The sequence below is a fragment of the Triticum aestivum genome, chromosome 2B (assembly GCF_018294505.1).
Source record: "Triticum aestivum cultivar Chinese Spring chromosome 2B, IWGSC CS RefSeq v2.1, whole genome shotgun sequence".
NCBI lineage: Eukaryota > Viridiplantae > Streptophyta > Magnoliopsida > Poales > Poaceae > Triticum > Triticum aestivum.
Genome location: NC_057798.1, coordinates 723,955,318 through 724,027,406, shown reverse-complemented (window position 1 = coordinate 724,027,406; position 72,089 = coordinate 723,955,318).

Genomic DNA, 72,089 nt, shown 5'->3' with positions numbered 1-72,089 from the left:
CGCAAAACTCCAAGGGAAGGGAGGGCCTGTTGCTAGGAGTCGGCCTCCCCCTATGTCGACTGGTCAAGGCTTGCTGCCTTCTGGCATCTCACGGACAGGTAGGGCCCACCGCCTGCGGGCCGTACCGGCAGCCCGTCGTGGGAGCATGGCTTCCTCTGCCATTGATGATGTCATGGGCAGCGTGGCAATAGTGTTGTGTTGGGCTAGGGATGGCCACCCGGTACGCTACACTGTGGCCACGTTCGTTCCTAGATTCGGGGGTGGCAGGCTGCACTGTAGCCACGCCTCGTCTCGTCGTTGTCATGTGGGTGCAAACTTTGGGGACGCGAGGGTGGGCTGCCTGCTAGGAGTCGGCCGCTCTGGTGGCCGCCTGCTTGGAGTTGGCCCACGTCAGGATTGCTCCTTGGGCCTCGCCGCCTTCTAGCAGCCGGCGGTTTGGACCAACCGGTCACAAGAAGGCAGTCCCTTGTCTTCGATGCTCAACGGGTGCAGTCGGCCCCGATGTCTTGAAATATCATGGGGGGTAGATTGGGCTACCCGTGGTTATTTACTTCGACAGTAGTCCCCAAAGCTGGTGGGGCGTCGCGGCTGAAAGGGCGAGAAGCCTCAGTAGCTTCCTACTCCGAGGAGCCGACAACTAGGAGTCGGCCGCGATCAAGCATGCCACCTGGTGATTTCGAAAGCAGAGGCGGGATCTAGGTGGCACGTTTGCCGGGTGCCAGGACAGCCGCCCGCTGACCGCGCGCCACGCGGCGCCAGCCAGCCGGACCAGCCTGCCAGCCCACACGGGTGACGGGACATCATCGCAGGCTGGGGCCCGCCACTACCGGGCCTCGGCACGCGCACGGATCCGCTGTGGCCAAGGCGGACGGTTGGGATTCCGGGGCGCAGTTAATGTGTGCCGTTACTATGCGGTAAATGCGGGGTCATGGGGTCGTGGGCGCAGTCAATCCCATGATTCCCATGTCCCGCCCCCTCGGCTCCACCACCAGGGGCTATAAGTAGGGGGGAGGGGAGTGGCAGACGCACACGCGCCCTCCTCTCCCTTCGCCATTTCCCTCTTCTTCTCTCTATTGCCGCCGCAGCTCACCGTTGCCGAGCCCATCCACCCCGCAGCATCGCTGCTCCGCCGCGGGCTTGCGCGTTTGTCATTGCATCATGCTTCCGTTGGGCTTCAAGTTCTCATGGCGCGCGAGCGGGCAAGCGCCGGCGCCTGGGATGGCTCCAACATCCACGAGGATCACCTCGATTTCCTCTGCCAAACGCGGCGGCTACCGGGCGAGGGCCACGTACAGGTACTCACTCCGCCCGAGGACGACGAACGCGTCGTCTTCCGGCCGCATTTCCTTTGCGGCGTCGGCCTGCCAGCGAGCGGCTTCTTCCACTCCTTCCTTCAGTTCTACCGACTCTAGCCGTACCACCTCACACCGAACACGGTGGTGCTGCTATCCGCCTTCATTACTCTCAGCGAGGGTTACCTCGGCATTCTCCCCATCCTCGAGTTATGGGAGGAGTTCTTCTACACCAATCTCGGCACTGCCACCAAGGGGGAGGCGGCTCAGTGCGGATCCTTCGTCGCGGTGCGACGTCTAGGCGCAGGGAACTGCTTCCCGGCCATCAGCTTGACACAGTCGGTCAAGCTGTGGCAAAAACCTTATTTCTGCGTCAAGAACACCCACCTGACGACAGACTTCGTCAACCTACCGGCTTATGTAACCAGCCCGCCGACTGAGCCCCGCACTAACTGGGCATTTCGTCCGAAGACGCTGTCGGCCGCCGCCTCCACTGCCATTGCCCGACTTAAGGTGATGTCGGAGGCAGATGGCCTCAAGGGGTCGGACTTGTTGACCGCCTTCATGGTGCGTCGAGTGCTCCCTCTTCAAGGCCGACCTCACATGATCAGCCAGATGAGCGGGCATCAAGACCTGTGCCGAATGTGCACCAAGGAGATGCCATGTGCGGAGGTGGCCCGGCTGGTGAACTACATCTCGAACTGCAAACTCTCAAAGGCGGAGTGACAGTTCGACAAGCAGTCGTACTCCCGCGCGCACCCGCCGCCCGCGGTGAGTCCTCAACTCTTTTTCTCTTCATTTTTTGGGTTCTTCTTTGCCGCCTGATCAGTCGGTTGCTACCTCTTGATCATGCATTGGTTTTTCCCTTGAAGAGGAAAGGGTGATGCAATAAAGTAGCGTAAGTATTTCCCTCAGTTTTGAGAACCAAGGTATCAATCCAGTAGGAGGCTCCTCAAAAATCCCACACACCTACACAAACAAACAAGAACCTCGCAACCATTGCGATAAAGGGGTTGTCAATGCCTTCACAGAAATTTGCAAAAGTGAGATCTGATAGAGATAATATGATAAGATAATTTTTTTGGGTATTTTTATGATATAGATTGGATAGTAAAAGATGTAAATAAAAGTATATGGAAAACTTATATGATAAAAGATAGACCCGGGGGGCATAGGTTTCACTAGTGGCTTCTCTCAAGATAGCATAAGTATTACGGTGGGTGAACAAATTATTGTCGAGCAATTGATAGAAAAGTGCATAGTTATGAGAATATCTAGGCATGATCATGTATATAGGCATCACGTCCGTAACAAGTAGATCGAAACGATTCTGCATCTACTACTATTACTCCACACATCGACCGACTCCTGCCTACATCTAGAGTATTAAGTTAATAAGAACAGAGTAACGCATTAAGCAAGATGACATGATGTAGAGGGATAAACTCATGCAATATGATATAAACCCCATCTTTTTATCCTCGATGGCAACAATACAATACGTGCCTTGCTGCCCCTGCTATCACTGGGAAAGGACACCGTAAGATTGAACCCAAAGCTAATCACTTCTCCCATGGCAAGAAAGATCAATCTAGTAGGCCAAACCAAACTGATAATTCGAAGAGACTTGCAAAATAACCAATCATACATAAAAGAATTCAGAGGAGATTCAAATATTTCTCATAGATAAACTTGATCATAAACCCACAATTCATCGGATCTCGACAAACACATCGCAAAAAGAGTTACATCGAATAGATCTCCAAGAAGAGGAAGGAGAACTTTGTATTGAGAATCAAAGAGAGAGAAGAAGCCATTTAGCTAATAACTATGGACCCGGAGGTCTGTGGTAAACTACTCACAACTCATCAGAGAGGCCTTGGTGGTGATGGAGAGGCCCTCCATGGTCGATTCCCCCTCCGGCAGAGCGCCGACGAAGGCTCCAAGATGGGATCTCACGCGATAGAGAAGGTTACAGTGATGGAATTAGGTTTTCTTGGTGCTCCTGGATGGTTTCGGGGTACGTAGATATATATAGGAGGAAGAAGTAGGTCGGTGGACGCTCGAGGGGCCCAGGAGGTAGGGGACGCGCCCACCCTTACTGGGCGCACCGGCCACCCTTGTGACCACCTTGCTCGTTCCTTGACATCCACTCCAAGTCCCCTGGTTTGCATTTGTTCCAAAAAGATCGCTCCCGAAGGTTTCATCGCGTTTGGACTCCGTTTGATATTCCTTTTCTGCGAAACACTGAAATAGACAAAAAAACAGCAATTCGGGCTGGGCCTCCGGTTACTAGGTTAGTCCCAAAAATGATATAAAAGTGTAAAGTAAAGCCCATGAACATCCAAAACAGGTAATATAATAGCATGGAACAATAAAAAATTATAGATATGTTGGAGACGTATCAAGCATCCCCAAGCTTAATTCCTGCTCGTCCTCGAGTAGGTAAATGATAAAAACAGAATTTTTGATGTGGAATGCTACCTAGCATAATTCTCAATATAATTTTCTTTATTGTGGCATGAATGTTCAGATCCAAATGATTCAAAATAAAAGTTCATTTTGACATGATAAACAATAATACTTCAAGCATACTAACTAAGTAATCATGTCTTCTCAAAATATCATGGCTAAAGAAAGTTATCCCTACAATATCATATAGTCTGGCTATGCTCTATCTTCATCACACAAACTTATTAATCATGCACAACCCCGATGACAAGCCAAGCAATTGTTTCATACTTTAGTATTCTCAAACTTTTTCAACTTTCACGCAATACATGAGTGTGAGCCATGGACATGACACTATATGTGGAATAGAATGGTGGTTGTGGAGAAGACAAAAAAGAGGAAGATAGTATCACATCAACTAGGCGTATCAACGGGCTATGGAGATGCCCATTAATAGATATCAATGTGAGTGAGTAGGGATTGCCATGTAACGGATGCACTAGAGCTATAAATCTATGAAAGCTCAACAAAAGAAACTAAGTGGGTGTGCATCCAACTTGCTTGTTCACGAAGACCTAGGGCATTTTGAGGAAGCCCATCATTGAAATATACAAGCCAAGTTCTATAATGAAAATTTCCCACTAGTATATGAAAATGACAACATAGGAGACTCTCTATTATGAAGATCATGGTGCTACTTTGAAGCACAAGTGTGGTAAAAGGATAGCAGCACTGTCCCTTCTCTCATTTTTTTATTTGGCCTTTCTTTTTTATATATATGGCCTTTCTCCTCTTTTTTTGTAAAGTCCGAAGTCTCATCCAGACTTGTGGGGGAATCATAGTCTCCATCATTCTTTCCTCACTTGGGACAATGCTCTAATAATGAAGATCATCACACTTTTATTTACTTACAACTCAAGATTACAACTCGATACTTAGAACAAAATATGACTCTATATGAATGCCTCCGGCGGTGTACCGGGATATGCAATGAACCAAGAGTGACATGTATGAAAATCATGAGGGTGGCCTTGCCACAAATACGATGTCAACTACATGATTATGCAAGAGCAATATGACAATGATGATGCATGTCATGATAAACGGAACGGTGGAAAGTTGCATGGCAATATATCTCAGAATGGCTATGGAAATGCCATAATAGGTAGGTATGGTGGCTGTTTTGAGGAAGTTATATGGTGGGTGTATGGTCCCGACGAAAGTTGCGCGACACAAGAGAGGCTAGCAATCATGGAAGGGAGAGAGTGTGTATAATCCATGGACTTGACATTAGTCATAAAGAACTCATATACTTATTGCAAAAATCTACAAGTAATCAAAAAACCAAGCACTACGTGCATGCTCCTAGGGGGATAGATTGGTAGGAAAAGACCATCGCTCGTCCCCGACCGCCACTCATAAGGAAGACAATCAATAAATAAATCGTGCTCCAACTTCATCACAAAGCGGTTCACCATACGTGCATGCTACGGGAATCACAAACTTAAACAAAAGTATTCCTTAAATTCATAATTACCCAACTAGCATGACTCTAATATTACCATCCTCATATCTCAAAACAATTATCAAGCATCAAATTGATCATAGCATCCAATTCACTTTCTATGATAGTTTTTATTATACCCAACTTGGATGATCATCATTCTAGGACCAATTTTATAACCATAGCAAATACCATGCTGTTATAAAAGACTCTCAAAATAATATAAATGAAGCATGAGAGATCAACAATTTCTACAAAATTAAGCCACCGCTGTGCTCTAAAAGATATAAGTGAAGCACTAGAGCAAAAATTATCTAGCTCAAAAGATATAAGTGAAGCACATAGAGTATTCTAATAAATTCTAAATCATGTGGGTTTCTCCCAAAAGGTGTGTACAGCCAGGATGATTGTGGTAATCTAAAAAGCAAAGACTCATATCATACAAGACGCTCCAAGCAAAACACATATCATGTGGCGAACAAAAATATACCTCCAAGTAAAGTTACCGATAGACGAAGACAAAAGCGGGGATGCCTTCCGGGGCATCCCCAAGCTTAGGCTCTTGGTCATCCTTGAATATATTGGGGTGCCATGTGCATCCCCAAGCTTAGGCTCTTGACACTCCTTATTCCATAGTCCATCAAATCTTTACCCAAAACTTGAAAACTTCACAACGCAAAACTCAACAGGAAATCTCATAAGCTCCGTTAGTGCAAGAAAGAAAAACCACCACATAAGGTACTATAATGAACTCATTCTTTATTTATATTGGTGTTAAACCTACTGTATTCCAACTTATATATGGTTCATACCCCCCAATACTAGCCATAGATGCATCAAAATAAGCAAACAACACACGAAAAACAGAATCTGTCAAAAACAGAACAGTCTGTAGCAATCTGTAACTTTCAAATACTGCTGGAACTCCAAAAATCCTACCAAAATAGGAAGTCCTAGGCAATTTGTCTATTGATCTACAGAAAAAATAATCAACACAAAATCACGTTTCTGTGATTTATTGAATTGTTTCTCGTGCATGCAAAGTTTCTATTTTTCAACAGAATCAAATTAACTATCACCGTAAGTTATCCTATAGGTTCTACTTGGCACAAACACTAATTAAAACATAAAAACACATCTAAGAATAATCTAGATTGATTACTTATTACTAAACAGGAGCAAAAATAAAGGAACAAAAATAAAATTGGGTTGCCTCCCAACAAGCGCTATCGTTTAACGCCCCTAGCTAGGCATAAAAGCGAGAATAGATCTAAGCATTGCCATCTTTGGCATTCAATTCATAAGTGGCTCACATAATAGATTCATAAGGTAATTTAATTTTATTTCTAAGAAAGTGTTCCATGCCTTTCCTTAACTGAAATTGGAATCTAATATTTCCTTCCTTCATATCAATAATTTCACCAATCGTTCAAAGAAAAGGTCTACCAAGAATAATAGGACACAAAAGATTGCAATCAATATCAAGAACGATAAAATCTACGGGCACATAATTCTTATTTGCAACAATAAGAACATCATTAATCCTTCCCATAGGTTTCTTAATGGTGGAATCAACAAGGTGCAAATTCAAAGAGCAATCATCAATTTCATGGAAACCTAGCACATCACATAAAGTTTTCGGAATCGTGGAAACACTAGCACCCAAATCAAATAAAGCATAGCATTCATGATCTTTAATTTTAATTTTTATGGTAGGTTCCCACCCATCATAAAGTTTTCTAGGTATATAAACTTCCAAATTAAGTTTTTCCTCATAAGATTGCATCAAGGCATCAACGATATGTTTAGTAAAAGCTTTATTTTGGCTATAAGCATGAGGAGAATTCAACATGGGTTGCAACAAGGAAATACAATCTATTAAAGAGCAATTATCATAATTAAATTCCTTGAAATCCGAAGTGGTGGGTTCATTACTATGTAATAATCTCTCCAATCCCACTTTTACCAATTTTAGCATCAAGATCAAAATACTCCAAATCATTGGAACCCTTTTTAACTAAAGTTGATTCACCTCCAGTCCCATTATTATTAAGATTCATATTGAAAAACAAAGATTTAATAGGGGACACATCAATAACTTTTAGATCTTCATCATTATTTTCATGAAAACTAGAAGAACATGCTCTAACAAAGCAATCTTTCTTAGCACGCAACCTAGCGGTTCTTTCTTTGCACTCATCAATGGAAATTCTCATAGCTTTGAGAGACTCATTGATATCATGCTTAGGAGGAATAGATCTAAGTTTCAAAGAATCAACATCAGAGAAAGTCTATCAACGTTCCTAGCCAATTCATCAACTTTAAGCAATTTTTCTTCAAGCAAAGCATTGAAATTCTTTTGAGAATTCATAAATTCTTTAACACTAATCTCAAAATCAGAGGGCATCTTATTAAAATTTCCATAAGAGTTGTTGTAGGAATTACCATAATTATTAGAGGAATTACTAGGGAACGGCCTAGGATTAAAGTTTCCTCTATACGCGTTGTTACCAAAATTATTCCTACCAACAAAATTCACATCCATAGATTCATTATTATTCTCAATCAAAGTAGACAAAGGCATATCATTAGGATCAATAGTGTCACTCTTAGTAGCAAACAATTTCATAAGTTCATCCGTCTTTCCACTCAAAACATTAATTTCTTCTATAGCATGAACTTTTTTACTAGTAGATCTTTCGGTGTGCCATTGAGAATAATTAACCATAATATTATCAAGGAGTTTTGTAGCTTCTCCTAAAGTGATTTCCATAAAAGTGCCTCCCGCGGCCGAATCTAAAAGATTTCTAGAAGCAAAATTCAATCCGGCATAAAAGTTTTGTATGATCATCCATAAATTCAAACCATGAGTAGGGCAATTGCGAATCATTAATTTCATTCTTCCCAAGATTGTGCAACATGCTCATGATCAAGTTGTTTAAAATTCATAATATCGTTTCTAAGAGAGATGACCTTAGCGGGAGGAAAATACTTAGAGATAAAAGCATCTTTGCACTTATTCCATGAATCAATACTATTTTTAGGCAAAGACAAAAACCAAGTTTTAGCACGATCTCTAAGTGAAAATGGAAATAACTTCAATTTAACAATATCATTATCCGTATCTTTCTTCTTTTGCATATCACACAAATCAACAAAATTGTTTAGATGAGTAGCGGCATCTTCACTAGGAAGGCCGGAGAATTGATCTTTCATAACAAGATTCAACAAAGCAGCATTGATTTCACAAGTTTCAACATCATTAAGAGGAGCAATCGAAGTGCTAAGGAAATCATTATTATTGGTATTGGAAAAGTCACACAATTTAGTATTATCTTGCGCCATCGTGACAAGCAATCCAACACACAAGCACACAAAAGGGCAACCGAAAGAGAGAGGAGAACAGGAAAGAGAGGGCGAATAAAACGGCAAGGGTGAAGTGGGGAGAGGAAAACGAGAGGCAAATGGCAAATAATGTAATGCGAGGGAGATGAGTTTGTGATGGGTACTTGGTATTTCTTGACTTGAGCAAAGACCTCCCCGTCAACGGCGCCAGAAGTCCTTCTTGCTACCTCTTGAGCATGCATTGGTTTTTCCCTTGAAGAGGAAAGGGTGATGCAGCAAAGTAGCGTAAGTATTTCCCTCAGTTTTGAGAACCAAGGTATCAATCCAGTAGGAGGCTCCTCAAAAGTCCCACGCGCCTACGCAAACAAACAAGAACCTCGCAACCAACGCGATAAAGGGGTTGTCAATCCCTTCACGGAAACTTGCAAAAGTGAGATCTGATAGAGATAATATGATAAGATAAATATTTTTGGTATTTTTATGATATAGATTGGAAAGTAAAAGATGCAAATAAAAGTAGATGGAAAACTTATATGATAAAAGATAGACCCGGGGGCCATAGGTTTCACTAGTGGCTTCTCTCAAGATAGCATAAGTATTACGGTGGGTGAACAAATTACTGTCGAGCAATTGATAGAAAAGTGCATAGTTATGAGAATATCTAGGCATGATCATGTATATAGGCATCACGTCCGTAACAAGTAGATCGAACGATCCTGCTGCATCTACTACTATTACTCCACACATCGACCGACTCCTGCCTGCATCTAGAGTATTAAGTTCATAAGAACAGAGTAACACATTAAGCAAGATGACATGATGTAGAGGGATAAACTCATGCAATATGATATAAACCCCATCTTTTTATCCTCGATGGCAACAATACAATACGTGCCTTGCTGCCCCTGCTGTCACTGGGAAAGGACACCGCAAGATTGAACCCAAAGCTAAGCACTTCTCCCATGGCAAGAAAGATCAATCTAGTAGGCCAAACCAAACTGATAATTCGAAGAGACTCGCAAAGATAACCAATCATACATAAAGAATTCAGAGGAGATTCAAATATTTCTCATAGATAAACTTGATCATAAACCCACAATTCATCGGATCTCGACAAACACACCGCAAAAAGAGTTACATCGAATAGATCTCCAAGAAGAGGAAGGAGAACTTTGTATTGAGAATCAAAGAGAGAGAAGAAGCCATCTAGCCAATAACTATGGACCCAAAGGTATGTGGTAAACTACTCAGAACTCATCGGAGAGGCCTTGGTGGTGATGGAGAGGCCCTCCATGGTTGATTCCCCCTCCGACAGAGCGTCAGTGAAGGCTCCAAGATGGGATCTCACGGATACAGAAGGTTGCGACGGTGGAATTAGGTTTTCGTGGTGCTCCTGGATGGTTTTGGGGTACGTAGATATATATAGGAGGAAGAAGTAGGTCGGTGGACGCTCGAGGGGCCCACGAGGAAGGGGGCGCGCCCACCCTTACTAGGCGCGTCAGCCACCCTTGTGACCGCCTCGCTCGTTGCTTGACATCCACTCCAAGTCCCCTGGTTTGCATTTGTTCCAAAAAGATCGCTCCCGAAGGTTTCATCGCGTTTGGACTCCGTTTGATATTCCTTTTCTGCGAAACACTGAAATAGGCAAAAAACAACAATTCGGGCTAGGCCTCCGGTTAGTAGGTTAGTCCCAAAAATGATATAAAAGTGTAAAGTAAAGCCCATAAACATCCAAAACAAGTAATATAATAGCATGGAACAATAAAAAATTATAGATATGTTGGAGACGTATCATCGGTCATGATGCAGATCTTCACAACCCAGTCGGCAGCTGGCGCCCTGGAGCAAGGCCACGAGTACCTGCCCGACCAATCGGTGAGTGACGCGGACGAACCCGACTTGGGGGCGGCCGCCCTGGAAGAAGATGACGGCACGGGTGGCGGTGGAGGAGCAGGCGGCTCCGGAGGTGGAAGAGGCCTCAATGATTGGCCAAACAATGATGTGGAGGAGAACGAGCCGCGCCGTCCGCCAGTCGCCGGAAAGGCGGGCGCGAGCTCATCAGCTGTGCCGACTGCCCTAGGCGGCGCACCAAAGCGCTGAGTCGGCTCGTTGCTGTTCGGCAGCCGACCGAAGAACCCAAGAGCACGACGACAGTGACCAGTGGGAGGAGGCTGCCGTGAAGGCGGCCCGGTTTCAGAAGACCGTGAAGCAGCCCCTGGTGGTGTCTGCGTAAGTGTTTGATTCCTCTCGCGTCCTCTCTCCTTTTTGCTTTCGACTTCTTCCTGAATTCCTTTTTATTTTGCTTGAATAGGGCCCCGCTCTCTCTTGAGTGTTCTGACTCCGCCTCCGTGATCGGGATGACGAAGGGCTCCGCCAACACCCGCCGCATGGACCCGCGCACCGAGCTCTAGGCGGCGACGGAGAAGAATGCACGGGAGGCGCGCGAAGAGCCGGAGGAGGCGGAGCGGCAGAGGGAGGAGGCGGCCAAGGCGGCACAGGAGGAGGCGGCCGCGACCACTAAGGCCCAGGCCGACGCCGCGGCCAAGGCCCAAGCGGATGCCGCGACCAAGATCCAGGTGGACGCGGCCGCCAAGGTGCAAGCGGAAGAGGGTGCATGCGGCCGTACTCCATGACTTGTCATCCCCCTGCGTGTTGCGCCACCCGCACCCGAGATCCCAACGCCGACTGGAGGAGCCGGCAACGTCATCATCCTGGGGGCGGAGATGCCCCCACCAGCATCGACTGTCGAGGCCCAAATCAACTGGCCTAACATACCACCGGCACCGCCGGTTGGTGGCGAGCTAGTAGTGGGGGCGACCCCCGTGGTGCGCACTCCGGCACGCCGGCGTGCGGCGAAGGCAGCTTCGGCGCCACGGCAGCAGGAGGTTGGGGCTGCAAGCTCGTCGGCCCCAGATGTGGAGGCCACCAATGCTGCTCCGCCGGAGTGGACGCCTGGGGGCGGAACGGCTATTCTAAACACGGCCTCACAGGACGTCCGGGTCCGGCTCCAGGCTCAGGCCACCGCTCTCCAGCATTATATGCAGGAGTTCCTGGCAACGTGAGCGGCCGTCCGGGTACATTTCTTGTTTTTGGTTCTTGTAATCTTCCGTGGGGCCACGTCAGCGCATCCATTGGGTGTAGTCCCCGGGTTTCGGGCCGTCTGCTGAGCAGGCGGCCTGGAACTTTCAAGTAGGCTCGATTGCTAACTTGTTTTCTCTTCTGTTGTCTTTGTTGTAAGATTATCACAACATCCGCGCGGCCGCCTTCAACTCCCAGGTCCAGGAGCTAGCCCAGCGGACCACTGATTTGATCGAGAGCCGTTGTAAGCACTCCACCTTCTATCTCTCTCACGGGGGCGCTTTAGTGCACCCGTCGGGTGTAGTCCCCAAGATTCGGGCCGACCGCTGAGCAGTCGGGCCGTATCTCCCCGGTAGCTTCTTGCCTTCTCCATTGATTGTTGACTGTCTTTTCTTTCTTGTCTTTGCAGAAGCCAACGCCACCTTGCAGCAGCAGTTGGGCGAAGCCCAAATTGTGCTACGCGCCAAGGAGGAGGAGTGCAACAAGGTGGCCCAGGAGCGCGACCGTCTGGTCAAGGAGCTGGCTGACCAGGCGAATCGTCACAAGGCGGCCCTCCAGAAGGCAAAGGACAGCGAGGCCAGTCTCCAGGCTGAGTTCAAGACTCAGTGCTCGAACTGGGCCGATACGGAGAGGGCGCTGAACGACGGCTACGGCCAGATCGAGGACATGGTCGACGGTGAGTTGTCTTCTGCTTTCTTTCATCTGCCGATTGTTATATGATCCGGCTTCCGGCTTCATACTTGTTTTTCCTTCTTGCACAGAGTACTTCCCTGGTTACGCCGTTGCTGCCAGCCAAACCATTGAAGCTCGCCGCGATGAGCGAAGCTAGGGTGGTACAAAGATCGCGCCCAACGCCCCTCGACCACTCGACGAGCAGCTTCTTTCCATCCAGGCTCGTCTCCAGCCGGCTCATCGGATGCTCCGCCGGCTGCAGCGTGTCGGATCCCAGGTGATCTCCGCCCTCTGGCCAAACGTCCAAGCTCTATGCACCCCCAATCGGACTGCTGACTGGTTGGATGTGGCTGTCGGCCGCTTCAAGGCATGGAAGGGCTCCTCGGCCTGGGCAAGCGCACGGCGGGCCTTGGAGTTCGTCAAGGCGTGGTATCCTAGGCTAGATCTAGCCTAGTTGGCCACGTTCCGGCAGGAAGCCAACACAGGGTTGGTGGCGGTGAGGCGTGATCTCATTCAACGCACCGCGGCGATCACCGAGTACACTGAGACCGGCTTCTTCATCGCCGAGCTGGACAAGGATGGTGCTGAGGCGCCGCCGAACTGGTTCGGGCAGAACCCGGATGATGGCGAGGACTCGACAGAGGAAATCGCCTCCAGCAACGAAGGCGAGGACGAGGAGGGCGAGGATGGTGAAGACGCCGCACCGGAGGACGGGGTGGATGGCCAGCCTCAGCTCGACCGTGCCTCGAGCAACGAGCCGCGTGCGAGCGCATCGACTGCTGCTGGAGACAACCAAGCCGAGACTCACCAGCCGGCCATTCCACCAGCCGGCGCCGCCGACTCCACCATCCTGTCAGACCTGCCTGCTGCTCCCTTGTCCTAGGCGGTCAATTTTTATCTTAACTTTTCCTGCTTGGTAGTCTTTTGAACAAGATCGTTAAATTTGCGCAGTTCCACCCGCTGGGGGTGTATTAAAACTTTTTGAATTCTTGCTTGAAAGCCTTGCTATGTAAATATTATCTCGCATGTGTTGTGCTTGCACCGAATTCCGACTTGTCTTGCTTTCTGTTCTTTTGGCTTTTTCCTTTGCAGCCTCCCTTGGCTGTCGCCTTGCCAGCCAGGCGACCGCTCTACGGATATGGCTGGATCAAGTACTTAGCCATTTGGGAGGACAAGTACTTCAACCGTTTAGAACGTAGAAAGGCAAGTAAGAAACCGGCCGGCCGGCTGCTCAGCAGCCGGTTGGTAAGGCGGGAAGCCGGCCTATCTTATGTAAATGCTTTTGTCCGTAGCCATTTTTCATGTGGGCATCGTTTTCTGCCTTTAACTCTTGCTAGCTGGACAGTCGCTCTGCGAGCTGTGGCTTGTGGCAAGAGAGGACTTAGATGCCGGCACATTACTTGTCCGACTGTAGGTAGCACTAACATAATACAAGTCGGCAAGCCCCCAGGCTGACTGGTCGAACCCGATGCTAGGCAGAAGAATGAAATAACACATTCATAGGCATAAAACTTATCATATAGGTAAAAAAGGGTAGTCCCCGAGTGCTCCTCGGAGGACCCAATGTCTTGCGCTTAACAAAAAAGGTAGCATGGTACATACTGCATCAACTGTAAAATCTTCGAAGGAGGTTTGCATTCCATGGGCACTTGGATTCCTTGCTGGAGTCGTCCCTCTTGCGTGCCCTAGGCTTTTGTGCATCAATCAGGTAGTAGGAGTTGTTGCCCAAGGCTTTGCTGATGATGAAGGGGCCTTCACAAGGGGCCGAGAGCTTGTCCTGGCCGGCTGTTCGCTGGATCAGCCGGAGCACAAGGTCGCCCTCTTGGAAGGATCTTGGCTTGACCTTCCGACTATGGTAGCGGCGCATGCTCTGCTGGTAGATGGCGGACCGGCTGAGTGCCAACAGCCGGCCCTCTTCCAGCAGATCGACAATGTCTTCTTGTGCTTCCTTCGCCTCTGCTTCCGTGTACATGGTAATGCAAGGTGAATCGAACTTGATGTCGGTTGGGATGATAGCCTCGGCCCCGTACACAAGGAAGAAAGGAGTGAAGCCGCTTGACTTGTTCGGAGTGGTGCACATGCTCCAGAGGACGGCTGGCAGCTCGTCGATGCAGCAGCTGGCCGAGCACTCCAATGGCTCAACTAGTCGGGGCTTGATGCCGGAGAGGATGAGGCCGTTTGCTCGCTCGACTTGGCCGTTTGACTGTGGATGGGCAACATACGCTAAGTACTGTCGGATGCCCTGCGTCTCGCAGAAACGGGCCAAGGCTCCTTTGGCAAAATTTGTGCCGTTGTCAGTGATGATGCTATGTGGTATACCGTACCGGACAGTGATATCTGTGATGAAGGTCACAACAGTCAGCCCATTCAACTTCTTGATTGGCTTTGCTTCAATCCACTTGGTGAATTTGTCCACGGTGACAAGCAGATGAGTGATGCCGCCGCGTGCTTTCTTGAATGGGCCCACCATGTCCAGCCCCCAGACGGCAAAGGGCCAAGTGAGAGGGATGGTCTTGAGTGCAGAAGCCGGCAGATGTTGCTTGGAGCTGAATTTTTGCCACCCCTTGCAATGTTTGACCAAGTCCTTGGCGTCTTCCAAAGCAACCGTGGCGGAAAGCCTTGGCAACAAGTGATCATGAGGCCGCATGGTGGCCGCATTCGCCTTGGTTGATATCTTTGAGGATTGCCTTGCCTTTCTCTGGTTCTACACATCGCTGGAAGACTCCAGTCATGCTGCGCCTGACAAGCTCTCTGTTTACTATCTTGTAGGCTCCTGCCCGGCGCTGCACTTGTCGGGCCAAGATCTCATCAGCCGGCAGCACTCTGTTCACCAAAAAGTTGAGAATGGGCTGCGCCCCTGATGGAGCTGCGACTTCTTCTACTGTCAGTACGACCATTGCAACTAGGGCGGTTGGGTTGGGAGGTGGTGGGTTGGAGTCGGCCACCACTTGCTGTGTTGTTGAAGTCCCCGGGCCGACTGTTGCAGTCCCTGGGCCGAGTTCTGAAATCCCCAAGCCGGGTGCGGCTGTAGCAGTCCCCGAGCCGCCTGCCGAAGTCGTCGAGCTGAGTGCTAAGGTCCCCAAGTCGGATCCGACTGTTTCGGGGGCAGCCAGCACGAAGATAGAGTCTGATTCCGGCGAAGGCTTGATAGACGGCTTGAGGAGGGGCTGAAGGGAGACGCCGGCTGGTATGGCTTGCCGGGTGGAGCCGATTCGTACCAGGGCATCTGCTTGCGCGTTGTCGACCTGTGGCATGTGAAGGAACTCGCACCCTTCAAAATATCCGCTGAGTTGCTGGACGAGGAAGCGGTATCCTACCATGTTTGCGTCCTTGGCGTCCCAGTCGACAGACGACTATTGGACCACCAAGTCCGAGTCGCCGTAGCACAGGATCCGGCGGATGCCGAGTTCTTTGGCCAGCCGGAGCCTGTGTACGAGCACCTCATACTCGGCCACATTATTGGAGGCGGCAAAGTGGATTTGCAATGTGTATCTGAGCTTGTCGCCTTTGGGAGAGGTAAGGACGATGCCGGCTCCCAGACCGGTGCGCATCTTGGAGCCATCAAAGTGCATCCGCCAATGTGTGGAATCCGGCGCTAGCGGCAGGTACTGGGTCTCGGCCCAGTCGACGAGAAAGTCGGCCAGCGCTTGGGACTTGATGGCGGTGCGAGGCTGATTGATGATGGAGTATGGACCCAGCTTGATGGCCCATTTGGCTACCCGGCCTGATGCATCTTTGTTGCCCATGATCTCGGCAAGTGGGGCAGTGCAAACAACCATGATGGGGTGCTCTTGAAAGTATGGCTTGAGCTTCTTGGCAGCAAAGTACATGCCATAGTACATGTTCTGGTAGTGGGGATAGTTCTGCTTTGAGGCTGATAGCACCTCGCTCAAATAGTACACGGGCCTCTGGACCGGCTGTGCCTTGCCGTCTTCTGGACGCTGTACCACAATGACTGTGCTGACCACCCAGCTGGTTGCGGCAATGTAAAGGAGCACGGGATCTTTGGCAGTCGGAGCCGCCAGGACAGGCGGCCTAGTCAACATGTTCTTCAGTTGGAGAAAAGCCTCATCCGCCTGGTTGTTCCACTCAAAGTGAGTGGTTTTCTTCATGAGCTAGTACAGGGGAAGAGCCTTCTCTCCCAGCCGACTGATGAAGCGGCTAAGAGATGCCAAGCACCCGGCGAACTTCCGGACGTCTCGCAGTCGGGTGGGTATCTCCATCCTCTCGATGGCTTTGATCTTCATAGGGTTGCACTCAATGCCGCGTCCTGAGACAAGGAAGCCAAGGAGCTGGCCGGCTGGTACTCACAAGACACATTTCTCGGGGTTGAGCTTGATTTGAAAACGGTGCAGATTGTTGAATGTCTCCTTAAGATCTTCCAAAAGGGTATTGCGCTTCTTCGTCTTCATCACAATATCGTCTACATAGATGTGGGCATTTTTGCGGAGCTGTTTGAGGAGGCACTTCTGCAAGCAATGCTAAAAAGTGGCACCGACATTTCTCAAGCCGAATGTCATGGTCAGGTAGCAGAAGGCTCCGAATGGTGTGAGGAAGGCGGTCTTCAGGCGGTCGGCCGGGTTCAACTTGATCTAGTGTTACCATGAGTAGGCATCCAAGAAACTCAGCAGCTCGCATCCGGCTGTGGAGTCTATTACTTAATCAATCCGAGGCAAGGCAAACGGATCTTTGGGGCATGCTTTGTTGAGGCTGGTATAATCAATGCACATGCGCCACTTGTTGTTCATCTTCAATACAAGGACCGGATTGTCTAACCACTCTGGAAAGAACACTTCCATAATGAAGCCGGCTGCTAGGAGCTGGGTTATCTCTTCACCCAACAATTCTTCTCTTCTCTTCTGAAAGTCGGCGGAGGGGTTGCTTGACTGGTTTTGCATCTACTTTGACATGTAGCTTGTGCTCGGCGAGATCCGTCGGAATACCAGGCATGTCCTTGGGGACCATGCAAAGATATCCCGATTCTTCGGAGGAAATCGACGAGCTCGCTTTTCTATTTGCTGGCAAGGGTGGTTCCTACAAGAGCGAACCTCTCCGGGTGGTTCGGGTCCAAGGGTATCTTCTTGGTTTCTTTGGCTGGCTGAAAGGAGCCCTGGGTATCTGACTCATTGGGGTCTGGTGACAGGTCCGACTGCTTGCTAGCCATGGCCACAGCCTGGTCAAGGAGCTTCTTCTCTGTGGCAATCACGAGGGACTCGGCCAGCTGACTGCTAGCTGTGGCACAGGCGGCCGACTTCTTGTAGTCTCCAGCTATGGTGATGATGCCCTTGGTTCCCGACATCTTCATCTTGAGGTAGGCGTAGTGAGGTACTGCCATGAACTTGGCCAGAGCAGGTCGGCCAAGCAATGCATGATAAGGGCTCTCTAGGTCCACCACCTCGAACCAAATTGCTTCGCGGCGGAAGTGATCCTTGTCTCCGAAGAGGACATCTATCTTGATCTTTCCGATTGGTGAGCAGGAAAGGCTGGGCACAATGCCATGGAAAACAGTCCGGCTGGGCTGAAGTTGCTTTGCTTTGATGCTCAACTTCTCCATGGTATCGCGGTAAAGGATGTTGATGCTGCTGTCGCCATCTATCAGGACTTGGGAGAAACGAGCATCTCGCCTCTCTGTTGCAAAGGTGGCATCCAACACCAGGGCATAAGAACCCGGGGAAGGCATCACTTCCGGGTGGTTGGCTCGGCTCCAACTGATGGGCTTCTGGGACCAGTGCATGAACTCTGGGACCTTAGAGGTGATAGCGTTGACTTCTTGGTTCTGCTGGCGCCGGCTGCGCCTATCATCAGCCTGGCTGGTGAAGACAACATAGGCTCCGTGTTCTTCAGGGAATTCATCTTGGATGGCACCGACTGTTGGACGGGCCGCTGGTTGCTGAGGAGGCGGAGGCTGCTGGCCAGCAGGCGGAGGGGGCAGCAGCCCTTCGCCCTTGGAGATTCGGGTGAGCCAGTGGCACTTCTGGGTGGTGTAATTGGATGGCTTCGCGTCGCTGAGGAACTTGCTGGGTGCATCAAGGGTTTGCTCATAATAGAAGGCGAGCAGCCAATCCGTCTTGCCGCCTTTTTGACGATTGGGTAAGGGTTGCCCCTCCAACTGCTGATCTTCGACTGTTACCACATGCCGGCTGGTGGAAGCCGACATCGGGGCTTTGCGCTTGTTGTTGTTCTGCTACTGGCATCGACTGGTGTCACCAGCCGGCATTCTAGGAGCCGGAGGGAGCACCTTCCCAGACGCGTGCACCTGAAGCTCCGACTTTATAGAGGAGTCGGCCCTGGTGTACTTGTCTGCTATGATCAGCAGCTCGTCGAGTGTAGTCGGCTCATCGCTGTCGGCGTCCTGGATATGGGGGTATCTAGACTTGCCTGCCTGCGGCCTGCGGTGTGGCTCAGCAGTGGCCCAGTTCGGCCTGTCTCCATCAACCCAAGTTCAAGACCCTCGCGAGGGGCCAAGCCTCGCGGGGCGGACGATGCAAGGCCTCCTCAGGGGCGTCTCACTAGGAAGGCTTGTGAGGAGGCGGAGAGATAAGGGCAAGAGGTACCTCACGAGGTGCACATGACGCAAGCCATGACGATCGAGATCAGGCGGGCGCCGGCCGGCACAGTGTCCTTGTTTCCTCTTTGGTGCAAAGGGGGCAAGCGTAGGTGCGAAGTACCGAGGCGTCAAGGAAAGGTTTCCATATAAGTGCAACAAGACCAAGACCAGCAGGATGGCAGGACGGAGGTCACCGTGGAGCCCAAGACGGCGTCATTGCCAGTGCCTTTGGCAGTAGAAGACCACCTTTAATCAGGATAGCATGTACTGGCTGTCCCCCTTTAAATCCCGCTGTGTGGAATCCCTTCCCACTCAATATTTTGGAAGAGGACCAAGGCCTCTATAAATAGGACTAGCCACCACCATAGCAGGGGAGGAACGAGATTCAGCTCATACACACCAGCACAAGAACACCTCTCCTTGCGAGGCTGTTCTTCCCCTTGTACTGTTCCTCATCAGCCCAAGAGTTAATCCACACACCACACACTGGAGTAGGGTATTACACCACAATGGTGGCCTAAACCAGTATAAATCTCGTGTTCCTTGTGTTGTTCATCTTGTTAGCTTAGAATCGCGGCGAGGTTGTGGGCGTGGATCAGTAGGGAGAAGATCTTCGCGCGCACCCCAGAGTTTGAACCTTAAGGGTTTTGCAGGAACCCGATATCCGACATTTGGCGCACCAGGTAGGGGTGCGCCGGAATCTTTTCTCCGCTAGTCTGCATCCCACCACTTTGTCGCATCCATGTACGGCGACCCAACGACCAACGCCGACCGCTGGACGGCGTGACATGCCCATGCCGTGCCGCCTACCCAAGGCAACCCCGACCCCGCGCTTCAGGCAGCCCGCGCTCCGTAGAATGCTGCGGGGCGCAGGCGACGCGGTCAAGTGCCGCCTGCCCTCACCCCGCGGCAGGTGCGATCAGCAGCAAGGGCCTCAAGTCATGCTGTAGCCACAGCACCGCACACCCAGTGGGAGCAAGCAAACATGAGGGCCGCGCTCACGGTGGCTCGGGAGCTGCTGCGGTGCAGGTTGCAGGAGAGCGGCAGAGACGTGCTGCTGGAGCGTGTTGCCGAGCTCCTCGATGCCGCAGCTTCGGGGGCGCCTCCCTTCTACGTCCAGCTTCCACCCCAAGCCCCGGGCGGCTCACACGGTGGGTCCATCCGCACTTGTGCACCCTCAAGCGTGACCCAAGGCTTCGTCAACACCAGCTCAACCATCAACACCGGGCGTCAGGCTGCACCAGCACCACCCCCGGTGAGCGAGGGCATGCACATCATTGCCTACAACCCGGACGGGCCACCGCCCTATCACCACCAAGACGGCGTGCCGGGTCAAGCCGCATGGAGCATGGCGCAATATGGCGAAGCCTTCAGGGTGGCGGCCTCAGAGGCTTACGTACCCCATATGGTGGACCGGGAGTATGCGCTCGAAGACGACCATGGCTCGTTCCTCAGGACAGGCTGGGAGGAAGAGACGCCAGAAGCCGAGCCTTTATAGGAGCCTCAAGGAAGCCTCACCAACCGTGCCGACGGCAGCAGCTATCGGGTACCGCTAATTCCTCAGGAGCAAGCTTGTGCTAACCATGGGTTGCAGGAAGTTCAGGTCACCGCAGCTGAAGGCTGCCCCAGCTCAGCAGCCTCCCTTCCGCCAGAAGGGGCGCACTGGGGGCTGCTGGAGAGGGTCCGAGAGCCTGACCCCTCCCCACGGCGCATGGAGCAAAGTGTTTCCCAGAGGTAGGCCCTCTGTCGGGGAGGTGCTGCAAAGCCTACCCCCGGCAGAGGACCTGTGGTCATCGGGGGAACTGCTGGCGACCGCTCTACCCCATTGGCGTCGTCCTTGATTTCCGGTTGCTATCAATGGCGGTCGAGTGTGACGCAAGGCAGGGCCCTCATCAGGCGATATGAAGCAAGTCCGGTACCTGTGAAGAAGGCCCAGTGCCTGTGAAACTCGCCGCCCGTGGCACTCTCACCCAATAATGAGTTGGGGTTGTACACGCCCCGGAGTCTCTGGAGAGCCACCCTCGGGCCTCAGGGGCTCCTGCCCACGCCTAGTGGCAGCACTTAGCTCCGCGCTGGTGAGAAGACGTCGAAGACTAGACTAGGTGCCGGATGCGGCCTTTTGCTTTTTGCCTCCTATTCAGTGGTCGAGCTTCCCTGCTTCGGATTTAAGTTGAATTTGAACTTGCGATTTGCATGTGTTCGGGGGGGGGGGTCTTGTCTTGTTCGTGTGATTTCTTGTGTTCTGGTTTCTGTCCTAAGTTCGAGGTTCGCGTCGACCGCCTCCCCCTCGTGAGCCCCTCCTGAGCCGGGCTGGGCCAAGCACGCACACACACATCGGCCCACGGCTACCACTCGCTCTCGCGAGGCTCTCACCGCGTGATTAACGGACCCCCCAGAGAACCCTCGGAAGGCTACGGCCCCGCAACCGTACTCAAGGCTTGCCCGGGCTAAAGGTAAACTACAGCAACTAACTCATCACGGGGCTTGTAACCTCACTCAAGCGCATGTTCAGTGCTACACCTACAAGCATGCAGACGACGATCTTTTTTACATGAGGGGCTTCCCCTCCCAAAATGCTCTCACAACTTTCAGGGCCACGCCCGAGCTTTTCGTGTGCAGGGAAAAACAGCAGGGATACATGGGATTAGTCAAACAGATTGCTCACCGCATCATCTAGGTCGCCTCCGGAGGCATCGCTGGCGCCGCTATCACCATCACTATCATCACCATCGCCGTCATCGGCGCCATCTTCACCGTCATTCACCACATCGCCTTCATCTGCAGCCACTACCACCCATTCATCATCAGAAGCGAAGGCTCTAACAAGCGCATCCACGTTGTCCTCCACCCACTGCGCCAAGTCGCCTTGAATGACCATGGGCACCAGAGCGATGACGCTGTCGAAGTCAAACAGGGGATCTCTATCCTGAAGATGGCTGAAGACGTGAGAGAATGCACGCCCGAGCAAGACGCGGCTCCTCTCCTCGACAAGCTGGTGAGCTCTCTCGGAGCGATTCTCCAAATGCGTCACCACGTCAGTGAACAACTGGAGATGAGTGGCATAGTTGGTCACATGAGGATATGGGGCATTTGCGTCACAGATGTTGCCCAGAGCTGTGTTGGCCCTAGCCCTGAGCTCTTGGAGCATGGGGCCATGCATATGCTCCAGCGTCTACCGCTGGAGCATTTCTTCTCTGTTCTGCCGCGTGACAGACTCGGCGTCGTCAACTCGCTGTTGAAGAAGTATCTCGGCGTGGGAGGAGGCCAACTCGGTCTGCGTCGAGACCAGGGCGGCTGCGGTGGCCTCCGCGCGCGGCATCGCTTTAGCCAGTTTGGACCTGAGGGCAGCGGTCCTGCCAGCAGCTTCAGCTTCAACTAACCCCAGCCTCTGGCCATACTCGCGCACAAGATCCACACGAACTTCGGCCACGCGGCGGTCGACCTCTTCTTGGAACCGAGCCTCCCGCACGCCAACATCGTCCTCCGCCTGGGTAACCTGGCACTCCCTCGTCTCCAACCGCTCAAGGTCGAGGTTGCACTCGGCAGCCTCCAGCGTCCGCGTTTCCTCACGCCTCTAGAGCTCCTCTTCCTCGAAGGGCGTCCCCTTCAGTGATGCAAGGGCGGCCTGATGCAGCTCCACCTGCTGCTCCAGGGAAGTGTTGTAGGCTTGGAGCTCCCACGCGTGCTTCTCCGCGATCTCATGCCACTGGTCTACTTCCCGAGCCTCCTCAATAGCTCGGGAGCAGGCCTCTCGTGAGGCTGTGAGAGCTGCTTTGGACTTCACGTTGTCAAGCTCCCGTTGATGACGCACGAGGCTGACAGCCACTTTCATCTTGCACCGTTCTTCAATCAGCCGCATGCCTTCCGCTTCAAGACACACGTCCATGTTTGCGAGCTCTCCACCGAGCTGGCCCATCGCGTCCATCGCCTTCCGGAGGAACCCCTGGCGAACAGCGATGTGCCCTCGCGCTCACCTGAGCACATTGTCGATATCATCCTCTGCCACCGGTGTTGGTGGCAGGCTCTTGAGCGGTACGCCCCCTCTCGGCTGGAGGCTGGGGGCTAGCGCCCCCACGGTCGCCGGACGGGCTCCGCGAGGGACCCAGGCCGGCGCAGATCCATCCCCAGAAGAAGAGCCAAGGGCCAACCTCAACCATTCACCGTCCACGATCAGAGGGGGAGCCCTGGGGAGGCTGGTCGCGCCCCGGGCAAAGTCGCGAAGGAAGGAAGGTAAGGGCGCAGACTCAAGACACTCTGCGGGCCGGATTGCTTCTTCGGCCGAACTTGCGCCAGGGGCGGCACGCAACCCCAGAACGCACAAGGCCAGCAACAGTGGCGGGGCTGGAAGAACTCCCTTGGCAGACTCCGCAGGCTTGGCAGGAGGGATCCTGAAGGGCCACAGTCAGGAAAGGAAGCAGCGATTGAAGAATTGCAAGAATGAGGTACTTACTCATCTATGGCGAAGTACTTCCTATGCTTCAACGGTCGGAAGGGGCGCCCACTGCCGCTCGAAGACTCCTCCCTATTGCGGAGGGCGTCGAAGTCCACGCGGAACCGACCCAAGCACGCAACATGAGGATCAGCGTGCGGCGCAGATGAAGAAGCGCCCAGGCATCCAACCTCAGGGGCGCCAAGCTGAGAGGAGTGATCAGGCACCGCTTCCTAATGACCTGCCGAGGCCTCGGGGGCTCCGGCCTCGGGGGTCGTGGGTCGCGTCCCCCATTGACAACCGCCTCAGGATGGGCTTCGCGGGCTCCGAAGGATGATGCCTCGGGAGCTCCATGCGGTGTCAGCACCACGACACAAGAGCCTCCAGCCTCATGCGATGCTTGCCTCCCCGCACCCGCTCCTGGGGCAAGATCGATGTTGGCGGCGGGGAAGGGAGCCACGGCGATGGGATTCTCACGAGGCCCCACGAGGCCAGTCGGGCGCAGCCCCCATTCATCGAAGTGAGGCATCTGCCTCGTGAAATCGGCCCCGCCCGAGCAGAGATACAAAAGGCTGCCCCCGTGCCGAATGTCGCCTGGCGCGGGGTCGCCTGCCAAGACCTCCAGCACCTTCTTCAGCGTTTCAGGCGCCAGCTCCATCTCCTGGAGCCTCATGCAGTCCTGGTAACCGGTCAGGGCCCACATTGGTCGGGAGTGGTGCTAGAGAGGAGCAATGCGAAACCGGAGGAACTCCTGCACCACCCGGGGCGCAGTCATGCCGAGCTCTCTCAACCTCCCCAGTCGGCGCCAGACGAAGGAGAGCCGGGGGCTCACGAGCTCTAGGTGGTCCCAGCCCAGATTGGGGATAGCAGGTAATGTCGGATGAGAGATCAGGGGGCTAGGCACCCCGACATCCACATACAGCCACCACATCTGGAACCTGCTCGTGGAAGGTGGAAGGCCAAAATCGATCCCTGAGGCGGTTGTCTCTACCACGGCCTGGAAGCTCACGCACCCCGAGCATTGCGACGAGTGGGTCAGGCACAAGGAGAAGAAGTGGCGCAAGAGGGCAATGGAAGGAGCAATGCCCACCATGGCTTCGCAGACAAAGGCAAAGACAACAAGAAGGGTAACAGATTGAGGATCAAGATGCATCATATGGATCTGGTAGTGGGAAATCCCAGCATTGAAGAAGGCGGAGAAAGGAGGAACCAGGCTAGCCCACAGGGTGTCAGCGAAGAATCGAACCTTCGTGACGATCCTGTCGATGGAGGCATGGGATGCAGGCCAAGCCGTCGTCTTTCCACACTCGTTAAAGCTGGAGGCAAGTGCAGAGCGGACCTTGTCCGAGGCCTCCTAATTGAGAACCAGCGACCGGCCGATGGCGGGCTCGAATGCTGGAGGTGAGCTGGACGAGGGTGCAAGCTATTTCGTTTTCTCTTTGTTAGTTGGCGCCATGGTGATGGAAGGGACGGAGATCAAGTCAGATCGGAAGCGGAAATAAAGGTTCGAGGAAGAAGGGGGAATAGGAAGCACGCGGACGGCAAAGAGGAAATAACTGTGTAAAGCTTCGTGGCCGCCTAGCCAGGCGGATATTGGGGGAGCGTGGGGAAGTGGAGACGCCCACATCCAATCAGTCGCCACGGGTTGACCAGGGCCGTAGGCTGTTGGGGCCCACGGTGCTCCGCACTTGCCCTTTGGCTTCTCCGCTAAGCCAAGTCCAAGCGCGCCTTGGGCCCGGTGGCTACGTCGGCGTCCTGGATATGGGGGTATCCAGACTTTCCTGCCTGCAGCCTGAGGCATGGCTCAGCAGTGGCCCAGTTCAGCCCGTCTCCATCAACCCAAGTTTAAGACCCTCACGAGGGGCCAAGCCTCGCGTGGCGGACGATGCAAGGCCTCCTCAGGGGCGGCCTCACCAGGCAGGCTCGCGAGGAGGCGGAGAGATCAAGGCAAGAGGTACCTTGTGAGGTGCACATGACGCAAGCCATGACGATCGAGATCAGGTGGGCACTGGCCGGTGCAGTGTCCTTATTTCCTCTTTGGTGCAAAGGGGGCAAGCGCAGGCGCGGAGTACCGAGGCATCAAGGAAAGGTTTCCATATCAGTGCAACAAGACCAAGACCAGCAGGACGGCAGGACGAAGGTCATCGTGGAGCCCAAGACGTCATCATCACCAGTGCCTTTGGCAGTCGAAGACCACCTTTAGTCAGGATAACTTGTACTGGCCGCCCCCTTCAAATCTCGCCGTGTGGAATCCCTTCCCGCTCAATATTTGGGAAGAGGACCAAGGCCTCTATAAATAGGACTACCAACCACCGTAGCAGGGGAGGAACGAGATTCAGCTCATACACACCAGCACAAGAACACCTCTCCTCGCGATGCTGTTCTTCCCCTTGTACTGTTCCTCATCAGCCGAAGAGGCAATCCACACACCACACACTGGAGTAGGGTATTACACCACAATGGTGGCCTGAACAAGTATAAATCTCGTGTTCCTTGTGTTGCTCATCTTTTTAGCTTAGAATCACGGCGAGGTTGTGGGCGTGGATCGGTAGGGAGAAGATCTTCGCGCGCACCCCAGAGTTCGAACCTTAAGGGTTTTGCTGGAACCCGATATCCGACAATTGCAAATGAGTCGGTGCTTGAGTCGGGTGCCTTCACTACCCCCGACGGTGAAGTACTCAATGGCTTGCACCTTGTGCACCCCTTTGCAGGAGTTGCGCAGTTCAGCCCACCGCGTCAGATAGTCGCGAGTGGATTTGGTAGGGCCTTGGACGCACAAAGAGAGCTGGCGAGGCTTGGGCGGCTGCTTGTAAGTGCTGGTGAAGTTGCAGATAGAGACTTTGGTGAAATCTACCGAGCTGTTGACACTATAGGGCTTGAGGCTGTTCAGCCAAGTGCATGTCGTGCCCTCAAGCATGAGGAGAACGTACTTCATGGGTACGCGCTTGTTGCCGTTTTCTATGTTGACTGCCGTGGAGTAGTCAACCAGCCAATCTTCCGGCTTCATGGAACCGTTGTACTTGGGCGTATCTCTTGGGAGCGAGAACCCTTTGGGGAAGGGCTCGTCGTGAATGCGGGGGCCAAAACAAGTCAGACCAATCGCATCTTATTCTTCTAGCACCTGGGATCGAGCCAGGCGGTCGATCCGATGGGGGCATCATTTTCTCCAATTCCTTCACGGTGCCCCAGCCGGCTGCTGAGCGTTGGGTGCTCAACAGGCGGCGGGGAGGCATACCTCTCCCTGTGAGGAGGAGGAGAAGGCGGACGTTCGTCCCGCTGTTCCATAGCTCGTGGGCGGCCATCTTGGTCGCGCTCAATGGTGAGGCGCGTCCAACTGCGGCTAGCAGGCGGATCTTTATCTCTTCGGTCACGGGCGCCGGCGGCTGTTGGCCTTCAGGAGGTCGCGCCTTGCTCTCTGCAGGGGGAGGATTCTCAGCGTGCGCGCCAGCTTCTTGCTGCGCAGCAGCCGCATCGATGAGCTGCTGAACACGCTCCATCATGCAGTGTCGCTCGTCACCCTCCACGTGTTCTAGCTCATCTGCTGCCGCCTGGGCAGCGCATATGTTCTCGATGGGTGTGGCGTAGACCGGGTGGTCGGTCCCCAGCATGCTAGCGATGGCCGCGCCGCGCTGTCGGACGATGCCCACGCGGCTAGGCTCGCCAGCAGCCGGCGTGCCATAAACAGCGGGATCGACCTCACGCTGATAGGCCTCGGTGAGGCGTTTCATAGTGGCCAACTTCTTTCCGCTCTCGATGAGTGCGACGCGGCAGGCTTCTAGCGTCTCGGTGTTGGCGTCGCCCACGATGGGTACAGGTCCCGCATTGCCGCCTGTAGCGGGTCTTGGGCGTCCCCACCGGAGGCTCCATCGTAGCTGATGACGAGCACCTCGGTGACGGTGCTGCTGCCACTGTCCGCATGAGGGAGTGGGTCGTCGATGACCACCACGTTGGTGGGGAAGGCGTCGAGGGATACCGTATCGGAGTCGACAAGCATCGGGTCGGTGGAGCCGATCGACTCCAAGTCGGAGGTGGGCTCATTGGCGATGTCGAGCTTGCTAACAAGGTCGACGAGGCAGCTCTCAGAGCTGGCTGCGCCCGCACCTGACGTGGGCTCGTCAGAGAGGCGAATCTCGCGGATGAGATCAACGAGGTAGCTCGCCGCACATGCGACTTCCGCACCATGCAGCACGTCGGTGGAAATGTCATCGGGCGTGCCGGGCTGGCTGCACTCGCCAGGGAGGAACAACGTTCCCGTCCAGAACTGAACTCCGGACGACGGTGCACCTAGCCCCACGTGGGCGCCAAATGTTGGGGGTTTGGTGCGACATATGCCAAGGGATGGCTTATCATGGTGGGAGCTAGTAAGACATCGCCGGTGCCTAGAAATGGGATAAGGCTTAAACGTGTAAGCCGACACATCTTACCCAGGTTTGGGGCTCTCCTAGGAGATAACACTCGTAGTCCTTCTCTACGGGGTCTCCGCATGATCACTAGATCAACAAGAAGCTACAAGCTTGCTCCTTGGGCTGTTTGGTTAGAGGACGAAGAAGGGCTAGGCTAGCTCTACTCCTCTCTCTCTTTGTGTGTGTTCTCTAAGAAGCTAAACCCTTTGCATGGGTGCCCTCGGGGGTTTATATAGGCCTACCCCCAGGGGTACGACGGTAATCCGACCGGGTGTAGGCCCGGGCCGTCAGTGTCTCTTGTCACTGGCTTCTTCGCCGGCTACTGGGGCCTGCCATCTGGTGAGTCCTGTCGGCTGCCAGGCTCTCGGCCGAAAGGTAAGGCCCGCCGCTTGTGGGTATTGTCGGCTGCTGATCATTGTAGCCTTGCCTTTGATGACAAGGGCTTGGTCGGGGAGAGCATGGCTACAGTACCGCCATCTGGCGGTGCTCACTGTAGCCACACCCCGTCTTATCTAGTTAATGGCGCACAAACTCCAAGGGAAGGGGAGGGCCTGTTGCTGGGAGTCAGCCTCCCCCTATGCCGACTGGTCGGGGCTTGCCGCCTTCTAGCATCTCACAGACAGGTAGGGCCCGCCGCCTGCGGGCCATACTGACAGCCCGTCATGGGAGCATGGCTTCCTCTGCCATAGATGATGGCATGGGCAGCATGGTAACAGTGCTGTGTCGGGCTAGGGATGGCCACCCGGTATGGTACACTATGGCCACGTTCGTTCCTGGATTCAGGGGTGGCAGGCTGCACTGTAGCCACGCCCCATCTCGTCATTGTCATGTGGGTGCAAACTTTGAGGACGCGAGGGCGGGCCGCCTGCTAGGAGTCGACCGCTCTGGTGGCCGCCTACTTGGAGTTGGCCTGCGTCAGGGTCGCTCCTTGGGCCTCGCCGCCTTCTAGCAGCCGGCGGTTTGGACCAACCGGCCACAAGAAGGCGGTCCCTTGTCTTTGATGCTTGAGGGGTGCAGCCGGCCCCGATGTCTTGAAATATCATGGGGAGCAGATTGGGCTACTCGTGGTTGTTTACTCCGACATGATCGATGGTGATGAAGATGGCGACGATTTTCCCCTCCCGGAGGGATGTTTCCCCTGCAGAACAGCTCCGCTGGAGCCCTAGATTGGTTCCATCAAGGTTCCGCCTCGAGACGGCGGTGCTTCGTCCTGAAAGCTTCCTTATGATTTGGTAACAGCCCCAAAATTGGGTTATCAATTTTTGTGCTGTTATTTCTTCATGGCACTCATTTTTCAAAATCTTTCTCCTGAGTTTGTTGGATGGCCCTGAGAATTCTTGTCATTTCCAACCTTTCAAAACTTGCTCATGTCTTTTTTCAGTGGGAAAGACCTCAGTTGCATCATCTTAAACCCTCTCAAACCCTAATTCCAAATTTTTGGAAATTTGAATGTGCCCTTTGTGATTACAAAGGAACCATCAGTTTCCTTGATCTGTTGATCATTCCATCTATTCCTAGAGACCCTTCTATCCTTCTAAACCTTGGATATGCAAAAAATATTGCCATGTCCCATGCAATATTTTTGAATTATGATTTATTCCTTTTCTTGCCTTTCTGAGGAATAAAATCCAAAGGCATAGCTAGACATCTCCTAAATATGTGTGAATTGGTGGAGTGGATAATTATGCCTAATCCAAGCTCTGGCAATTATATTGGCCATAATTAAATAAGGAAATTGCTTTTTCCTATTTAATACCAATATTGCATTTCTGCCATTTTCTAAAGGAACTATTATTTTTATAGAAGGGAAAATTCTCACATAAATTGTGGAGCTTGTCATTGTGATATAATCACTAGTTCCACCCTCATCTCATGTTCCCCAGTTCAAAAATTGGGCACATGATCCAATGCAAGTTTCTGCCTTCTCTGATTTTTTTTGCAAAGGAAGTGCCTTATTCCTAATTCCATTTGAGCTTCCATTTGGCAGGGTGATTAATATTGATAAATCACCCAAGTAGACCAAAGGTGAGCTCAATCCAATGATCCTAGCTCCCTGTGCAATTTTCCAAAGTTTCTGACCAGAGTAAAATTTTGTGAAGGAAGTACCTTCATAGAGTTTCCAAATGAGATGAAACTTTTCCATCTTGTCAAGTATCTCAAATCATTAGTCTCGACCCAAATTCAGATCATTTCATTGATCTATGTGAGCACAGGAGCAATTCTTGTTTTCTGTCCATATTTTCAGGTTGTGAAGCATGTATATTTTATCTTGCTCCATTATGGCTGAAAATATTCCCAAAAAGCCTTCTCCTATCCATATAACCCACCTAACCAAGAGTTTGGCTAATTTTATTTAGCCAATATTGTCCTATAAGTTTGCCAAGTTTCTGGTCAAAGCTGATGCTTGTGAAGCAAGTACCCATTTGGCAAGTCCATTTGGTGTGATCTTTTTACAACATCTAGTTATGACCAAATCATTAAGATTTGCCAAGTTATAACTCAATCCATCACCCCTAGTGAGTGCTTCATCATCATTTGATTTTTGGACATATTTTAGCAGTTGTTAAGCAACTATGCTAAATATTTGTCCCAATGATCTCAAAACCCCCAGGACCGTAGTCCTTTCTACCCTAAGCCTCCTAGACATCAAATTTACCTTTTACCCTCTCTGGTTTTACCTCTAGGATGTGGCCAAGTTTGCTGTAGTAAACTTGTGAAGCATGGTTTACTCAGCTCTCTTTGTCACTGCCCGTAGCTTTACCGTGGTAACAATCTATCTTCAAAGGACTACGCGTTATACATGGTTTAACCTCAGTAAAATCTCTAGAGCGTGCTATGCCAGTGGTGACCACGAGTGCAACCTACCAAAATGGTGGTCTAGCCACTGTTGGCCTCGGCATCGTTGCTCCAGCTAGATTTGGCTCGTCCCCGCATGTCCAGAAGCTCCCCCTCATCGTCGCCGTTCGCGTGGACCCCGCTGCCCCTCCGTTTTCTTCCCCGACGAGCCGTGCCAAGGATCGGGCAGTGAGCGCCCGTGATCCCATCTTCTTCCTCGCCCCTGTCCTCTTCCTTCGTTCGTCTCCGAGCGCCCCTTGTCTCCGCGAGCCTCTGCTGCTCATCGTGATCCCTCCTCGTCATCTTCCCCCTCCTCCCCGTGACTGCTGTGGCCGGCAGAGCCGTGGCCGAACTCGCTCAGCGGCAACCGGCTCGGGTGCCCTCGCCCGGCTATAAATAACCAGCCCGAGTCCTCCTCGAGCAAGCCAGCCCCTCCCCTCTTCCTCTAGAGCCCTCTCATGCCTGAGCCTGACTGAATCCCTCGCCGGAGCGCTCGGATTTCCGGCGAGCCCTCTTCTCTGCTCCGTGCCGAACCCCTCCCTCCGGCCATCCCCTGGCCTGTCCGAACCCATGGATGGATGCACCGCTCTCCGGCGACTGTCCCTAGCCTGTCGCCCCCTCATTCCCTCACTGTAGCCCCCACCTCGCCGACGGCCGAAGCCCTCTCCATCGCGGGCCGTGCAGCTCCCTCCCTAGTGTTCCTTGGCGGAAGCTAGCACCACCCCGAGGTGCCCCTCGTTGTCCCGAGCATTTCGGTAGGCCGCCCGTCGCCTGCCGTGGTCGGACGCGCCGGCGAGCGCCATCAGGGCGGGAGTCTCCCCTGATACGAAGGCTTATTTCAGAAAAGACGCGTTTGGTTTAATACTGCCAGGGACCTGTTTGTAGAAGTATTTTACAGATAAGTCCCTGAGTTTTAAACATCCGTATCTTTTTACCTGTAGCTCCGATTGAGGTAAATCCAACGCCCATGTCTTCGTCTCGTCGAGCCTGTTTCGTTCCCGTCATTTTCACTATGGTTTGACACTATGAAAATGACCTCTTTGCCCTTGTCTGTAAACAGCCCCCTCCGAGAGAGAACTGTTTCCGGCAAACTTTTCCGCGGTCATTTCTCACTTCTTCCCAGAGTATTTGTCGACCCTCAGGCAAGCCAACCTCTTATTAAAAGCCCCGAACTTGCATGTTGACTTTGCTTGCACCTTGTGTGTCTGTAGTTGCAGTTATTTCTTCTCGTTTTCATCTGCAGTTATTCCGTTATGCTTACCATGCATGCTTATATTTTCATGCTACTTCTTGCCATGATAATTAGAATGTTGTTATTCATGATGCCATGTCACTACTCTAATTTATTTTCATGTCATCGTTATAAAATGCTATGATGATGGTAATGCACCGTGGATATGTTAGTACTTGACATTGTCATGTTCTTTATGATGTAAGTGTTCACTTGAGAAGCTCGATGTTTTGTTAAAGCATGTGTATGATGTATGCTCATTGTTGCATTCATGTTCATGATGATGGAGAAGGAATTAAAATGACTTAATAATAACAAACCTCCTCCGTCATCGATGGGATCAAGTCATAGTGCCGCCAAATCAAACTTTTTCCAGTGCAACCACATTTGCCGGTATGGGACGGCCTAAATGCGGTCTATTGTCGTGCCTCTGGTCGGTGCCTCCAACTAGGGAAGGTTCTGGGCGCGCGCTACCCTGATCAGGTAGGCGGACATAAGCCTTGTGAGCCCGTTGTTAAGTTGAGTTTTGGTACCGGGTCCCAGTGTGGATCGTGGCCATGACGGTGGTCGAGGTGTCTGGAGGTAGACACGGGGCCACCCAGGACAAGCCCAGTGGGGAGTGAGTCGGAGTGGTCGGGAGAGTGTCATGACAGTAGATCGGTTTCGTCGGAATGCCGTTGGTCCACTCGAATGGGATGACGAGGCCATGGGTTCTGTATTGTGGGTACAGTGTACTAACCTATGCAGAGTGTATTTAATCTATCGATAGCCGCATCCTCGGTCATGGGCACAAGTTCGTAGTAGGGTACACTATCGGGTCTTAGTCAAAATGGAGGATAAAACCTGAAATAATTATGCTGATTAACATGGTGGTGATCGCCGTAAGGATCACGGGCCATATGTGGTCGAGTTGTGATCGCCGTAAGGATCACGGGCCAGTGGTTGGTCGGGTTGTGATCGCCGTAAGGATCACAAGTTTGTCTCTGTTGGTGATCAGGAAGTGAGGTGATCACCGTTGGTAAGAGAGTCCGAGGGACTCAGTGCACAAGTTTGGTGGCATTGCATGATTACTATGTTTGCATTTAAAGAACCATGGTAGAACTTGAGATGGTTACAGTTAACATGCTTTGATGGATATGATTGAGATGATATGCTATGTTTTGCTGTTGCCTTGTTAGAAATAAATTTGATACACCATGTTGTTGCCATGCTAGTGGATGCCATGATGTTAGTTTGATTTATGTTCTCAATTGATATTATGCCATGCTTAGTTTCTGATATGAGCTAGATTGTTGCATTCGCTTGGTTCTTCCTTTGTCTTCTGCTTGTTTGGTTGCTATGTATTGGGTTATCTTGCAAGTACATTCAATGTACTGACCTGGCGTGTCATGCCAGTTTTGTAGGTCGTTCACTTGTTCCATCATGCTAGGCCATAATCTTGCCAGTCCTGTGAGTTGTGGAGCCCAACCAGAGTGATATGCTGCCAAGACTTCCGCCGCCATTATAATAAACTTCCGTTGCCATGTAAAAAGCCTTAGGGCTACACCAGAATATTATATTCATCACCGATGTAATCATATACACATGTATTTGATGAATATTCTTATACCTAGAATGCTGTATCGTGGACCTGTCGTGTGTTAGGTGTTATCCTGGGCTGACGTGCGAAGGCCCCCTGCTCCATGCGGATCAGGGTGGCACAGGGCTTGGTATCAGAGCAGCCAGGCTGGCATAGATTATCCTAGCATTAGATCACCGCTACCATCAACCCGTAATAACCCTAAGGGATTTGACCCATCCCTGGCATACGACATGGCCACTGTTAATACACAGGCGGCGCAGTCGGGACCGACACGTCCTCACCCCGCTGTCCCTGCATAGTTATCTGTGAAACATGCAGCAATCCTATCATTTCTGGTCGGCCACACCGCTTTCCCTTCGCCATTAAGGGAAAGGGGCCACACCATGCGGGCCTATCCCGCGTAGCTGCCTATAAATGCCCTTTCCGCTAGCCGTATCGCTCGCTCCTCAGTCCGCCATGTCCCTGCAGAGAAGCTTAGCAAGTAGCTCCCAGCCATGACTAGCAGCTCCAAAACTCCCACGTATTACACCCGCACCTATGCCATCAACCACCCTGGCTTTCCACCCCTTCTTGCCGAGATGCTTACCAAAGCATTTGACAGTAAGACTAGCCCCGATTACCTAGTGTTCCAATCGACACCCGTCCCTCACCTTCATCACTTTGTTGCAATAGTGCACATCAGCCTAGGCCCTGCAGCGGATGTCCAGCCTTTGGTTTTACAGGGTAGAGCCATGCCTACCTCTGGTTTAGCCATTCAAGCAGCTGATGTGGAGGCTATCCTACACCTCCGAACCAACTTCCCGCATGTCGCAACAAGGCGGGAGTTCTGCTTTTTCCCCACTATGTCAAACGCAGTAATGCGGTCTTCTTCCGTTAGCCAAGGAGATGATCCCGCAATCACTCGCCTGGTGCAGTACATCACTGCCCAGGGGATGTCGATTTCAATGTTACTTGCCGAGTTTAGAGCCATGGACAATATTGTGGTACGAGTCGTCAAGGAAGCTCATCGTGAGGCTCGTAACTTCGCATCTCAAGCTGTTGGCCCAACGCCATCCGAACTAGTGCTATCCTCTCAACCTGTGATGTGGCCCAAGCCAAACATCATCACCCTCGACAAGTCTCTTCTCCGGATCCATCAGCATCATTTTCCTGGAGCAATTTCAGCCCCACCACCACAACCCATAGAAGTGTCAGACGATGAAGATGGAGATTGGCTCAGACTTCGTCCTCCAAGAGAGCCCCAGCAAGGCCAGTCTTCTGCCTGACCTCAGTCATGCAGTCAGTGGTTCTTGCTAGTCGATCGGTCTGTTGGTTCATCCCCGATATGAGGATAGAACCATGTATCCCGGAGTGACTAGTTTCGATTAGCGCGTAGTGCATCTGTGCTTGTTGTATGCTGGTACTGTTGTAACCCGTATGTGGTGTTATTTGCTTGCTTGCTTTGTTTGTGTGTTTGTTTTTGCTTGTCTCTCTGTCAAGCAGAAATGTTTGACAGAGTTGGCAATGTGTGCTAACAAGATTTTAATCAGTAGACCACATACACTAAAAACAACATTGGCTCGTTCCGAATCTTTAATAAAATGCGCGCTGGTGTAGGTATATGTATACCAGGAGTACATATACCCACTAGCATTAAAACACCTTAGTGTGATTTGTCTGGTGTGTTTTTCCGTTGCCTGTTTATTGCATCTGTTTGTTTGTTTAGATTTTACTGCATACTGCATGCATACCCGGTTCACCCACGAGTACAGTTGAGCAGTACTCGGGGGAATGCAAAGTCACATATCCCTCTCTATCTATGCATACCCCGTGTGCCAGATTTTTCCAAACATAGAACCTCGAAGAGGCCATTTTCATCTGGCCATTTCTCGTCCCTGATTCTTTTTCATGGACCCAATTGTGTTTCTGGAGAAACACTACCAGCTTTATTTCACTTGATCCATTACAACTCCCAGATACAAATTTCAACTCCGATTCTACCTCGACACCTACATTTCATGGAGTAATCCACGAAATTTTTCCCATGCCCCAAATCGACTCCTGAGCTGGCATAGCCACCTCACCTGCATCCGAACCCATCATCCACCACCATCACTACCTTGCGTGGCGCTGCAAGTCGCCACCACCGCTCCACCGCAGCACGCCATTACTCTGCTGGTGCAAAGCGATGGAGAACCAAGCATGGCGGAGGACCACCCCGTGCACCGTCTTCTTCCACACCTCGAGCCACCAGTCGCGCGTTGTCTCGAGCCCGCTCGTTCCTGATGAGAATCACTAGGAGGATCCACGATCCGATCAGCGTGCCCAGCAGTGCCGCAAGGAACAACCGTAGCGCCACCAAGAACACCTCCTCGCCGAAGGAGCTCGGCTCGATCTCACTCAAACCGAAGAGGTAGTAGAGTGGCATTGTGCTTGTGTGTTGGAAGCAAGCCGCGCTGCCGTTTTTATAGCCCAACCCCGGTGTACGGTGAGTGGAGTCCAGGAATCTCGCTCGTCGCTCGATCATCGGCGTCCAGGAAGCGAATCTGCGAGCAGTGCCAACAAGGTGCTGGCCCACGACGTGAGTGCTCGCTGCACCGACACCGTGCACGCCACGCACTATGGCACTAGGGTCCTCATCGCCCTAGTAGCAAGATGCATGCTGTGCCAAGCTGCACGCGAAGCAGCAACACGGGAGAAGCAATCAGCCGGAGGTAGAAGGAGGCTGCTAGTGGGCCCTGGACCCACATGTCAGTAGGTGAGTCCACTGTTCACTAGGCGCATCTAGCAATTTTTTGAGAGTTTGATCTCGAGTGCCCCTAGCCGTGGATTTAACCGTGTTTTCCCATATCTCTTCCTGGGTGTACCAATTATCGGTGCCCCAACTCGTTCGAATTCGACCAAAGGGTTAAAACTTTAACCCAGAGGTTTTTCTCCGGAGTGGTTATCTTTCCTTTGTGCTGTAACCCTAGGAATCTCGAGGACGAGATTCTTTTAAGGGGGGAAGGTTTGTAACAGCCCCAAAATTGGGTTATCAATTTTTGTGCTGTTATTTCTTCCTGGCACTCATTTTTCAAAATCTTTCTCCTGAGTTTGTTGGATGACCCTGAGAATTCTTGTCATTTCCAACCTTTCAAAACTTGCTCATGTCTTTTTTCAGTGGGCAAGACCTCAGTTGCATCATCTTAAACCCTCTCAAACCCTAATTCCAAATGTTTGGAAATTTGAATGTGCCCTTTGTGATTACAAAGGAACCATCAGTTTCCTTGATCTGTTGATCATTCCATCTATTCCTAGATACCCTTCTATCCTTCTAAACCTTGGATATGCAAAAATATTGCCAAGTCCCATGCAATATTTTTGAATTATGATTTATTCCTTTTCTTGCCTTTCTGAGGAATAAAATCCAAAGGCATAGCTATACATCTCCTAAATTTGTGTGAATTGGTGGAGTGGATAATTATGCCTAATGCAAGCTCTAGCAATTATATTGGCCATAATTAAATAAGGAAAATTTCTTTTTCCTATTTAATACCAATATTGCATTTCTGCCATTTTCTAAAGGAACTATTATTTTTATAGCAGGGAAAATTCTCACATAAATTGTGGGGCTTGTACTTGTTATATAATCACTAGTTCCACCCTCATCTCATGTTCCTCAGTTTAAAAATTGGGCACATGATCCAATGCAAGTTTTTGCCTTCTCTGAATTTTTTTGCAAAGGAAGTGCCTTATTCCTAATTCCATTTGAGCTGCCATTTGGCAGGGTGATTAATATTGATAAGTCACCCAAGGAGACCAAAGGTGAGCTCAATCCAATGATCCTAGCTCCCTGTGCAATTTTCCAAAGTTTCTGACCAGAGTAAAATTTTGTGAAGGAAGTACCTTCATAGGGTTTCCAAATGATATGAAACTTTGCCATCTTGTTAAGTATCTCAAATAATTAGTCTCCACCAAAATTCAGATCATTTCATTGATCTATGTGAGCACAGGAGCAATTCTTGTTTTCTGTCCATATTTTCAGGTTGTGAAGCAAGTATATTTTATCTTGCTCCAGTATGGCTGAAAATATTCCCAAGCCTTCTTCTATCCATATAATACACCTAAACAAGAGTTTGGCTAATTTTATTTAGCCAATATTTTCCTAGAAGTTTCCCAAGTTTCTGGTCAAAGCTGATGCTAGTGAAGCAAGTACCCATTTGGCAAGTCCATTTGGTGTGATCTTTTTACAGCGTCTAGTTATGACCAAATAATTAAGATTTGCCAAGTTATAGCTCAATCCATCACCCCTAGGGAGTGCTTCGTCATCATTTGATTTCTGGACATATTTTAGCAGTTGTTAAGCAACTATGCTAAATATTTGTCCCAATGATCTCAAAACCCCCAGGACAGTAGTCCTTTGTACTCTAAGCCTCCTAGACATCAGATTTACCTTTTACCCTCTCTGGTTTTACCTCTAGGATGTGGCCAAGCTTGTTGCAGTAAACTTGTGAAACATGGTTTACTCGGCTCTCTTTGTCACTGCCCGTAGCTTTATCGTGGTAACAATATATATTCGAAGGACTACGCGTTAGAGATGGTATAACCTCAGTAAAATCTCTAGAGCGCGCTATGCCAGTGGTGACCACGAGTGCAGCCTGCCAAAACGGTGGTCTAGCCACTGTTGGCCTCGGCATCGTTGCTCCAACTGGATTTGGCTCGTCCCCGCATGTCCAGAAGCTCCCCCTCGTCGTCGCCGTTCGCATGGACCCCTCTCCCCATCCATTTTCTCCTTCGACGAGCCGTGCCAAGGATCGAGCAGTGAGCGCCCGTGATCCCGTCTTCTTCCTCGCCCCTGTCCTCTTCCTTCGTTCATCTCCGAGTGCCCCTCGTCTCCGTGAGCCTCTGCTGATCGTAGTGATCCCTCCTCGTCGTCTTCCCCCTCCTCCCCGTGACTACTGCAGCCAGCAGAGCCGTGGCCGGACTCGCTCGGCGGCAACCGGCTCGGGTGCCCTCGCCCGGCTATAAATAGCCAGCCCGAGTCCTCCTCGAGCAAGCCAGCCCCCTCCCCTCTCCCTCTGGAGCCCTCTCATGCATAAGCCCGACCGAATCCCTCGCCGGAGCGCTCAGATTTTCGGCGAGCCCTCCTCTCTGCTCCGCGCCGAACCCCTCCCTTCGGCCATCCCCTGCCCTGTACGAACCCATGGATGGACGCGCCGCTCTCCGGCGACCGTCCCTAGCCTGTCGCCCCCCTCATTCCCTCGCTGTAGCCCCCACCTCGCTGACGGCCGAAGCCCTCTCCGCTGTGGGCCGTGCAACTCCCTCCCTGGTGTTCCTCGGCGGAAGCTAGCACCACCCCGAGGTGCCCCTCGCCGCCCCGAGCATTTCGGTAGGCCGCCCGTCGCCTGCCGTGGTCGGACGCGCCGACGAGCACCGTCGGGGCGGGCGTCTCCCCTCGGCCCGGCGCGCGTCGACCGGGAGAAGAAGGAGCCGGCCAGGCTGGCGCGTTGACCTGGCTAGGCGGGCCCCATGGACCCACCTGTTAGCGGCCCTGACGCCCGGCCCCGCCTCTACTCCTTTGACCCGGCCCACGCCACGTCATTTAAGTGGAGGCGCCCTCCGCGAAGCCGTTTTCCTAATTCGAAGGCGTATTTCAGAAAAACCGCGTTCGGTTTAAAACTGCCAGGGACTTGTTTGTAGAAGTATTTTTACAAATAAGTCCCTGAGTTTTATACGTCCATATCTTTTTACCCGTAGCTCCGGTTGAGGTAAATCCAACGCCCACGTCTTTGTCTCGTCGAGCCCGTTCCGTTCCCGTCATTATCACTAAGGTTTTACACTGTGAAAATGACCTCTTTGCCCTTGTCCGTAAACAACCTCCTCCGAGAGAGAACTGTTTCCGGTAAACTTTTCCGTGGTCGTTTCTCACTTCTTCCCGGAGTATTTGTCGACTCCCAGGCAAGCCAACCTCTTATCATAAGCCCCGAACTTGCATGTTGACTTTGCTTGCACCTTGTGTGTGTGTGTAGTTGCAGTTATTTCTTCTCGTTTTCATCTGCAGTTATTCCGTTATGCTTACCATGCATGCTTGTGTTTTCATGCTACTTATTGCCATGATAATTAGAATGTTGTTATTGATGATGCCATGTCACTACTCTAATTTATTTTCATGTCATCGTTATAAAATGCTATGATGATGGTAATGCACCATGGATATGTTAGTACTTGGCATTGTCATGTTCTTTATGCTGTAAGTGTTCACTTGAGAAGCTCGATGTTTTGTTAAAGCATGTGTATGATGTATGCTCATTGTTGAATTCATGTTCGTAATGATGGAGAAGGAATTAAAATGACTTAATAATAACAAACCTCCTCCGTCATCGATGGGATCAAGTCATAGTGCCGCCAAATCAAACTTTTTCCAGTGCAACCACATTTGCCGGTATGGGATGGCCTAAATGCAGTCTATTGTCGTGCCTATGGTCGGTGCCTCCAACTAGGGAAGGTTCTGGGCGCGCGCTACCCTGATCAAGTAGGCGGGCATAAGCCTCGTGAGCCTATTGTTAAGTTGAGTTTTGGTACCGGGTCCTAGTGTGGATCGTGGCCACGACGGTGGTCGAGGTGTCTGGAGGTAGATACGGGGCCACCCAGGACTAGCCCAGTGGGGAGTGAGTCGGAGTGGCCGGGAGAGTGTCATGACAGTAGATCGGTTTCGTCGGAATGCCATTGGTCGACCCGAATGGGATGACGAGGCCATGGGTTCTGTAGTGTGGGTACAGTGTACTAACCTCTCCAGAGTGTATTTAATCTATCGATAGCTGCGTCCTCGGTCATGGGCACAAGTTCGTAGTAGGGTACACTATCGGGTCTTAGTCAAAATGGAGGATAAAACCTAAAATAATTAAGCTGATTAACATGGTGGTGGTCGTCGTAAGGATCACGGGCCAGATGTGGTCGAGTTGTGATCGCCGTAAGGATCACGGGCCAGTGGTTGGTCGGGTTGTGATCGCCGTAAGGATCACAAGTTTGTCTCCGTTGGTGATCAGGAAATGAGGTGATCACCGTTGGTAAGAGAGTCCGAGGGACTCAGTTTGAACAAGTTTGGTGGCATTGCATGATTAGTATGTTTGCATGTAAATAACCATGGTAGAACATGAGATGGTTACAGTTAACATGCTTTGATGGATATGATTGAGATGATATGCTATGTTTTTTTGTTGCCTTGTTAGAAATAAATTTGATACACCATGTTGTTGCCATGCTAGTGGATGCCATGGTGTTAGTTTGATTTATGTTCTCAGTTGATATTATGCCATGCTTAGTTTCTGATATGAGCTAGATTGTTGCATTCGCTTGGTTCTTGCTTTGTCTTCTGCTTGTTTGGTTGCTATGTATTGGGTTCTCTTGCAAGTACATTCAATGTACTGACCTGGCGTGTCATGCCAGTTTTGTAGGTCGTTCACTTGTTCCGTCATGCTAGGCCGTACACTTGCCAGTCCTATGAGTTGTGGAGCCCAGCCAGAGTGATATGCTGCCAAGACTTCTGCCGCCATTATAATAAACTTCCGCTGCCATGTAAAAAGCCTTAGGGCTACACCAGAAGATTCTATTCATCACCGATGTAATCATATACACATGTATTTGATGAATATTCTTGTACCTGGAATGCTGTATCATGGACCTGTCATGCATTAGGTGTTATCCTGGGCTGACGTGCGAAGGCCCCCTGCTCCATGCGGATCGGGGTGCCACAGATTTTTTCCAGGGCAAAAGACACCATATACCAGAAGATGGGCATCGGGGGGCTAGCAGGTGGCCCACGGGGGAGGGGGCGCGCCCAGGGGGTAGGGCATGCCCTCCACCCTCATGGACGGTGGGTGGCCCCCCTCTGGTGCTTTCTTCGCCCAATATTTTTAATATATTCCAAAACAGACTTTTGTATAATTTCAGGACTTTTGGAGTTGTGCAGAATAGGTCTCTAATATTTGCTCCTTTTCCAGCCCAGAATTCCAGCTGCTAGCATTCCCCCTCTTCATGTAAATCTTGTAAAAATAAGAGAGAAAGGGCATAAGTATTTTGACATAATGTGTAATAACAGCCATAATGCAATAAATATTGATATAAAAGCATGTGGCAAAATAGACATATCAACTCCCCCAAGCTTAGACCTCGCTTGTCCTCAACCGAAAGCCGAAATCGAAAAATATGTCCACATGTTTAGAGATAGAGGTGTCGATAAAATAAAATACAGACATGAGGGCATCATGATCATTCTTAGAAAAACAACATATATATTGTCATATGATTTCTTATGCTAAAGTAACAATCTATTCACAATGTAAAGTATGAATTAGAAATTGCATTGAAAACTAGTAAACTATAATCTCAGTCAATGAAGCAATTGCAATTTATCATAACATCAGAAAGAGTCAATATAAGAGCTTTTCAGCAAGTCCACATATGCAACTGTCATTTAGTCTTTCACAATTGCTAACACTCACGCAATACTTATAGGTATGAAGTTTTAATCGGACACAGAGAAAGATAGGGGCTTATAATTTCGCCTCCCAACCTTTTACCTCAAGGGTAATGTCAACAATAATGCTTATTTTCTCCACATTAATAGATCATACATATTTAGATGGCAATTTTTATTGCTTGCAACAATGACAACTTACTTGAAGGATCTTACTATATCAATAGGTAGATATGGTGGACTCTCATGGCAAAACTGGTTTTAGGGATGTTTGGAAGCACAAGTAGTATCTCTACTTGGTGCAAAGAATTTGGCTAGCATGAGGGGGAAAGGCAAGCTCAACATGTTTGATGATCCATGACAATATAATTTATTTCGGATATAAGAAAACATAACCCATTATGTTGTCTTCCTTGTCCAACATCAACTTTTTAGCATGTCATATTTTAATGAGTGCTCACAATCATAAAAGATGTCCAAGATAGTATATTTATATGTGAAAATCTCTCTTTCTTTATTACTTCCTATTAATTGCAACGATGACCAAAACTATGTTTGTCAACTCTCAACAACTTTTATTCATCATACACTTTATATGTGAAGTCATTACTCTCCATAAGATCAATATGATCTTTTTATTTCTTTTTATTCTTTCTTTTTCTTTTATTCCCTCAAGATCATAGCAAAATAGCAAAGACCTAGACTCAAAACTAATATTTATTATATATAGCTCACGGACTCGATTACATGGATAGGGATCAACACAAAACTCAAAGCTAGATCAAACTAAAACTTATTCTACTAGATCGGGATATAACCAAAAGGATCGAACTAAGAAAAATGGTAAAGATAGAAGTGTGATGATGATACGATACCGGGGCACCTCCCCCAAGCTTGGCAGTTGCCAAGGGGAGTGCCCATACCCATGGATTTATGTCTCTTTCTTCGGAGGTGGTGATGTGATATTTTTGGCAATGATGTTCCTTAGGATACGGTTCTCCTCCTCGAGCTTATTGACATGCTGCTTAAGATCCATTGTTTCCTTACGGAGTTTACCCGCGACGGTTAAAGCTTCTTTCACCCATGGATGTTGCATAGATGCAGGAGAACAAGTAACACTCTTTTTCATATTTTCATAAGAAAGAAATCTAGCATTGGGAGGGATGACCGAGTTTGGAATTGCTGAGCTCTAGAATTCCTCCATCATAAATCTGGCTTGGAGACGAGAGGTAACTTCTTGATCCTCCTTTGTGGCATCTATCCTTTTCAAGTCGACCTCCATATCTTCCTCCGTTGATGGACCAAAGTGATCAGCATCGTTGTTTGCTCTTGGCCACGGTGTCAGGTGAGATACCTGACTCTCCTCGACTGACTCTTGAGAAGATATCTTGCTCTGGATCTGCTACAAAAGCAACTCAAAACAAAAACAGAGGATTTCGTCGTGGTATGGTGGTCAAAACCTTCAGGAGATTACATAATGAATTTTTACCGACCATAAGAAGTATCGTGCAAGAAAACAAAGTCTGGAGGGCACACAAGGTGTCCACGAGGCATGGGGGCGCCCCCTCCACCCTCGTGGATGCCTTGTGTCCCTTTTGAACTACTTCTTATTTTTCTATTTTTCTAAATATTCCAAAACGGAGAAAAATGCTATTAGAACTGTTTTGGAGTCGGTTTACTTACCGTACCACATACCTATTCCTTTTCGGAGTCCGAAACATTATGGGAAGTGTCCCTTATGTACTCCTCCGGGGTTACGGTGTCAATAACATTGGTTTCAACATTTATGGGATTACCTGAGATATAATGTTTGATTCTTTGACCGTTCACCACATTTGGATTTGTGCCTTCGGAGTTGTTGATTTTTATGGCACCGGAACGATAGACCTCCTCGATAACCTAAGGACCTTCCCATTTAGAGAGAAGTTTTCCTGCAAAAAATCTTAAACGAGAGTTATATGGCAAAACATAATCACCTACATTAAACTCACGCTTTTGTATCCTTTTGTCATGCCATCTTTTAACTTTTTCTTTAAACAGTTTGGCATTCTCATAGGCCTGGGTTCTCCATTCATCAAGTGAGCTAATATCAAATAGCCTCTTCTCACCGGCAAGTTTGAAGTCATAATTGAGCTCTTTAATAGCCCAATATGCCTTATGTTCTAGTTTGAGAGGTAAGTGACATGCTTTTCCATAAACCATTTTATATGGAGAAATACCCATAGGATTCTTATATGCAGTTCTATAGGCCCATAATGCATCATCAAGTTTCTTGGAGTAATTCTTTCTAGATCTATTAACAGTCTTTTGCAAAATTAATTTAATCTCTCTATTACTCAATTCTACTTGACCACTAGACTGTGGATAGTATGGATATGCAATTCTATGATTAACATCATACTTAGCAAGCATTTTACGAAAAGCACCATGAATAAAATGTGAACCACCATCAGTTATTAAGTATCTAGGGACTCAGAACCTCGGAAAAATAACTTATTTATGCATCTTAATAGAAGTGTTATGATCAACACTAGTAGTTGGAATAGTTTCTACCCACTTAGTAACGTAATCAACAGCAACTAAAAAATGTGTATACCCGTTAGAGGAAGGAAACGATGCCATATAATCAAAGCCCCAAACATCAAATGGTGCAATAACAAGTGAATAGTTCATAGGAATTTCTTGACGTCTACTAATATTACCAATTCTTTGACATTCATCACAAGACAAGACAAACTTACGGGCATCTTTGAAGAGAGTAGGCCAATAAAAACCGGATTGCAATACCTTATGTGTAGTTCTATCTCCAGCGTGGTGTCCTCCATATGCCTCAGAGTGACACTTGCGTAGGATCTATTCCTATTCATGCTCAGGTACACAACGTCTAATAACACCATCTACTCCTTCTTCATAAAGGTGTGGGTCATCCTAGAAGTAATGTCTTAAATCATAGAAGAACTTTTTCTTTTGCTGGTATGTGAAACTAGGTGGTATAAATTTAGCAACAATGTAATTAGCATAATCAGCATACCATGGAGCAGTACGAGAAGCATTTATGACAACCAATTGTTCATCAGGGAAGCTATCATCAATGGGTAGTGGGTCATCAAGAACATTTTCTAACCTAGACAAGTTATCTGCAACGGGGTTCTCAGATCCCTTTCTATCAATAATATGCGAATCAAATTCTTGTAGCAAGAAAACCCATCTAATAAGTCTAGGTTTAGCATCTTTCTTTTTCGTAAGGTATTTAATAGTAGCATGATCAGTGTGAACAGTTACTTTGGAATCAACAATATAAGGTCTGAACTTATCACAAGCAAATACAACAACTAAAAATTCTTTCTCAGTGGTAGCATAATTTCTCTGGGCACTGGCTAGAGTTTTACTAGCATATTGGATAACATTTAATTTCTTATCAACTCTTTGCCCTAGAACAACACCTACACCATAATCGCTAGCATCACACATGATTTCAAAGGGTAAATTCCAATCAGGTGGCTGAACAATAGGTGCAGAAATCAAGGCTTTTTTAAGTATCTCAAATGCTTCTACACAATCATTATCAAAATCAAAAGGAACATCTTTTTATAAGAGATTAGTCAGAGGCCTAGAAATTTTTGAGAAGTCTTTAATGAACCTCCTATAAAAACCCGCATGACCAAGGAAACTTCTTATACCTTTGATGTGCTTGGGAAACGGTATCTTTTCAATAGCATCAAATTTAGCTTTATCAACTTCAATACCTCTTTCAGAAATTTTATGCCCCAAGACAATACCTTCATTAACCATAAAGTGGCACTTTTCCCAGTTCAAGATAAGATTAGTTTCTTCGCACCTCTGCAAGACTCGATCAAGGTTGCTTAAGTAATCATAAAAAGAAGTTCCATACACGGAGAAATCATCCATGAAAACCTCAACAATCTTTTTACAAAAGTCAGAGAATATAGCAGTCATACATCTCTGAAAGGTAGCAGGTGAATTACATAAACCAAAAGGCATATGTCTATAAGAAAAGGTACCAAAAGGGCAAGTAAAAGTGGTCTTATCCTGATCCTCTTTTGACACAGGTATTTGAGAGAAACCAGAATAACCATCTAGAAAGCAAAAATGTATATGTTTGGACAATCTTTCTAGCATTTGATCAATAAAAGGTAGAGGGTAATGATTTTTTCTAGTAGCTTTATTTAATTTGCGGAAATCAATTACCATTCTATAACCTGTAACAATTATTTGTGGGATCAATTCATCCTTGTCATTAGGAACAATAGTAATACCTCCCTTCTTAGGGACACAATGGACATGACTTACCCACTGACTATCAGCAACAGGATAAATTATATATGCCTCCAGAAGCTTTAGTATTTCATTTCTTACCACTTCTTTCATCTTAGGATTTAACCGTCGTTCGTGATCAACAACTGGTTTAGCGTCTTTCTCTAGTTTTATTTTGTGCTGGCATAGACTGGGACTAATGCCCTTAAGATCATCAAGAGTATATCCAATAGGAGCATGGTGCTTCTTCAGAGTTTTCAATAATTTCTCTTCTTCATGCTCTGAAAGGTTAGCACTAATAATAACAGGATATATCTTATTTTCGTCAAGATAAGCATATTTAAGAGTATCAGGTAATGGTTTAAGCTCAAACACGGGATCACCCTTGGGTGGAGGAGGATCCCCTAGGATTTCAACAAGCAAGATGTGTTTCAAAATAGGCCCCTGTTTAAAGAATACTTCATCTATTTCACTTCTTTCATTCATAAACATATCATTTTCATGGTCTAGCAAATATTGTTCTAAAGGATCATTAGGAAGCACGACAATAGAAGCAAGACCAATAATTTCATCTTTACTAGGCAATTCTTTATCATGGGGTTGTCTACGAAATTTAGCAAAATTAAAATTATGACACATATCCCCTAAACCAACAGTAACAATATCCTTTTCGCAGCCTATCTTAGCATTAACAGTATTCAAGAAGGGTCTACCAAATATAATGGGACAAAAGTCATCTTGTGGGGAACCAAGAACAAGAAAATCAGTAGGATAATTAACTTTCCAACACAAGACTTCAACATCTCTAACAATCCCAATTGGTGAAATAGTATCTCTATTAGCAAGTTTAATAGTAACATCAATACCTTCTATTTCAGCGGGTGCGATATCATGCATAATTTCTTCGTATAAGGAATGAGGTATTGCACTCGCACTAGCACCCATATCACATAAGCCATGATAACAATGATCTCCTATTTTAACAGAAACAACAGGCATGTCGATAACAGGTCTATGTTTATTTTTAGTATCGGGTCTAGCAATTCTAGCAGCTTCATCACAGAAGTAAATAACATGCCCATCAATATTATCGACCAAGAGATCATTAACCATAGTAATACTAGGTTCAACTTTAATTTGCTCAGGGGGTGTAGGTGTTCTAGCATTACTCTTACGAACCACATTTGAAGCTTTAGCATGATCCTTTATTCTAACAGGGAAAGGTGGTTTCTCAATATAAGCAGTAGTAACACTAGGATCAACATTATAAGTGATAGTATTTTCTTCAACTTTAATAGGTTCTACTACTTTTACTTCAATTGTAGGATGATATTTAAACCACTTCTCCTTAGGGAGATCAACATGAGTAGCAAATGATTCACAAAAATAAGCTACTATCTCACAGTCAAATCCATATTTAGTGCTAAGTTCACGAAAAGCATCAGTATCCACAAAAGATTTAACACAATCAAACTTAGGTGTTATACCTGACTCCTTACCTTCATCGAGTTACCAATCTTTAGAGTTGTGTTTAATTCTTTCCAATAAATCCCATCTGAATTCAATAGTCTTCATCATAAAAGAACCCGTACAAGTATTGAGCATTTAGCGATTATTGAGAGAAAGTCGAGCATAAATTTTTTGAATAATAATTTCTCTTGAGAGCTCATGATTGGGGCTTGAAGATAACATCGACTTAAGCCTCCCCCAAGCTTGAGTGATACTTTCTACTTTGTGAGGCCAAAAATTATATATATATATAATTACGATCACGGTGAACCGGATGCATAGGATAAAACTTCTGATGAAATTCCAGCTTCAATTGGTTGTAGTTCCATGATCCAATATCATCACATAACCTAAACCAAGTCAATGCCTTCCCCTTCAAAGATAAAGGGAAGACCTTCTTCTTGATAACATCCTCGGGCATACCTGCAAGCTTAAATAATCCACCAACTTCATCCACATAGATTAGGTGCATATTGGGATGTAATGTTCCATCTCCTGTAAAAGGATTAGCTAGCAGTTTCTCTATCATACCCAAAGGAATTTCAAAGTAAACATTTTCAGTAGGTTCAGTAGGTTGAGTAGCAACTCTTTGCTCTACTGGTCGGGGTGAAGATACCCAAAACAAGCCCCTCAAAGGATTATTTTCCATAGTAACAAGTGACAGTAAATTTCAGCACACTATATAAATTGTTCCTTACCAAAGGCGCTTCACTCCCTGGCAACGACGCCAGAAAAGAGTCTTGATGACCCACAAGTATAAGGGATCTATTGTATTCCTTTCGATAAGTAAGAGTGTCAAACCCAACGAGGAGCAGAAGGAAATGACAAGCGGTTTTCAGCAAGGTATTCTCTGTAAGCACTGAAATTATCGGTAACAAATAGTTTTGTGATAAGATAGTTCGTAACGGTAACAACTAACAAAAGTAACAAGGTTGAGAAGGTGGCCCAATCCTTTTTGTAGCAAAGGACAAGCCTGGACAAACTCTTATATAAAGAAAAGCGCTCCCGAGGACACATGGGAATTATCATCAAGCTAGTTTTCATCATGCTCATATGATTCGCGTTCGGTACTCTGATAATTTGATATGTGGGTGGACCGGTGCTTGGGTACTTCCCTTCCTTGGACAAGCATCCCACTTATGATTAACCCCTCTCGCAAGCATCCGCAACTACGAAAGAAGAATTAAGGTAAACCTAACCATAGCATGAAACATATGGATCCAAATCAGCCCCTTACGAAGCAACGCATAAACTAGGGTTTAAGATTTTGTCACTCTAGCAACCCATCATCTACTTATTACTTACCAATGCCTTCCCCTAGGCCCAAACAATGGTGAAGTGTCATGTAGTTGACGTTCACATAACACCACTAGAGGAGAGACGACATACATCTCATCAAAATATCAAACGAATACCAAATTCACATGACTACTTATAACAAGACTTTTCCCATGTCCTCAGGAACAAACGTAACTACTCACAAATCATATTCATGTTCATAATCAGAGGGGTATTAATATGCATAAAGGATCTGAACATATGATCTTCCACCGAATAAACCAACTAGCATCAACTACAAGGAGTAATCAACACTACTAGCAACCCACAGGTACCAATCTGAGGTTTTGAGACAAAGATCGGATACAAGAGATGAACTAGGGTTTGAGAGGAGATGGTGTTGGTGAAGATGTTGATGGAGATTGACCCCCTCTTGATGAGAGGATCGATGGTGATGATGATGGCGACGATTTCCCCCTCCCGGAGGGATGTTTCCCCGGTAGAACAACTCCCCGGAGCCCTAGATTTGTTCCGCCAAGGTTCCGCCTCGAGACGGCTGCGCTTCATCCTGAAAGCTTCCTCATGATTTTTTCTAGGGCAAAAGACACCATATACGAGAAGATGAGCATCGGGGGGCTGCTAGGTGGCCCACGAGGCAGGGGCGCGCCCAGGGGGGTAGGGTGTGCCCTCCACCCTCGTCGATAGTGGGTGGCCCCCCTATGGTGCTCTCCTCGCCCAATATTTTTAGTATATTCCAAAACAGACTTTTGTGGGGTTTCAGGAATTTTGGAGTTGTGCAGAATAAGTCTCTAATATTTGCTCCTTTTCCAGCCCAGAATTCTAGTTGCCGGCATTCTCCCGCTCATGTAAACCTTGTAAAATAAGAGAGAAAGGGCATAAGTATTGTGACATAATGTGTAATCACAACCCATAATGCAATAGATATTGATATAAAAGCATGATGCAAAATGGACGTATCAGCTTGTAGCATCGAGTCGCTGATGATCTCGCCCTCATTGGCGATGCATAGTTTATGCATGACGACCTCCTGTTGCTTAATTTCCGCCGATCCACGCCCAACGCCTTTAGCTAGTCTGACACTCCTCCTTGGGTTGGACACAGGCGAACCCCGCCGACGAGGCCTACGTTTAGTCCAGGCAGCGGCCCTGCTCGGTATGCTCGATAGGAGTGGGGAAAGTGCTTTTCTGAGCTCGCCACACAGAGTATCCACGGGGTTGCGGTGCTCCACCAGCGTGCATGGGTTGCATGGCGGCCTGCAATCTGGTGTAGGGCAAGTGGCAGGATCCGCTGCCTCGGAGCCTTCTGAGAGCCTGTCCCTATCCTGGGGGAGCATGTGATCGCTCTGCCCTTCTTCTCTCTCCAGCCTCCCACCTGCGGCATCAACAGGAGATGCGGGGAGCAGTGGCCCCACGCAGGGCGGGTTTGAACGCTCCATGCTGTCCACATCTGCCTCGTTTGAAGCAAGCCCAGCACTGTCGTGATGTGCTGGCCCGCCCGACCTCCGCAGGGCATGCTTCCATGCCCTAATTGGCAGTTTCTCCTTCCACCTACCCAGCGAAACAGAGCGAGGGGATGGGGGGGCCTGCGTGTTGCCCCCTGGTGAATGACCCATGGGAGGAGATGACAGGAGGGGTCACACTGCTTTGGGCATTGGACGGGGCCAGCTGTCCAGTCAAAAGTTGATCTTGCAGACCAGAAACCTGCAGCCCCTCGCTTTGCTTGTCATGCATGACTATGGCCCCGCAGATGGACGTCAGCGGCAGCTAGGTGTCAACATGCTGACCCGCGACATCGATTTGAATTCCACGCTGCACCACCGACGGTGCCGAAGCCGCGGAGGATGCTGGCGAGCCGCAGGCACCATCACCCCCACGACCGGTTGCACGCCGCTGACCAGAGGAAGCATGCCCTACAGCCGACCTGCCATCCTAAGAGCATCGATCGTTCTGCGAGGGTAGCGATGGGGGCGGTGGAGGTGGCGGGGGCTTCGGTGCGATGATAGGATTCACCCGGACTAGCGGCGCAAGGCGCCGGATGTCTATGGGGTACCATAGGGCATCAGGAGTGCCTGCCTACAACGACGGAGGCTTGGGGATGAAGAGAGCGCGGCGACAAGGAATCTTGTCCGGATCGCGTGTCTTGAGCCAAACTCTGAACGAACTCATGTCATGGTGCAACTCTGTACGCTCCACAACATTGATGATGAACCCACAGCCACGGAGAACAACCTCCATCGTCTGCCTTGTCCACATGTGTGCTGGGACGCCAACGAGCTCCAGGGGGACGAGGGATGGAAGTGCAGCGCTAGTGGCTTGAGCCTGTCGCATACATGGCTGAAGGGACAGTGAGGAGCCCCGGCCTGGCGCCGAGCCACGGTCCACCATGAGTTGGCGAGTGAAGGGATGCTCACAGATGACCAGGAAATCCTCAGGAAAGAAGGGCCTGAAGGACATGTCATTTGGCCCAATACCCTGATGATGGCACTCGTACCATGCGTCTCTGCATGCACCATACCCTGATATGTGCCTCCATGCTCTGCAGCCCAAAATAGGAGAGAGGGTCGCAAGTATCAGACTTCGACCTGCTGGCTGGAGTTTCCCCCGTCAGGCACCCATCTGGTTCAAGCCGCCAACCAATCTCCACAGCTTAATAAATAGTAACGTCTAACTGAGCTAGTTAGTTAGATGCGTACACTTGGTGTAGTAGGATCTTTATTTAGTTTGATGCATACACTTGTTCTTTTCTGGTAGCCCTTTTGTAATGATGGCTGATGTTTGGTTTGGAAGAGAGAGCCGCATCTTTACTCTTCTGGCCTGCTTACTGCTTCTGTTGCACCCCCAGCCCTGGTTGCTGCTGCTGTTGTTTTCAATGTACAATCAGTAGTATATTTCGTCTGTTGTTTGAATAAATGTGTTGTTAGAACGACAAACACAATGTTTTGGAAGTCATTGCACGGTCCGATCCTTTAGTGCCCCGTACCATACATAGCGCATACTCCCTCCGTCTGAAAAATCTTGTCCCAATCTTGTTCCTTAAATGGATGTATATAACACTAATTTGGTGCTAGATACATCCATTTGAGAGACAAGTATTTCCAGATGGAGGGAGTACTATTTTTGATACGGAACACATTTTCCACTTGTTGATAACATGCAGCCCACTAATGAAGGCCCAATAGAGGAGCCCATAATTAACTGGAAGGGAGGCTCTCACCTAAATCCGGCCCAGGTACATCTCATGGTCCCCTAAACATAAATAAGTAAAGAAATACCCCTAAAAACGTAAATAAATAAATAAAGCTAAATGCTCATGCACCACTTCTTTAAATTCACGATTTAACAGGAGGATATTATTTCCTATGATAGTGTCGTTACATCCAGTCGATATTATTCTTAGGCAAAGATAGCGACCAGTCTTCTTTCTCCCAGCATTTTCTTCCTCTAACCAGCGGACCCATGCAAATCATAGTCAACATCGTAAATAGTTCCATTCCATTTTTATTTTTCAATAAGAATGTCCAACCCAGCACAGCACATTGGCAACAACACTTTATCCTCCGCCTTGGTGCGCTCGCCCCGGCGCTGCCGTCCGGCCCTGTCAACATAGTTTTTTTTGAAACGGTCCCTGTCAACATAGTGAATCGGGAGAGGACTGTAGTTGTGAGTATGACAGTACAGACCCACCAGGTCCACTCCCAAACACAAGCAAGTGCCTCTTTTACTACTCAGATGCACCCCTCGTTTTTTTACTCTAATCCACCCTGCTGATATCTGGGACCCACATCATTTTCAACGTATAGTCAATTAATGACAGAATTGCACAACTTTTTTTAGTAGTAATTCGGAGGAGCAGGCTATAAACTGGGTTGTGCGGTCTCTGTGGCCCGTCTAACAACATGACCAGCCCAACAGTTTTTCTTTGGGAAAATAGGTAGCCTAGCATTTCTTTTTGAAGAATACCCAAGCTAGGCCTATTTGTTTTCTCCGACTTACTGGGCTGGAAATCTTTCAAGATGAGGAGGGATGCATTCCGGACTGGCCAAAGAGTATGGTCAGTGTCTGTTAAAAGTAATATCAAAGGGGTTGAAAATTCAAAAAAAATTATAGCAAATTGGATATTAGTTTCTTTTTTTGTTTTTGTTCTTCACTGATATTTTATACTCCCTCCATCTCAAAATTCTTGTCTTAGATTAGTCTAGATACGGATGTATCTAATACCAAAATGTGACTTGATACATCCGTATTTAGACAAATCTAAGACAAGAATTTTGAGACGGAGGGAGTATTTCATTGGATTTAACATGACATAGTACTAATTTATTTTTAAATTGGTTTAGTATGGCTACTAATTTTTGGATTAAGAATATTTTGTTCCCCAGCAAAAATTTGTGAATTTTGAAAATTTCGCACATATTTAGTCAGTTTTTTTAACCCTGGTACTGACCAGAAAATGGGCAGAAATTCTAAAAATGGAAAATGGGTTGCAATAAATTCAATATGAATTAGGAAATGAGTTAAAATTATAGAAATATTAGCAAATGGGTTGTACATGCCACATATTTCGAGGCTGACTTGTTTACGCAAGGCTTTGTTAGTCAACACACGATTCTAGAAGCAGTGATTGTTGGATGTCCATCCAACGGCTAACGTGCTTCTTCAATCTCTGATCTTCCTGCTCCACCCGCCTAAACTAGCACCGGCGGGACTGCCTGCTCCTTCTTGTGGCCTGCTGTGATGCCGTGCAGGCTTGACCGACCCACCCAACTCCCTCTGCTGGCCTAGCCGCATGCAATGAACTTCCTCCTTATTACGCGAAAATGATGATTCCTCCCACTGACATCTGGGGCGCACCGGTTGGGAGGCTAACATGTGAGGCCTACTAAGTTGACGCATACGCAGGGCTTGTCAACTTAGTCAACAAACGATTCTAGCAGCAGTAACCGTTGGATTTGAATCGAACGGTCCTGCTGCTTCTTCAATCGCTGCTCTTCTTGCACCAGCCACCCAAACCAGCGCCGGCGAGACCGCCTGCTCCTGCCTCTAGTGGCCGGCTGTGCTGCCGTTGAGGCCTCACCGCATCCTACTACTCCCACCGCTAGCCAGGCCCTGCGGTGACCGCAGCCTCACACCACAGCCGACCCAGTGAAGCCTCGTACTCCTCTCCGCGTGGGCATCCACTGCCGCATCTTCCCCGGCTCCGTGCCATCCCCTTCCTAGGCCTTGCTGTCGTCCACCGCCCTGGTGCCTCGGTGCGGCGTGGTCAATGTGGTCAAGGAATGACTTCCATCGGACATGGACTGTACGTGGAGAGGCTGACAGCTGGGTCCACGGCCGCACACAAGGAAATGCCTCCTTATTACATGCAAAATAATGATTCCTCCAGCTAACATCTGGGACCCACCGGAAGGGCCTCTGTATTTTGCGAAAAAACGTTCCCCCCGCTGACAGGTCAGACCCTACAGCTATATCTTCGCACGCAAGGAAGTGCCTCCTTATTACGCACAAAAAAAGAATACTCCCCCTGCTAGCTGGGACCCAGCATAGTGGGAGGCTGACTTGTGGGCCTACTAAGTTGACGGGGAGGGAGGGTTTTGTCAACTTAGTCAATATGAACGATTCTAGCTCCAATGACCATACGATGTCCATTCGACGACCGTAGTGCTTCTTCAACCTCTGGTCTTCTTGCTCCAGCCGCCCAAAGCAATGCCGGTCGTGCCGCCTGCTCCTGCCTCTCGTGGCCGGCTGTGCTGCCATGGGGGACTCACCGCCCCCTACTACTCCCACCGCTGGCCAGGCCATCCCTCCACTCACCCACACCCCCTGTTATTCTGCGACAACGGCAGCCTCACACTGAAGCCGAACCAGTGAACCCTCGTACTCCTCTCCGCATGGGCATCCACTGCCGTGTCTTCCCTGGCTTCGCGTCGTCCCCTTCCTAGGCCTGAAGGGCCTGAAGGATATGTTTTGCCTGATGAACAAAACCGTGCTGCCATCATGATCCTTGCCGTCGGTTATCTCCTGGTTAATCAAATAATTCAGTCCGACAAACAGAGGGCGTGTACCAAGGCTACTTACCAGCAGTTGGGATCCTGCTCAAAGACCTTGCAGCGATTGTGATTGTATTCCGCGAAACAACATGTCCGGTACGTGCGAACAATCATCAATCGTTCGCCGCTGTCTGATCGAGCCAGGAACCACCTGCAACTGCCATGCCACTTTTCTTTAAAAGGTTCTGGGATTAGGAAGGGTAGGGACACCAGGCGGCCTACAACATCATATCAAGTTGGAGTCAAATAAAAAAGGGATCTTAATGTAGTCAATCTTAAGAACAACATGTTACAAGCATGAATATTTTTCAGTAAATGTTGACAGTAATATAAGCAAGCCATCATGATATCATAGGAAAGTAACATACTATTGTAACAGCTGTTTGTAGCGATGACTGGAGTAGGCCAGCAATACGTCCAGCCATAGAAGGAGTCGACAACGTAACTAAAGCCCTTGTGTTCAATGGCATCAGAGAACCATGGAGGATGTATGAACCTGTGATGGACATGCAGATTTATCCACTTACCGCAGTGAGCTGTCAGATAGGCGAGACCATGGTTGAAGAACGAAATTAGCCTGAAGTCTTTATAATTCATAGATCTTGTGGGCACTTGGCAGATTACAACCTTGAGCAAATCAAACTTGGTATCATGTTGGCTACTGTAAGATCCCGAGTATTCTGGGCCGCGGTGCCAAAGCAGTGCAGTGTTAATCGAAGGAAGGGGGATTAATCGCCTGGTGTAGACCTCCACGAGCATCCAACTGCCGCGACCATCGACAAGCACCATCCAACAAATGTTCATGCCGACCCAGTACATACCGTTAATGTAGTTGAGGGTGACGGGGATCATATCCAAGTCAAGGGGGTTGATGCTCGCCACCCTACGATCATTATATTGCGTGACACACCGTTTCTGAAGATCAGGCGGCATCAGCAAGCAAGGAGCTGGCTTAAAAAGCTCCGGTCTGAGGGCTTTGAGTAAACGGTACAGCCCCGATGAGCACGCAGCGAGCAGCATGGTGCTGAGATTGTGCACACGCGAAACAATGAGCTTGATTACCTCTGTGGGGAGCGAATTCCAGCCACTCTTTCAGCGGACGCAGCTTGGTTCTGCCATTGTTAGTGCTTGGGTTTCGGACGAGGGGGAGGTGCCTTAGCAGGGATGGAAGATTGGACGAGATTATGTGCGGACAAAGATGGAGAAGCGAATATGTGTTGTGGGAAGTGGATAGGTGATGATGACTACAGCGTGCCGCTTGACTTACGAGACACATACCAGCAGCGTAGGGTCATATCGATGACAGACAACTTGCTTGAGTGATCACAGTACTGGTACTCCCTACACTACCTACTACTATGCCCTAACTTGCTTGAGTAGAGTAGTAGTGGAGTAGGACTCTGCTCTACTACTAGCACCGGAGGAGTAGTATATTCTAATCTAAAATAGTTACAAACTTCAATGCCCGAGCGTGGAATGACTATGAACCGCCATCGGTGCTAACTTCAGTCCCCAGCAAACGTTCGCTGGGAGACATGGCAGTTGCAAAGGCCAGTGACGCAGTTACAGTACGTGTGTAAGGGTGGCGGTTTTGTCAAATACTATGGCTTAAAAACAGGCCACTGTCGGATAGAAATCTGATGGTTACGTGGGTTTTGCCAGGATTGAGCTCGTGGCGAACAATCGCCAGATATCATTACTAAAAAAAGGTTAAAACACCCGGGGCTATAACTTGCACCGGCTGACCACTAACAATGATACTAACATAGTTATAAAATGGTCAAAGACCATGTCTACGTGGTGTTTGGAATTATATGCAAAAAATTTAGCAAGATGCCCGTGCATTGCATGGCACACCATCATCACCAACTTGGTTTTTTATCTACTCCTACTCCTATAAAAGACTCAGTTGGTGATGATGGAAGCGAGGAGGCGTGTTCAACCGGGCGTGCAGCGGACGGTGCAATACTATTCGATTTGTTATAAAAAACAAAGAAGAGTAGTAGAGATAGAGATAAGAGTAGAGATAGAGACTTAGGGAGGAGCACCATCTACTGCTTCGTGTGCCACTCATGCGCTCCATTCGGCGGCCGTAACGTCCCCTACAACCACTCCCTCCTGCTCTCCATTCGGTGGGCGGCTCTGTTTTTGAGTCGCTCGACTAGTCACGACTAGTCATCGACTAGTCTATGAGTCGCACAGGCAGGGTCGACTCAGCCTGGTGACTCAACTCATGGGATGAATCGAGCGACTAGTCACGACTAGTCGTGTTTTCTGGGTCAAACGACTCAATTTTTTGGGCCCACCTATCATATATTTTTTTATGTATCAAACCATCCCCCGTGGAAACCTAGATCGAACTTGGTCCCCTCCCCCGACCCAACCCTCTCCTTGGCAGCCACCGCCGCCCCTGGTTGTTGGCTTGCTTCTCCTCCCCTAGTTGCTGCTACTGGTCTGCTCCTCCCCGGGTTGCTGCTCTTGTTGGTCTGCTACTCCCCTCATCCCCTGGTTGTTGCTGTTGCTGGTCTACTCCTCCTCTCCTCCCCTGGTTGTTGTTGTTGTTGGTGGTGGTGGTCTGCTCCTCCCCTGTTGTGCATGAACAAGGGTGGTTGTGCATGATGAAGAGTTGAGGGCTGAATTGGAACCACTCAAGAACAAGGCTGGTTTTATTGTACCTACTTTCTACTACTTAACTCACATTGACTCGTCGCATGTTGACTCATCGACCATGAGTCTAGACTAGTCACGACTAGTTTAGAGTCACTCCCCCCGAGTGACTCATCGACTCGTCGACTCAAAAACCTGTCGGGCACTGTTGAAATTTGGGGAGTGCACTCTCGCGACTGCTGGCAGCCACGACTTCACCGACGATGACTTCTTCCCCGACCTCGGCAACCTCTTCCTCAATGACAAGGGCGACAACCTCTTCCTTGACGACTTCACCGACGGTATGTGTTTCTGTCCTTCCTGTTCGAAATCGTGGTTGAATTCATGTTTCTACTCTGTATCCTAGATTCTATCTGTTCATCTACTATGCTAGTCCACATGATTAGTTTAATCTCTGTTATAGCCATCATGATTTATTTTGTGCTTATTCGGATTAAATCTCGTAGTAACTTGATGATATATTCAACTGGTGCAATGTCCCGTACAGCCACTCCTGTTTCATGGATGGCCTGGTCGATGCCTCCAAGGAGCCCTTCATCTACTGCTATGAGTGCCAGATGCCATTTTGGGGCTCGCCAGAGGATATCGTGCATAACCTCACGGATGCGTGCGGCGGTCACTATTGGCCCTTGGTGAAGAACATCAAGTACGAGATGTGCTGCCCGTTCACTTTGCCAGAGTTGCTGGAGGATCACCGCCGCCTCCTAGTCTCGGAGGAGGACGACATCGTCTTTCTCTTGATCGTGGGCACCGGCGAGGCCCGTGCAGGCCGCTGCCTCGTCTCTATAGTGTGTGTCAGGGGTGACGCCACTGATGCTGACACTGACATGAGGCTGATGTATGGGTGCGTGCTCACTGTTACTACCCCTCAGAGGTACATGGGCGGCGACACCGGCTTCATCATGCTGACTAGGACTATGCAGAGCTGGGACCTTTGCGACGATGTGGACATGGAAGACGCATGGTATGATTTACCCCGCAACGTGGTGCACGGGGACTCCAAGGAGGTTCACCTGGACATATGCATTACCAAGTTAAATGTTGATCATTAGTCTTCGCTCAATGTAATCCGCTGTCTAAGCATGTGGAGACTTCCATGCATGACCTTGCTCTATTGGAGTATCGCGCATGAATAAAAGTGTATCCATTTATGGTTTAGTCTAGAATCTTCCATTTATGAATTTTTACTATAGTACTGGTGAAAGACTTACGATGAACCATTTCTTACATCTCCTCTTCCCCCTTCCAAGTCATCCTGATTTAATCCCTCCGTCTAGGTGTATAAGGGCATGGTTAATACTTAATAGTATAGCCAACTGTTGACTATAAGAAAGTACCATGTCATCTGTAGCCAACATGTATAATAATCAATACTCAAAAACTAACTCTTAAAGATCATTTCTTGCAAAGCACAATAAGTGTTATTTCTTCACAAGTTTTGGATTCAGGTTGAACTGTTGAACGCTTTTGTTTGCAAAAGATACCTTTTTATCTATTTCACCCGGATGTTTGTGAGCTATAGAGATGAAATAATATCCGAAGAAACCTATCGATACCCGTTACACATGAGATGACCCCCACATCCTTTGTCAAAATAAACAACTCCCCGATCAATGGATTTCACTCTCCCGTGCAACGCATGGGCACCTTACTATAGATTAGTACGACCAAAAATTGAACTAACATTATATCACTACAAAAAAAAGACACATCCGTGACATTTTGGGCCGAACGAATTTTTTTTCTGTCATACATATGACACTTCTATGACAAGAATTGTGACAAAACCCGGTATCATCGTAGATGTGGTGGGCTCCTACTTCTATGAGAAAAAATCATGACAGAAAATGGGCTTTTCGTCCTGGGCGGGCCGGAGACGCAGCTGCATGACATTCTTTGGGCCATCCATGACGGAAAAACCCGTGGTAGAAGCAAGGGGGAGGAAAATTTCGGGGAGTTGCCGGTTACGGTGGGAGGTCAGGGGCCGAGCAATGCGCGTTTCTCTCGTACACGTACGCGCGTGTGTGCGAGGCGTTGGCTCTAACTGAACCCGAGCGAGGCGTTAGGCTCTAACTGAACCCGAGTGATTGCACTGCAGGCTACGCGTTACTGAACCCGAGCGCTCGATCGATGGCTGTTAACTGAACCCGATGGAGCGATTCCTTCGCTACTGCTGCTAACTGAAGCCGATCGATTGGATGAACAGTGAGCGTTGGGGGGGTGGGATGAACAATGAGCGTTGGCGTTGCCTCTGGATGAATAGGACCCCGTGGTGTGGAGGGCTGGATGAACAGTAGACGATGGAGGGGTGGCCGTGGAGGGGTGGTTGAACAGGACCCCGTGGTGTGGAGGGCTGGATGAACAGTAGACGGTGGAGGGGTGGTTGAACAGTAGACGGTGTAGGGGTGGTTGAATAGTAGCCGGTGGAGTAGCGCGCGGTGGAGGCTGGATGAACAGGAGCCCGTGGAGGCTGGAGGAGGTCGACGGTAGCCCGTGGAGGCTGGAGGAGGTCGAGGGTGGAGATGAAAAGTATCCCGTGGAGTCCCGTTTTGCGGTACGCCATACCCCTCCCGATGAACAGGACCCCCGTTTCGACCGTAGGTGGTCTGTTTCGTCCGTTTTGGGTACGCCACACCCCTCCCGATCAACAGGACCCCCGTTTCGACCGTAAGAGGTCCGCTTCCTCCGTTTTGTGGTACGCCACACCCTCCCGATCAATAGGACCCCCGTTTCACCCGTAGGAGGTCCATTTCCTCCGTTTTGCGGTATGCCACACCCCTCCTGATCAACAGGACCCCCGTTTCGACCGTAGGAGGTCCGTTTCCTCCGTTTTGCGGTACGCCAGGCCCCTCCCGATCAACAGGATCCTGTTTCGAACGTGGCCGGTCGAACACAAGGCCGTTTCCTCTGTTGTGCGGTACGCCAGGCCTCGTTTCCATCTCCTGTTCCGTCCAAGCCCTCCCGATGAACACGACCATGCATTCTGTTTCGACCCAGCCGGTTGGCTCCCCATGAACACGACGACGATGCTGTTTCTCCGTTCCGACCCAGCCATGTACGTATGCGCGAGTAGGCGTTCGAGACCCTGCCCGTATGTACGTACGTGGCCGTATTTTCTTTCTTGCACCCTCGCCGTTGTACGTACGTGTACATGCTACGTGCGCGCCTCTACTACGACACGTGCGTGCCTCTACATCCACCAGTATATATGTACGTACACGTTCGCGACCAGAATGACAATGCTACGTATGCTTCGACCAGGTGGGCCCGACTGTCAGGCACTTCCTTGCCTGCGAAGATGTAGCTGGTTGGTCCCAGCAGTCAGGGGGGCGAATCATTTTTTTTGCCCAGACGCACTTCCTTGCATGCGAAGGTGTAGCTGGTGGGTCCCAACAGTCAGGGGGAAAACATTTTTTTCGTGAAATACGGTGGCCCGTCCGGTGGGTCCCCGCTGTCAGGTGGAGGAATAATTATTTTTCTCGTAATAAGGAGGCACTTCCTTGCTGTGGCAGTGGACCCAGCTATCAGCCTCTCCACGCACAGTACTCTTCCGATGGAAGTCGGTCATTGACCAAATTGACCACGCCACGCCGAGAGCACAACGGAGGTGTATGACGGCAAGGCCTAGGAAGGGGACGACACAGAGGCAGGGAAGACTCGGCAGTTGTTTCCCACGCGGAGGGGAGTACGACTGTACGAGGGTTTACTGGTTCGTCTGCCGTCGCCGGAGAATAACAGCAGGTCTGGGTGAGTAGAGGGATGGCTAGGCCATCGATGGGAGTATGGTGGGGCGGTGAGGCCTGCGCGGCAGCCCAGCCGTTCGCAGGGAGGAGGGAGCAGGCAGTCCCGCCAGCGCTTGTTTGAGCGGCTGGAGCAGGAAGAGCAGAGATTGAAGAAGCACGACGGCCGTTGGATGGACATCCAACCGTCACTGCTTGTGCGTCAACCTTTTTTTAGGAAAGCCTCAAATCTATGGAAAACAGCATACAACCCATTTGCCATTATTTCTAATAATTTACAACCCATTTGCTAGTTCTTAAGGTTTTTTTTGGAGCCCATATTCTTTTTGTTAGCATTACAGCCCATATTGTGGCAACGGTTAAAAAATTATACGAAATTTTGCATATTTCAGTGCGGTCCGAACTGTTTTTAATCCCGAAATTTCGACTCACATTTAAACTGATTTTAAAAATAAATGTATATCAATATAAAATCCAACAAATTCTCCACGCATAAAAATTAATGTAATTTAAAATCTTGAAATGAAAAAATATATTTGAAACTAATTGCCGGTTTGATGTGTTTTAAAAATTACAACCCATTTCTCATTACTGATGGGCCATTTTCTTGGCCAGTCGAATGAAAGCTCTCCTTGTCTTGAAAGATTTACAGCCCAACAGGCCTGACAAAGCGACTTACTTGGCAAATCACAAAAAAACTGGGCTGTGGCCGTGGACCCAGCTGTCAGCCTCTCCACGTACAGTACTCTTCCGGTGGAAGTCGTTCCTTGACCGCGTTGACCACGCCGCGCGGAGAGCACCATGGCGGTGGACGACGACGAGGCCTAGGAAGGGGACGACGTGGAGCCGGGGAAGACGCGGCAGTGGAAGCCCGCGCGGAGAGGAGTACGAGGGTTCACTGGTTCGGCTGTGGTGTGAGGCTGCCGTCGCCGCAGGGCCTGGCCAGCGGTGGGAATAGTAGGGGGCGGTGAGGCCTCCGCGGCAGCACATCCGGCCACGGGAAGCAGGAGCATGCAGCACGACCGGCGCTGCTTTGGGCGGCTGGAGCAAGAAGACCAGAGATTGAAGAAGCACTACGGCCGTTGGATGGACATCGTACGGTCACTGGAGCTAGAATTGTTTATATTGACTAAGTTGACAAAGCCCTCCGTCCCCGTCAACTTAGTAGGCCCACAAGTCAGCCTCCCACAAAGGTGGGTCCCAGCTAGCAGGGGGTATTCATTTTTTGTGCGTAATAAGGAGGCACTTCCGGTGGGTCCGAGCTGACAGCAGGGGGAATGTTTTTTTGCGAAATACGATGGCCCGTCGGGTGGGTCCCAGCAGTCAGGGGCAAACATTTTTTTCACGAAATACTGGTGGCCCGTCCGGTGGGTCCCTGATATCAGGTGGAGGAATAATTATTTTCCGCGTAATAAGGAGGCACTTCCTTGCGGCTGCCGTGGACCCAGCTGTCAGCCTCTTCACGTACAGTATTCTTCCGATGGAATTCGGTCATTGACCACATTGACCACACCACGCCGAGAGCACCACGGCGGTGGATGACGGCGAGGCCTAGGAAGGGAACGACGGGAGCCGGGGAAGACGCGGTAGTGGATGCCCATGCGGAGAGGAGTACGAGGGTTCACTAGTTCGGCTGCGTTGCCGTCACCGCAGAATAACAGGGGGTGTGGGTGAGTGGAGTGGAGGGATGGCCTGGCCAGCGGTGGGAGTAGTATGGAGGTGGGGAGGCCTCCACGGCAGCATAGCCAGCCACGGGAGGCAGGAGCAGGCGGCACGACCGGCGCTACTTTGGGTGGCTGGAGCAAGAAGACCAGAGGTTGAACAAGCACTGCGACCGTTGGATGGACATCGTACGGTCAGTCGAGCTAGAATCATGCTTATTGACTAAGTTGACAAAGCCCTTCGTCCCAGTCAACTTAGTAGGCCCCGTCAACTTAGTGGACATCATATGGGGAGTATTATTTTTTTTGGGCGTAATAAGGAGGCACTTCCTTGCGTGCGAAGATATAGCTGGTGGGTCCGAGTTGTCAGCGACGGTAATGTTTTTTCCGCGAAATACAGAGGCCCTTTCGGTGGGTCCCGGATGTCAGGTGGAGGGATCATTATTTTGCGCGTAATAAGGAGGCATTTCCTTGCATGCGGCCATGGACCCAGCTGTCAGCCTCTCCACGTACAGTCCACTTCAGATGTATGTCGGTCGTTAACCATGTTGACCACACCACGCCGAGAGCACCAGGGCGGTGGACGACGGCGAGGCCTAGGAAGGGAACGACACGAAGGCAGGGAAGACTCGGCAGTTGTTTCCCACGCGGAGGGGAGTACGACTGTACGAGGGTTTACTGGTTCGTCTGCCGTCGCCGGAGAATAACAGCAGGTGTGGGACTGTGGGTGAGTAGAGGGATGGCTAGGCCCGCGATGGGAGTACGGTGGGGCGGTGAGGCCTGCGCGGCAGCATAGCCGGCCGCGTGGAGGAGGGAGCAGGCAGTCCCGCCGGCGCTTGTTTGAGCGGCTGCAGCAGGAAGAGCAGAGATTGAAGAAGCACGACGGCCGTTGATTGGACATCCAACAGTATACAGGCCATCTGTGGAAAGCCTCAAATCTGTGGAAAACTGCATACAGCCCATCTGCCATTATTTCAAATAGTTTACAACCCATTTGCTAATTCTTACGGGTTTTTTGGAGCCCATATTCTTTTTTAGCATTACAGCCCATATTGTGGCCATGGTTAAAAAATATTCGAAATTTTGCATACGTCGGTGCGGTCAGAACTGTTTTTAATCCCAAAATTTCGAGTCACATTCAGACTGATTTTAAAAATAAATGTATATCAATATAAAATCCAATAAATTGTCCACGCATAAAAATCAATGCAATTTAAAATCTCGAAATGAAAAAAAGATATTTGAAACTAATTGCCGGTTTGATGTGTTTTAAAAATGTACAACCCATTTCTCATTACTGATAGGCCATTTTCTCGGCCAGCCGAATGAAGCTCTCCTCGTCTTGAAAGATTTGCAGCCCAACAGGCCTGATAAAGCGACTTACTTGACAAATCACAAAAAAACTGGGCTAGCCATTTTCAGAAAGAAAAAAAACTACTGGGCTGGTCTGTGGTAAACATAAAAGAAAAGGCTGTCTAGACAGGCCAGAGTGTCCCGCACAGCCCAGTTGACACCCTGCTTCCGTCTCAAAAACAAATTAGATAAATGCCACTCCAATTATGGCGATTCATAAAAATGCCACTGCAATTTCCAAACTTTGAAAAATGCCACTGCAATTTTTGCAAACTTTGAAAAACCCACTGCAGTTTGCAAACTTTGAAAAACGCCACTCCAGACTTCGAAAAATGCCACTAGAAATGGCATGAAATGGCATTTTTCAAAGTTTGGAAATTGCAGTGGCATTTCTCGGAGGCATTTATCAAATTAACCCAAAACAAAAATAAATGGGCGAGCTGCTGGGTCCCTGGTGTCAGCCGCTCGTTGTGCAATTCTCTCGTTTATTGACTACGTTGACAATGGCATGGGACCCAGATGTCAGAAATCCACTAGGAGGAGCCATTTTTTATTGGCTTGAAATAAAGAGGCACTTGCTTGGGTACTGCCATGACCTTGGCGGGTCCCTGCTGTCATCCTCTCCACGTACAATCATCTCCTGATTGTGTACGCGTCAACTTGCTAGGCCCACAAGTCAGCCTCTAAACCCGTGGAGGACAAATACAACCCATTTAAAAAAATAACAGCCCATTCCGTACGTTCAAACGGAAATTTCAACATTCAGAGCAAAGTAACAGGTCTGATCCACATATAGAGTACTGAACTTCCACGTTGACAACCATCATAGCCAAGTTTATAATCTACTCCCACTAGACAAGTACTAACTTACTTTTAGCTAACTAGACGATGCCGGCCGCCATCTGTGGTACACACTAAACGCCGGCACCGGTGTCCTGCGCCTCGCCTCGGACTTGCCAGAGGTGCGATAGGGTGCGTTGCTCATGCGCGTTGGCCCTTTCCATGCCGGCGTGGTCCACCGAAGCTTCAGCTTCCAAGCGGGAAACCCACTTGACGAGCTGGTAGTAAAAATCAGCATCGCGAACGCGTGCGTGCCCGACAGCCTCCAGGGCTATTTGCCGGGCGCCGACCTCCATGTAGTCGGCCCAGTTGCGGGCGCTCTGCTCGCGACTCAGAGCGTCGGTGTGCTGCTGCTCCATGTCCCACTGGCGGCGCAAATCGGCGATACGATGCTCCTCCGCCAGGCGGTCGCGCTCCAACAACTCCTGCTCCTCCGCCATGCGGTCGTGCTCAAACAACTCCTCGATCTGTGCATTGCCATCTAAAGACAGATAGAATGCCTCCTCCCTTCGTCTGCCTTCCGGTGGAAAAACGAACACTAGTTCCGGCGGTGACCGCCTCCGGCGTCGCCTACCGCGGATGGGCGGGGGCATGGCGGACGTGGCGAGCGACATCGGGCCGATGGGGGCTTATGAGGATATGGCGAGTTGGGTCACGGTGGCACCGGAGAAGGCCGTGAAACAGTACTTATAGGGGCAAGGTAGCGCGACGGTCATCGGAATTCAATGCATAATGGCTTAGCGCGCCAGCTTGCCGTGGAAAACTAGGGAAACTGAAATTATGACTGTGCTGTCCCGTCCTGTCTAGGTCGCACGCCGGCATGGCGGTCAAACAAGTGCACTCAAATCATCTCCCTCCTTGTCAATAATGATTCCACAGATTTAAAAAGCCTGCAACAATTAAAGCGTATCTTTTTTCGCATCAGTTAGCTACCTTAATTACGGCCGGCTGCATGCAGGCACTCAGAATCGCTCGCGGGCAGTACGCGAAGCAGCATGCAACGAGTCGCAGCCGAGGGCACGCATGCAGCCACTTAAATCGCTGGAATTAATTAGGCTTAAACTTCTGCATGCCATTAATTATTGCCATGCCTTGGTCTTGCTGCTTTGCTCACGGGACTATAAACCCGGATGGAGGGAGTACCTTGGTTGGTGAGAGGTTTGAATTAAGCCCTGCAAACCGGGAAGGAGGTACTAGTACGTGCATGATCCGCTATTTATTCATGTAGGATCGAGTAGGTCATTTCTTGAATTGAGCCCTGCAAACCGGAAAGGAGGTAGTACGTGCGTGATCCGCTATTTATCCGTGTAGGATCGATAGTGTAGCTTGTCAGTTTCTTCAGAGGTAGGCATTTTTATCCGTGTAGGATCGATAGTGTAGCTTGTCAGTTTCTTCAGAGGTAGGCATTTTTATTCAAAAAACTGCCACTTCGCATCTTGCGTCGCAAATAAAACTGCCAGGAGCGCATTTGTAGGCTAGCTAGTGATCGATCAGTAACTTGTAAACACTGAGCAAACAGAAATAAGTAACTGTTAATGCATCTCAATGATTCACAGATCATATACAAATATGTAGCTCCAAAAGCAAAGATCAGCCACTTCGGATCTTGCGTCGCAACTAAAACTAACTAGTACGATTCCCATACATAAGATCAACATGTTAATGCATCTCAATGATTCACAGATCATATACAAATATGTAGCTCCAAAAGCAAAGATCTAGAAAAAACATATGTTCTTCCTACTAACATGGATGCTTCTATTGGCCAACATTCAGTACAGACTGAAAGACAAATTTGTTTGTGAAGTCTACAATTCCTCTTGCAAACGTAAGTGGTTTCACCAACAGCTGGAACCATGAGAATGAACCACACATGATGGAGGAACATCCACTGCAATATGATTTGGTCTTCTCTCGATCACACCGCGAGACTATTTTCGGAATACAAACTTTAACTTAGGCAAAATGATGCCCATTGTATAATCAGACCAAAGCAATGAAGCACCAACTGTTGGCCAGTAAATAGTACAGTACTACTTTTCTGCAGTCCATGAAGTGACTATCCAATCTTTGTGTCTATTTTCAAATGGCACTGCATGCAGTGACTATACTATTCTCTTGTGCAGTTCAACCAAAATTGCGGACACTTTGTTTGTTTGCCAAATAGCAACGGGCAGACATCTCTGTCTGCACAAATATCAAGCAGCTAGTAAACATATCAAGCAGCTAGCAAACCACTAGTATTACTATCTAATGACAGTACAAAAAGAGTAGCAAGATAGTAGCAAACCATGTACCTTCGTAATGAACAGCTCATAGTGCCACCAATTGGATATAAAGGTTTGGAAAAAAACATGCTCCTAATGTTGAACCAGTTGGACTTTTTGTGCAGCTCCACTAAAATCGAGCATCCCTGTTTGCATAGATATTGAAAGTGTGATTACTATAAAAGTGGCACTAGTTGAAGCATAGACTCACAAATATAAGCATTCCAATTTCTTAATGGGAAAAGGTAGCAAGACTGTTTCTAACAACCTGTTTGAAGGAATAAATAAAGCAACAACGGCTGATGTCAGGAAGGCATACATAGTTTTTTCTGAAAAACTGAGCCATTCCTGACCTTTCCTCTTCTTTTAAGCAAATTTTGTGCAGTTCTACTAAAATAAAATGCCATCACCGCCTTGACAATTCAGTGACACTGTACAAAAGGAAATGACTTAACATTACATCATGATGTCAGGTATGTAGTCGACAGGCATTAGAGGCAAACATACAGACCTCCTCCGATAACATAATGAACATTAATTTTAACAAAGGTGTGACTAGCTTTACCGGGATAATTTGAGTGAACTCTACACCATTCGAATACTACAAATATACACTAATCTAGTGGCTAGTGCAACAGTAGAGTAGTTAGTTTATTACAGGGTACAGTACAATGGTTTTACTGAACAGATTTCAATAAACTCTAGCACTGGAAGGTTTCTATAAGAATTAACAATACAAAATGTAAAGGTAACAAGTTTCAGCATTGGTATACTAGTGGCATTAAAATGTAAAGGTAACAATACATCCACAATCAACAGCTAACCCAGAAATAATCCAGTGACATTAAATGGCATTGCTTAAATTTATCGGTGGCATTAGACTGAGAGCGGCATTAGTTAAATGTGGCTTCACTTTAGCAGTAGCATTGCTTGACTTGACTGCTGGCATTATACTAACAGCAAAAAAAGTGGCAATAAGAGCATGGGAGGCCCATTTGGACAGTGGGCGCACCAGTACGATGTACCTCCACGGACGCAGAGTGGTGAGGGAGGTATGGTTGCCCAGAGCAACAAATATCCAGGCAGCATATGTGGATTACGTCCCGTTTTTGTTCTCTTTAGCCACCTTTTTCCTATGTGGCGGTGCTAGGGGTATTCTTGGGTCTTCATGTGAATACCCATGGTTTTTACAAAATAGTGTTGATTTTGGCAAAAGAGTGATAATTTTCGAAAAACAGCAATGATTTTGGCAAAATGAATACACATGAATACCTGGTTGCAAATTCATGGAGCCGCCACTGCTTGGTCATTCTCTATTGTGTTATCTTGCCTTTCTACCCTTCTTCAACCAAGAGACACGAGACTCGTTCCTTAGCTACTGATTTCCCCCTTTTCAACCTAGATGCGGGTTCGATGCCTACTCTGTTGGACAGTACAGTCTCCCTTCCTTTCCTTATTCAACCCAGACATGGATTAGTCTGCATTGAGTAGGGTTTCCTTTAATAGTGCAAATTATGGTTTTCGTCTGTGTGGCGAGCAGAGCAGAGGATAGCAAATTGGGAAGGTGGTGGAGTGGAAAAATATCCACATGCAACGACGTGCCTCATGGGGCAATAGAACAAGGGTATAGTTCGAAAAGAGGTAGCATACCTGAGGGTCGGCGGGAAGTGGCTTCGCTCATGGTCGTCATCCTCCGCACACACTACGGCAGCGAGCTTGGGGACGGAGGCCATCCAGTGCGGGCGCTAGGTCTGAGAGGACGGCCTTGTCGTCAGTGCGTGACCTCGCTCGCCAATGACGAGTGCGTCAACGCTGCACGTCGTTTTCTTCCCCGGCGGATCTGTGACCACCATTGAGGAGGGAGAGAGGGGCCGTCTTTTTTAGATCTGGAGAGAGGGTGGTAGTGTGAGAAGCAAGTGGGCAGCCCTTGGCAAGAAAGCATTGAAGCTCCAGCCTATATATATTCTTTATACTACTAGTACTGGAGGTGGAGTAGTGGTAGAGTAGTTTATATTTTCTCTGCGTATAGTACCAGTTAGTTGTGCTTCAAAACTAAACGGCACGCCATTAAAAAAATAAAGGTCGACAACTAATGCGGCACCTCGGGCCAACGCAGCCAGATCGCATTTTGCACGAGAAATTACACACCATGTTTCGTTGACATGTGGTCCCGTTCCAACATATCAGTGAGACGACGATGAGTAGTAGGAGTATTTCCGAACCGACGTGTAGGCCGGGGCGCCCCTTCGTGAACCGTGGCAAACTGGCAGCCGTCCACCGACTCTTTGCCTTTCCCTCTCGATTTGGAACTTTCGCACACTCTTCCTCTCCCTCCTCCATTTTCCTTCAGCCCTTCACCCTTTCTTCTGCCATTGTTCGATCGTCTTCTCCATGGAGGGAACAGGACGGAAACAACCCCATTATTCTTGCCCTGATCTAAAACATGATGTGGTGGAGGAACTCATTGATTGGTGCAACGTCATCACCTCGGCTAGCATGTCAGGTTCGTTCAAGCCCATTCTTGACTCAACTAATAACACCATTACAAGGAACCCAAGAGTCAAGGAGCGGTTTGATCTCCCCTATCTTCTTCACCGTGACCCTGATGACTAGCGCCGTCACGACGGAGGCCTCGCCATGTGCAAGTTGATGCCGCTTGATAATGATACGTATAATGTTAAGATGCCATCGCTTGAGGGCAAGGCTTGGGCAGGCGCAAATGGAGATTGGGTTGTTTACATTGGGTCCAACTGCGAGTGGGAACTTCTGAATGTGTACACTTGTGACCGGGTTCCACTTCCAAAAATCTCAGCAGACTGCCCAGAGGTTGAGCACACCGGTATTGTACGCACGTTCAAATACAATCATGGTGACTGTCTTCTACGGAAGATAGCAATTTCTCGAGTTCCCAACCGCTCTTGGAATTACAACAACTAGGAAGTTGTTGCTATCTTCGACAAGCTTGTTGCCGTCCTTGTTGGTTTGACTCGATGGATATTGCTCCAAAATCAGTTTATGTACACGGATGAGTATTGTGATGCAATTGAATACGAGGGCCTTGTGTTTGCTGCCACCACTCGTGGCACTATTTTTGCATGGAATCGTTATTTCGATACGTTTGTCTTCCACCATAATTATAATTGTTTCATCCACATGCATGCGGGTTAGCAAGTTTCCCTTTACTAATTAACCTTCTTCTTGTGTTTCCAAGGTCCTGCGAACATTCCACCACCTATACTTGAAGATTTTTATAACCAAGGGGGAGATGACGATGGTGATGATCCGAGCATGAGGACGAGCAGCGCCCATATACTATTTGGCGTCTGGCAACTAATTCCGATGGATCACCTCTTCTCGTGTGTATATAGCCCACTGATGCTGCTGCTAAGGAAGCAGGTGTAGTCTCCCATGGTCGCACTCTCCGGACCTATTCCAACACCCGTTGCATGGTATTCGGGGTGGATAATAGTGTGCTAGCGCCAACTCCTTCTCCCTGGTACATAATTGATAGTCCTGGAGAAAACTCACTCTTCCTTGGACAAAACTATCCAACGATGGTGAAAGGCGATCCAACTGCTGTTGACACAACGTTACTACCATTTATGAGAAGCAATTGTGTATATACCCCGGACATTTGGGTGGTTCCCTACCCTGGTACTGATATAGTAGGCCGCTTCAGCCTGGATGATCAGTCCTGCGTTGGTCTCCAGATCGACAATGGATGGCCCGTCCCAGAGAATCACTTGTGGTTCAAAGCAAGCGTTTCCAACGCCGAGGAATGGTTGAGTTGAAGTTCATTTCATTGCTTGTCATTTGTTGTGTGGTGAAAGCTTTAGTATTTATAATGTATCCTCGTTGTCGATGTGAGTTGATGACCTGTTGTATGTAATAAAATGATATGCCTGTGATAAACTTACTAGATTTATGAATGGCTTTCGAGTCGCTTCTGTGAGTGAGTGGTGCGACGAGGCAAAAAAATATTTTTCGAATACATAATTGTACGTGCATTGCAACAGGTTATCGAATGAGGCCAATCAACAATAGTAGTACACTATTTGTACTAGCTTCACAAGCTTCGCGCGTTGTGCGGGTGTTTTTACTGTAGCCATATTGTACTACATAACCAGCACCTCGAATCCTCGATACTAGTAGTACTATATAGTAAGTAGTAGGAGTAGTAGGGTGGCATGGGCCAGAACAAGCATTCACGTCCAGGAGTACGGCACACGCCACCAGCACGACTTCCATCTGACACCATATTTCTTGGAGTCCGTGCTAGAGCAATCTCTTCAACCTCATCATTTCTCTAACTCACCCATCGCGCGGCGGGCGAGGTGGGGGTTTTCCGGTAGTCGGTTTCCTTAACTGCGGTCCCACTTGTAAGGCCAACTGCAACGCACGACCCCAAACGGACCTCCGTTTTGCACGAACTCCAACGATAATATTGACTAGAAAAGCAAGACCAAAGAAAACAAGAACCACAAGAATACATTTTACTACTCCTGTAATTTGGATTAGTGCCTTCTTGATGCATTCATTGTTGATCTGCGGAGGCTCGATCTTGCGTGCTTCTTTCTTCTTCGAGTGTAAAGAAGTAGAAGTTGCTTCCTCGCATCTAGTATCATGTCT